At 40.4% G+C, this 72089-nt stretch overlaps 6 protein-coding genes across 8 annotated transcripts in view; 2 read left to right on the plus strand and 4 right to left on the minus strand.

The window, feature by feature from the left end:
- Positions 1-5745, minus strand: part of sobpa (sine oculis binding protein homolog (Drosophila) a) — a 42511-nt gene extending 36766 nt beyond the window's left edge. For both annotated transcript variants that reach the window (XM_029460975.1, XM_029460974.1), the window contains exon 1: positions 5436-5745. In XM_029460975.1, the coding sequence (XP_029316835.1) occupies positions 5436-5531 (96 nt within the window). In that variant the 5' untranslated portion in view covers positions 5532-5745. The remainder of the gene's footprint in view (positions 1-5435) is intronic.
- Positions 5746-11775: 6030 nt separating this feature from the next.
- Positions 11776-39707, plus strand: pdss2 (prenyl (decaprenyl) diphosphate synthase, subunit 2). Its single transcript, XM_029461377.1, has 8 exons — positions 11776-12305; positions 18191-18325; positions 25799-25997; positions 32035-32109; positions 33606-33773; positions 35161-35292; positions 36487-36522; positions 39313-39707. Exons 1-8 carry the CDS (start codon positions 12058-12060, stop codon positions 39466-39468), a joined length of 1149 nt encoding a protein of 382 aa, XP_029317237.1. The 5' UTR covers positions 11776-12057; the 3' UTR covers positions 39469-39707.
- A 12582-nt stretch (positions 39708-52289) lies between these two features.
- bend3 (BEN domain containing 3) lies at positions 52290-57103 on the plus strand. The gene is made up of 4 exons (XM_029460946.1): positions 52290-52487; positions 53506-53560; positions 53838-54013; positions 54141-57103. Exons 2-4 carry the CDS (start codon positions 53509-53511, stop codon positions 56373-56375), a joined length of 2463 nt encoding a protein of 820 aa, XP_029316806.1. The 5' UTR covers positions 52290-52487; positions 53506-53508; the 3' UTR covers positions 56376-57103.
- A 107-nt stretch (positions 57104-57210) lies between these two features.
- Positions 57211-58707, minus strand: LOC115027555 (uncharacterized protein C6orf203-like). Its single transcript, XM_029460947.1, is given in 4 exon segments — positions 57211-57511; positions 57605-57671; positions 58255-58649; positions 58651-58707. Coding segments are annotated over 4 exon segments (705 nt in total). The 5' UTR covers positions 58699-58707; the 3' UTR covers positions 57211-57316.
- Positions 58708-64112: 5405 nt separating this feature from the next.
- Positions 64113-66248, minus strand: LOC115027572 (uncharacterized protein C6orf203 homolog). Of its 2 annotated transcripts, none has more exons than XM_029460973.1 (4): positions 66159-66248; positions 64763-65231; positions 64433-64505; positions 64113-64324 (listed from the first exon to the last, which is right to left on the minus strand). In XM_029460973.1, exons 2-4 carry the CDS (start codon positions 65209-65211, stop codon positions 64142-64144), a joined length of 705 nt encoding a protein of 234 aa, XP_029316833.1. In that variant the 5' UTR covers positions 65212-65231; positions 66159-66248; the 3' UTR covers positions 64113-64141. The 2 variants fall into 2 exon arrangements, with proteins under 2 accessions (XP_029316833.1, XP_029316832.1); XM_029460972.1 differs by lacking the exon at positions 66159-66248 and adding an exon at positions 65771-66078.
- A 3244-nt stretch (positions 66249-69492) lies between these two features.
- Positions 69493-72089, minus strand: part of tmem151bb (transmembrane protein 151Bb) — a 5150-nt gene continuing 2553 nt past the window's right edge. Inside the window, exon 2 of the mRNA XM_029460971.1 lies at positions 69493-72089. This exon is cut by the window's right edge and continues 1625 nt beyond it. The gene's annotated coding sequence lies outside the window, so the exon portion shown is untranslated.

Raw genomic sequence — 72089 nt, forward strand, 5'->3', positions numbered from 1 at the left:
AAACCCTGTGCTGACACTATCAAGTCAAAATGTTGGTGCATGTCAGGTTTATCCCAAAAACCAAAAGGCAGGTGCTTCATAAGATGTGTTACGAGTATTCATGGTCCCCAGATAATGAGAACTCAAAATGTTTTTGTGATTCCAACAACCTCTTTCTATAGAACCATCATCAGATCAATAAGTCCACTTGTATACAATAAATATACAAATCTAATACAAAGAATGCCATGACGATTACTTATCTTATTCATGCTGCCAAGAGGACAAACCCTTTTCATTTTGGACACTATGAGATTTCTTCTGGTGCCACCATCAGACCACAATATTAATCTATGAAGCATCCTGAACACTCTAAAAGTCTCTAAGTGGATAAACCTTTAAATGTCAATGAGACTTTTCTTCACTCTGATATCAAGCCTGTAGGAAACTTTAAAGGAATACTTCACCCCTAGAATGATCATACACATATCAATGACTCACCCTGCGTTACAAACAAGTGTACTTATAAGTGTTTTAAATAGTAAGGTTTCAGTGAAGTGTTGGAAGTAGTGAGCATACGGCTGGATAAATATAATATAAATGAGACTTTTACTGCACAAGTTGTTTGTCAGTTGGTAAACTTGATGTTTTGATACAGTTTTGCTCCATTTATTTAAAAACAAAGTTTTCTTCACAAATGAAAGGTAACACGGGGAGAGTAGTTCATATACAAGTGATCATTTTGAGGGTGAAGTATTCCTTTAGCCCCACTGATGATGAGGCTCCATGAATAGCACAATCCTCACTGTATTGCTTCATCCACTGCAGAACTGTGGGGTGTAATGAATACCGCAGCCTTTAGGGGCCATAGCGGGCTTAACACGTGTGCTCTTGTTTTGTCAACAAAGCGGTAGCAATGGAAGCGAATTGATTAAATAAATAATAATGTCAGGAACTGAAAAAAGTCAAGAAATGGCCAAGACATGCTTACAGCGAGACAATGTAACTTTTGAAAGAATATAAAATATATAGTATATACTGTATATAAGTCCACTATTATTGTCCTCCTAATAGTGGACCTGCTCATGTGTCCATGAGATGCCTGACATGTTTTGTGTGAGCATTAGTTGGTATATTTTGAACACCACTTGATGATTTCTTTGTTCCTTTGGATAAATGAATAAACTGGTCTAATCGCTGGAGACCATGAAAGCTGTTGACACAATGTCAGAGAGGTTTTGAGTCAACTTCATGGTCACATTGTCCTTGTTGGTTTGGCCTGCACTATATGCTTGGTGCAGCTCATACACTAGCATCTCAATGTACACACAGTGTGGGATCTTTTATGATTATTATGTACAATTAAGGCTATTCGTGCCATCGGCTTTGAAAGTGCTCGGCTGATGCATGTGGTGCACACTGTGGGTTTGACCTCTGATATGATGAGGATATTGTGGTGTATTTATCTACACTGTTGACAAGAAGAACCCTATCAGCAGAAAATGACCCACTTGGTCCTCGTTGCCATCGGCCAGAAACACAGTTGAAGACAAGATTGTGGATGATGATACTTTCACTGCAGATTCACAAGCTGGCACTTCTCTGCCATATATTCAGAAGCAGACAATGATAAAAACACACTTAAAACCTCCACAGTGTTCCCCCTAGTTCCCCTCCAGTAAGACCCAGTCGTGGCCAGCAGGGCTTGTGGTAATGATGTTGGTGAGAATTGGATACCTTGCGGCTAGAAACCAGAGCAGGTCACTGTACACCGTGATAAAATTCCCGAATCTACACGCCAAGTTTCCCTTTGCCTCCTCCTCCTCCTCTACTTCTCCACTTTTCCACTCCCCTGCTCCCTCTCTCCTCCTCTGCCTCTCCCTCTCCTCTGCTTTCATTCCCTTCTACTTTCCTTGATATCTGATCCAGCAGAGACACTCATGTTACAGTTTTTACAGCTTAGCCAGCCCAGCGCTGTATACATTCCTTTCTCCACTGTTTCTTAGCCCACTCTCCAGCCTCTCATATCCCCTCCATGCCCACTCCTCCGTGTCCTTGATTACTCACCGGGGCTTATTTTACCGTGGCACACATTAAGCAGCCAGATGAAGGAAACACTGTCAGACTGTATGATCCCTCACAAGGGCACATTGTGTGTCTGTCTGTGTGTGTTTTGGTCTGAAATATTGAAGATGAGAGAAGGGAACAGACTGATTCCTTTTGTTCTGAACACTTGGAATAGAAGAATCTGAGAGTTTTCTACAGGAAATCGATACGTTCAATCTTCACTTACTGGCTTTACTTTCTGCGCTATTATCAAGGCATATTGTTAATTAGCTGCAGCTTGTAATGCTGGGTTCAGTTTTACGATCTCAACCAATGACCTCAATCATATCGGATACATTCATATTTGTCTAACAACGTATTAACTCCCGTCACAATGACAGTGAAGGTATTGACAGAGAGGCTGCAGCTGTTTTCTAGTTCCATCTATCTGTGGATCCTGTTTTCCTAAATTAAATCTGTAGACAGCCGCTGGTGTGTGTGTGTGTGTGTGTGAGTGTGTGTGTGTGTGTGTGTGTGTGTGTGTGTGTGTGTGTGTGTGTGTGTGTGTGTGCGTGTGCGTGCAATAGGAGATGAAATTCAAGGTTGCGTAATGAGCTACAATCGAACTTGTTTAGCCTTTGAAAGTGTTTTGACACCTTAACCACATCTGCTGCTCCGTTCAGTAGCCTCCCTGGTACAGCTGGAGGTACCGGAGTTCCCTACGCACCAACAATACAACAGTATTTTGTCCTGACATATCTTTAAAAAAAATCAACAAGCTATCTGCATTTTCTTTTGGTCAGGTACATCTTTGCATGAGCCGATATGAAAATATCATGTCAATATCATCCTGGCCCATATAATTGCGATTCACGATATTATCCCAATAATCATCAAAATATGTTCAAAACTTTTAAAATGGCCCTAAAACATACTGGAATCAACTAACCTTACATTTTGTTAAGAAACTAATATTTTTTCTTATATTATATTATACATATATAAATGATATAATATTGCATCACAGATAGGATGCATCATTTTACAGTGAATATCCTTTCTGAGTGAAAAGCAAACAATCCTAAATAAGGTATCATACATGTGAAGCTCCCTCTGCATATATAAAGGATACGTAAGAAATAGCAGCATTGTGTGAGTCTGTTCTTTCTTACATAATAATTCCTGTATTTATTAAATCAGGTTCTATTCTTCACTTCTCTACATGAGAGCGAGCTAGACAGCTTTTTTTTTAAGTCACTCGTGTGAAGATATTCACGATTATCCTGATAATGGAACTTCACCGCAATCAAGTTATTGTGAGTGTTTTTTCTTGCGATCCACGATAACGTGCTACATAGTCCCATCCCCAGGTCCATCTTCATAAACTAAACTCAGATCCACAATTTTGACTGATCACAGTTACTACACTGTGCTTACAAATCAACATGACAAATTAAGCTGCTTTAATCAAGTGAGTTGTTTAACTGACACGTCAAAAACATATTGTAAGAAAAGTCAATTCACTGAACCCTGAATGATGACCCGTGTCACACAGCATCTATCATCCAACAGCAAATAAAACCTCATTTCTGACTGACATCATATAATTACTCCGTCAATGTGACAAATTATAAGAGAAGACATTTCATTAGATTGTCCACAGTCCAAATAGATTTATGGTAATATTTTTCTCTCTGTTGTAATGATAAAAATTAGCAAATAAAACCTGGACAGACAGCACTTTATAGTGCCTAAATGATGCTTATAAAGATTACATCCATTCTGAACGCTCCACTGAGACTGCCTCAAGTGCTCCCCTGATAAGAAATAAGGACATGTCTCCATGGAGAGACCCTGCCTGACACCCCCCACCACCACCACCCTGCATCCGCCCTCCTGTCATCAGGACCAGACAACAACAGGATGGGCTATTTCTTCTTAAACTGAGAACCATGACTTTTCTCTTAGATTATCAGGAAAAATGTCCAGTTCAAAAAACTGTTATTATGTCATTGAAAGAAATTCTCTCTCTGTGGATCCCAGATGCATTTTTAGGCAACATCTCTGAATGCAGCTGCACATAAGTGGAACACTAAACGAAAACACCTCAAAGACAGTAGATTACCCGGCTAAAAAATTGATTTTAATTATCATGCAATGTGTCTGCCGTCCAGTATTGCTCTATGATAATCACAAACAAAGCATCTATTGTCATCAATAGAATTAAATGAATTTTACTTCTGTTTTACGGTGGTACGTGAACGTATTTTGGAAAAGTCTAAATACAAAAAGAGGCTTCTTTATTCCAGGGTTGTTTCAGGACTCGCTCAGAGCCAGCAGCCGCGCGCCTCTCTCTGACAGCCTAAAATCACAATTTCCACAATTATTCTCCCCCATGTGATCACCTGCAGATCCACCCGTAAGAGCAGAGCACTGAGTGCAAATGTGTCTCCGGCCAAATGTGTACAAACAATGAAGAGATGAAGACAAAGCGGACACACACACACACACACACACACACACACACACACACACACACACACACAGACACACACACACACACAGACACACACACACACACACACACACACACACACACACACACACGCACACACACACACACACGCACACACACATGGCACACTTTATTTCTCCACAATGGAGCTCAGGGCTCAAATATCACAATGTGCACCGAGCAAAAAAATAAAAAATAAAAATAGAAACAACGTGTGGGTGAATATTTGGGATAGAGCCGTGCAGGCCGAAAACAGGAGACAATGTGCTCTTGTCGAGTGCGTAAAGCTCACAGACGCACATCTGGATCACTACGCCTCTGGGCAAACACACACATAAACAAAAACACACACACACACACACACACACGCAGTCGGACCCGCAAACGCATCGTGGATATGCGAGCGCCCCCATTGATTTATACTAATTATGCACATTGGTTGCTCTCCCTTGCGCCGTAGTGTAACAGTATTAATAGTAATAGTAGAGGCACTGTTGACGCCTTCACTGACGCACTGGATTTTCCATTAACTCTGGGCAAGCCATGAAAGGCAGGCAGGGCACACAAACGGCTAAATGATGACACGAAGCGACAGGAACGTACACTGTATTCCTCATTGATTCAAAACTTACTACAGTAGCAGTGAATGGGTGCCGCATCCATTGTGCGAGGCGGTAAATGCTGGCAGGGTGCGCTGCTCAGGCTGGCATTCAGCGTGGATATGACAATAGAACTTGTGTTAAAAAATAATAATTCATAAATCAAAGTTTGACTATCATGCAGCCAATTGCACTTGAGTGTATCGTCTATTTTCACTGAGGTGCTTCAACAGACATGCTCCTCACAAACCACTCCACGCGTAATCACATGCAACTGGGCACAGACCCGCTTTTACCTTCATCTCTTCATTTATTTCCCTTTTCACCGGGTGAGCTGGTTTTCGGCTTCTTTTATTTTCCGGAGGTCTGCCCTCTTTTTCCATCTCTGCCATGTTTCCTCTGAGATACTTCTGTCAATATTTGCGGTTGAAGAGGGGGTAAAGAGAGGGTGAGAGAGGCAGCGGCAGCTGTTTACAGTCGCCAGACGGCGGATGTCTTGCAGCTTTTCAGCAGCCCGTGTGACGCTGGTGGTGATGCCGCCGAGGGCTTGCGGTGCCCGGCTAAGTCAGCCATCTTCTGCCCGTATCCTCCACGGTCCATGCACCAGTGGTGAGCCGCCTCTGTGAGTCAAAGGAGAGGTTGAGTGAGGGGAAAAAACGAGACAGGGGGAGGGGCGTGCGCTGAAACATTATATGACGCGTTGATGATCAGAGGTTGGCTATTTCTTCTCGCTTTCCCATGGAGTGCAATCAGAGCAGTCACATCCACTTAACGCTGCTCCCTATGGTGGCAATGGGAAAGCAGTTAACAGGTGCCCGCACACACTCATCCAGTCCCACATTGTTCTTCAAGAGAATCTTACAATCGACTGCTGTTGATCATAATACAATCTGGTCTTTCTATCTGGTTCAGCCACAAACTGAAATCAAGTCTGGAAGTTCCGGTGTGAGATTCTTAAACAGAGCAACTGTGTGCAGGTGTAGTGGGTGCAGAACCTACTTAAAGGAATACTTCACCCACAAAATGACCATTGGTATATCAATTACTTACCCTGTGTTACCTTGAAGTCATGAAGAAAACTTTTGTTTCGAACCCAAAAAGGAAGAAAATTCTTGATGAATTGAAGTAAATGGGGGCCGCATTCAACAACAGCAGAACTCGACTGTCTTCACTATTTCCCAAGCATTTTCTCTAAAACCTTACTTTTTAAAACACTTCGGACCCGCTTGGACTTGCATGGATGAGTAGCGTGCGTGTTCAAGCTTGTTTATGCAGAAATGTTTCAATTGGTTTTAGCAAAAATGTATGTGTTTGGGAAGGACTGAACAGTAGTAAACTGATGTTTTATATAATATTGCTGTTGTTAAACGCAGCCCCCCGTTACTTCAAAGTTTTTTTCAAGAATTCAAGGTAACACAGGGTGAGTCATTGATATACAAATGACCATTTTGTGTGTAAAGTATTCCTTTAAAGACTCATCAGTAGGTCAGTGGATGTTGCAGGAAGTAAAAGCACAGCTTTGTTTGTCTTGCACCGAGACACATTATAGTAGAAAGCCAGAAGCATCCTGAGCAGGTGCGTGATGATGCTAGTTTTCTCAACAGAGAAAAATAAATTGTGTATGTGCAAGCAGAATAGAAGTGCAGCCTAAAATAATCCTTCATGAGGGAAACGGTTCAACACTCTCTCTAGGCCAAAGAAAACTCTTCAAGGTCTGTGTTTAATTTGTAATGTCTGAACCATCATGCTCAAAATATTAAAATAAAGTTTCCATTTGGCCTTCAGAGTGTTGCTTCTTTTCCATCAGGTTGTTCACCGAGGCAACAACGTGCATGGGTAATACCTCTGCTGTGTTTGCAGGAATTTCATAGTTCAGTTATCAGACTTGTAAGAGACAAGGAAAACTGAGGATGCAACAAAGGTCTCATATAAGCCAGATTCAAACCCAAGACATCACATTTTGAGCCTTGAAGCACTTTTGTAATTTGTTACTTTTAACACATTTCCAATGGTTACAAGACAAAACTACTGCAAAACTGGTTTATATAGGTTTTTCTAAATGATTGGACTGATCAATTATAACTTTGAACATGTCCCCTTCAGTCTAAGGTTAAGGGACAAAAGGTCTTGTTGTACCATAGTTAATTAATCTCTATAAACACATATCTGCATATGAATGCAGAATCTGTAGGCAACAGGAGATTTGCGTTTCTGTTTGTAGTCACGTTTGAGTGGACTTTGTCCATGTGGAGAGCAACAGAGGCAGAATGCATTGACCGAAATACAATCTCAGAACCCATCCGCTAACGTCTGACAATGATTTAGCTTTCCATTAGGTTTTCTACTTATTTATCTGCATTCATATGCAGATATCTGGATCTGGCAACTCCATTCTCACATCTCAAGTTGCTAATTGGACTATAAACCATGACCGGCGCACAGAATACGTATTTCCCACAACCCATGAAATATCGGCCGTTGCCCCCAGAGACCGATAGCCGATGGGTTCCTCCATTCTTTATTAAACATGTATTCCAATTAATAATAGTACGTTATGTGAATGCATGAAGTCGCCCTACATATTCTTTCTTGTCCCAGGTGGACATTTGTTTCCACAGCCAGCACATGTCTCCCATGGAAACATACAGATGCAATAGGACTTGTTACAGACTTCAGAAAAGCACAGGTGTAATTGATAATCATAAAGCACAGGTGTAATTGATAATCGTAAAACACAGGTGTAATTGATAATCGTAAAGCACAGGTGTAATTGATAATCGTAAAACACAGGTGTAATTGATAATCATAAAACACAGGTGTAATTGATAATCGTAAAACACAGGTGTAATTGATAATCATAAAGCACAGGTGTAATTGATAATCATAAAGCACAGGTGTAATTGATAATCATAAACACAGGTGTAATTGATAATCATAAAGCACAAGTGTAATTGATAATCATAAAGCACAGGTGTAATTGATAATCATAAAGCACAGGTGTAATTGATAATCATAACGCACAGGTGTAATTGATAATCATAAAACACAGGTGTAATTGATAATCATAAAACACAGGTGTAATTGATAATCATAAAACACAGGTGTAATTGATAATCATAAAACACAGGTGTAATTGATAATCACAAAGCCGTCGTTAACTGAATGTGTTTCACTTGTGCTTTTCCTGCTATGAAAAGTCAAAAATGTCTCCTGTGTGAAAGTTACTCACAATCAGTGTTGGAAAGTAACTGGTTACTGTAAGGGAGTTAGGTAATTAAATTACACAATAAATGTAATAGTTATCAGTTACAGTTACTGGGAAAAAATATGTAATTCAATTATAGTTATAATAAAGATGTTGGTGATTACTGTACAAAGAAGTTACATCATGTATATATATATTTTTTTTAATGTATGCTATGTACAATATAACAATCTTTTCTGTTGCTCTATTAATTTTATTCAAGTTATATTAAATAACTTTTAATAAAAGTTTGAAAGTAATCAGTGTTGAGTATTGCTGTGAGGTTTACACTGCCTGGTTTATGTTTATGTGTCTCATTGCCCAGTTTAAAACATTTGTTATAAAAGTAAAGAAGTAATTAAAATGTTTCTTATTTTTAAAGGGTAACTAGTAATCTATTATTTTTCAAAAGTAACCTTCCCAACACTACTCATAATATGCACATCATGTGCTGTTGCTCTGGCAGAGCTCATTCAAAATGTTAAAATGACATGTTTTGACAATGTTGTGCCAGTGTCACAGCAGGATGTTTTGTAGGGGCTTTCCTCAGCTCAGGCCACTCAATAAGGGTCATTACTGACTAATGAAACAGTTCCATCTCCCTAATAAATTACTTTTGTTTTGGGCATGAATTCACCTGTTTCATCTGTGTGCTACATGCTGTCCTCCGACTTTAGCTGGAATTACAATGAGTTGGCGGGCGAAAAAGCCACAGAGTGCCGGGGGATGCTGCTCATGGCATTGAGACATCCATTTGAGCTGGAAAATCAGCGGAAACTCAGCGGAAACAGAAGCTGTGAACCGTGATGCAGGGTCAGGGAGAGATGACTTGCTTGGTAGCCTACAGTGCTGCTCTTGCCATGCCTTGCAAACCAGCAGCTCACCTGCATCACAAGATTCATACTGTTCCTCCAGCTGCAGCCGGTCGGCTTAATGTAATATAAGTGTAATGCTTCTGATGATACGCTGTGCAGTAATGCAGTCGGTGGTAGGTGTGTGAATAAGAATATGTGAATAAAATGACTTTTTTCTTTAAATTGTTGATTGGAATTGCAACACACGTGTCGAATTTGGTGCAATCTTTGCTATAAGTAAATGGTTGTAACATATGGTTTTTGTTGTTTTCCCAGTTACAGCAGTATAATGCTGAGAACAGATGGATCAATGTCATGTGAAAATAGGGTGTAATACATGAATATACTGTATGTGAGTTTGTTTTGTAAGTCTATTCAGCAAAGAAGACTGCAGCTCCATGTTATGGAAGTTGTCCTTGAGAGGCTTTCTCTCCAGTGCAGTATTAAGCAGATGGAGTAGAATTCAATGAAAGCATTGTTAAACCTAAGGCTGCCGGGGCATTTCCCTATCATATCGTGGAATTGTCATATTGTCACAAGGATTATATTACATGAACTGAAACATGAGGGGTCTCTTTTTTTCTCTTCCCCATGATTTAAACGCTTTGGTCCAACTCATTCACTGGTATTCAAATAATTTTTGACCTCAGCATTGAAATTACAAGAAGGTCAAATGTGCGGTTTGTTGCATGATCTTGGCCAGATTATAAAGAGATAAAGAGATAGGACAGAACTAAGACAGGTTTTATCCAAAAGTGTTTCCACATTGGCGTGAATTCTGAAGAATGTTCTTGATTTGCAGTAATTGGACTTAATATGAAACATGCACACAAAATATCACTGATGTTTCAGTGTCAAGTAAATGAAGAACAAGCTGTGAGGCAGTACTGGCTCTTAATCTATCAAGAAGACGAAGAAGACATCAGAATAAATCAATAGCATTACATTAAGGGGTCCCTTCTACAATAAGTGATGTTCTCTAATGATCAAATGTTACTAATGCATCAAATCATAGATTAGTTCTGCCCTCATGCAACTTTGCAAATGTGAAAACAATAACATCCACAGCAAATGGAGAGCAGATTGGCATCATACTTGACATAGGTGCTGTGTAAGACCGCTACCTTTATATCAGCCACATCCTGGACAGCCTATGCTGAAGGGGAATTGCCTTTTTTCTATCAGTTTACATTTTGTTTATCTTGGATTATTAAGTCTATATCTTCATTATGTATACAACAATTCAAGTAATAATCCTTATGGCCCAAAATATGATCAGTTTATGGGTTTATACCCTCACTACTGTTCATATCTGGAATGTTACATTACCTTACAGTTTCGTTTTTAAGACAAAGAAACCCATATTTAAACACAATCAATGCATTATTTATTCAACCAGTCTTTCACTCTTTTATTTGACTGTTACACGGAATTTAGTCATTCACTTATCTAATGAACAAATGTACTGGTAATACCATTGTGTATATATATATATATATATATATATATATATATATATATATATATATATATATATATATATATATATAACAAAAGGTTTGTTACAAGTAAAGGTCCTTCACTTAAAAAATGTATTAAGAAAAAGTATAAAAGTATTAGCATTAAAATGTACTAAGAATAGGCTACAAAAGTAAAAGTACTCATTCTGCACAGCAGCCCATTTAAAAATAATATATGTTATATTATTTTATTAGAATTATTGACGAATTAATGTGTTCATCAATTTAATGTTGCAGCTGGTAAATTGTAGCTTTAGTTTTTCACTATATACTGCTATGTAGCTTGTGAATTTTACCAAGAGATCAATAAAGTTTTTCTTAATGTATATAATAATACATGATACATTTTTTTATTATATTTTATATTATTAGTCTGAAACTAAAGCTGTCAGATAAACGTAGTGCAGTAAAACGGGCAATATTTGAATTGTTGAGTAGATTGTTGAGTAGAAGTATAAAGTAGCAGGAAATGGAAAGTAAAGTAAAGTACCTTGAATTTGAATTACAGTATTTGGGTACATGTACTAGTTACTGTCCTCCACTGGTTTAGGTTTGAACAGATTGAAAAGATATTTGGGTAATTTACCAATATAGAAACATTTAAAATAATGTTAATATGTGTTTATAGACAGAGCCCATGTGATTGTCACGTGGTTGTTATTGGTAAATGTGTAGGCTATGCTTTTGCACCTTCACAACCTTAGAGACTTCAAGAGAATAATAATTGACGTGCTTTGTATTTCCTAAATCACATTGCGCATTCGTTGTTTGGTGGACAGTGACGAGAGGTACTGTAATAGTTTACAAATGTGCTGAAGTGGCCCTTTGTAAATCTTATACTTGACGAATAAAGCACTGGAAACAAAATACATGTAAATGGCTTCATTACATGTTCTATCAGAGTGCAACTTTGACAAAAACACAAAACAAAAGTGTCTAATCTTTAAACGGACTTTAGCCGGAAGTGCTCTCCATATACGGTGGCGAATAGGAATTTAGCAACAGCCGTCATTACGTTTCACAACGACGTCACGTATGACGCGTTTAAAGATGGCAGCTTACAGTGGCAGGTCGTGTGTTTTGAAACACAGCTAGTTATTCCAACAGTAACAGTATGTTTTATCTGTCAGAATAGCAAATTATACGTTTTAATAAATAATACAAATGCGGTACTATTTAAGAACATGTCATCACGTTAGCGGTTGAATCTGGCCATATCATTTAAAGATGGTGAAAGGTACCTGAATTGCACTGTAAACGACTGCCTCACACTACCAAAAACAATACAGTCACATAGGAAATGTTTCCCGCTACATGGTCACGACTGTCCTGCAAGGCTTTGTCCTGCCAAGGACAGAGGGCGCTGAGTCTGTTCTCCAGCTCAGGACCTTCAAACTGGAGTAAAGTGGTCGCCGACGCAGAGAAGATTGTCGGATATCCAACCTCCTTCATGAGCCTCCGCTGCCTGCTCAGCGATGAACTCAGTAATGTTGCCATCCATGTCAAGAAGCTGGTCGGGACTCAACACCCTTTACTCAACACTGCAAGGTAACGCTGCTCAAATCCTCCTGGTTTCATCTCAGCTCAGACTTGTGGCTTTTCCCCTTAATGTAGTAAACTTCAAACTACATACAAAAGTCTGGCAAAATATCTCGACTCAGTGTGTCAGCAAAGTTTCACAGATAGATAATGAACTTACAAGTAAAACAAAACAGTCCATTATTAAAATGAATGTTTCGGCAACGTGTGCCTCTTATTTAATCATCATTTTTACTTAATGAGAATGTTGCACTGTGCACGTGTTTTATGAAAAAGCAATACATTTGGCAGCACTCCTATCATTGCGGGTTTATGTTTGTGTCTTACAAGACTCACACACAAACATAAACACACATGACCTCACCTGCAGATCCATGCTGAGTATCCCGTTTCAACATTCCAGAGACATGTTGGTAAACAACAATTGTTTGTGATCAATAAATCAATACTTTGTTTTCAGTCAAGCAACAGCCATTGTCAGGTATTGGCGTCTTTGCTGATGGGTATCAGATGCTATGTTGTGTAATGCTATCAAATTTATATTTAACTTTGGTTTATTGTGTGTTTTGTCTCTTTTTGGAAATTATGAATGTAGGGAGGTGGAGAGAGAGTCTGTAACCATAACTATACAAAAGCGTATATTTATTATCTGCTGAATTATTTACACAATATTATCATATGCGTATTATAAACATAATATCGGTTGGATATAAGAAGAGGCAGTGTGTACCCAAACACGCACTTGTTCCAGAGTTTGGGGGCTCCACCTGCACAGATCTCCCCTGTACTTCCACTTTAATGTTGGGACACCCAGTAGCAACAGGTCAGCGGGATTTAGTGACCTTGAAGGGTTGTGTGGTTGTAAAAGGTTAGACCGATAGTTTGGAGCAAGCCCATTTAATGATTTGTAGGCAAACAGCTAAATAGTTGGCTACTTTAGTCCAGCAGCTCCCAGCAGTCCCTTCAATGGGTCACAAGATACATCTGAGGAGTCATGAGATGATTAATGGGAGCGGAAAGAAGAAAAACACATTTTGATACACTCGTTTTTATTTCTATTAAACTTTTTACTTTTCTCTATTTTCTCGTTTTTTTGTAATAACATAGTATTACTTGTATAATGTTTTTTAATTCTAAAAGTAACTAGTAAGTACAGCGGCTGAATAAATGTAGTGAAGTAAAAAGTACAATATTTCCCTCTGAAATGTTTTGAAGTAAAGTAGCTGTAATTAAGGACAGAACTTTATTAGCAGGGAAAAGTCCCTGTAGATAAAACAACTGATAATATACAGAATTTCAATCAAACTAAAAGAGGCTTGACTGAGCTTAAACTATTAGGCATTCACTGAAATGAGAAATTCTGGGTTTAAAATAGTAATGTATCAGAAAACCAATATTAATGATTGTGTTGTTGTTGTTTATTTGTTTATTGCTGTTATTTATTCCTCCTTTGTTGCCAGGGAAACTAGAGACAAATCTTCACGATACAAAAAGAAAGTCATTCAGGATTTCCTCTTTGAATGAGCACAAATTCAATCATAGAAATGTATGAAACAGACTTTAATATAACCTTTCACATGAAAAATATTATTTTTATGAAAATAACTGCTTCAAAAGCCTTTTTAGCCGACTGTACAACTGCCTACTCACTGAGAAGGATCTTTCAATCAATACTTGCATAGACCAACCAAAACTTTATTTGTGTGAAACATAAAATCAATGTAATTAAATGTAAATGTAGAAACGATTTGAAACATTAACAGTGGCTTCTGCAGGAGCAGCTCATGCTAGACACTGTTGTTCGAGCCAGCTCAAGACTGATGCAGCACAGTAGATAAACAGCCGATGTTTTTGGGCAATGAATCGGTGCGTCCCTATAAACTACCAGTGCAACTTGTTAAGGGAAATCTGTATTGTTTTCTCCTGCAGTAGAGGGCCAAAGACTAGACAGTTTATTGTGTCGCAGTCACCTCTTTTTGGGTATAAATCCACTTGATTAGATGTTCCTAAACAGACCTATGGCCATACCAGACTAATGTTTCTTATATCCAGTTTTTAGCTATATTTGTACAAAGCCAGAGAGGATTTATGATGAATATGCAAAAGCATGATTGTGCATTGATGAAGGAGGAGCTACGGCAGGTCACATCCTCCAAATAATATCCAATCACATTATCATAGGAGTTGCCCGAGCTTTCTTTTGTTTTATCAAAGAAATCAGGAACTTCGAGATCATAGGAAACAGAACCAGAGGAGAGAGTCCTCAAACTCAATCCCGCCATGCAGACGGGTGTGTTGGAAACAGGAGCCCAAGGGTGTAATAACCTATACACCTAAATCTGATATGACAATCCATTTGGGTGTTGTAGCAGGGGGGTGGAGGTGGGGAGGGGGGAAAGCAGACCTCTTGACAGTCTGACTCCTCACTGTCAGCTTGGGTTGGCTGGTTCGTATTTCCCACTGTGTCTCCGCCATAGACGCGCGGCAGATAAAAATATCCACAATAGCAGACAGGCAGACCCTCGTGGAGTTGGGTTTCGGTTTTTCCTTTCCTTTCATTCTCAAAAACTGCAGCTCAGCTAACTTTGCCCCAAAGTCTGGAGTTACAGCGAGGGAACTGCGGCCCTGGAGAAGAAACTTAACTTGCTTTAAGGACAGTCCTTGAGAGTTTGCCTTCGACTAGTATTTCCCTCTTGTGTTTTCTCGCCTTTTCTTTTGGAATCTCAAGCTTGATCTTCAATATCTTGATCAATGCAATGACTCTTAAGTTGAGTTTAAATGGTGCCTCATTAGCCTGCATATTTCAGCTCCATAGCAGACATGAAGAGATTAACATGACTGAAGACTTCTTCAGTCTCTTTTAAGACATATGAAAATACTCTGTATGGAATATTAATTGGTGTCTTTTATGGGTTTTCCTCAAAAAGAAAACTCAATTAGCCCATTAATATTTTACCCATTCTCAGTGCACTGGAGGTTTCACGTTTCCACATAACAGTTGTGTAAATTGCACATAGGACGACAATCGGCCTCCAAATTAGTTGCGATGGCACAAAGTCCTGCTTGTACGTACACGTGTTAAACTCAGTGTTTCACACTTCAGCAGATGAATGTGAAAACAACCTTCTAGTGTCAAACTACGGGTACACTATGGGAGACAGAGTTGGTGAGACTCGAGCTGTGATTGATGTCAAACCAAGTCAAGAAATATTTGCTGAGGAGACAGAAGCACTTGCAACACTAAGCTTCTTTAAGATATTAAAAGTAGTCGTTGCCATTGGACACATTGACATATCTTGACACGCTGTCAATGTTGACGCGTTAACGTTAATCTGGAAACCTGAACGCGCAAATGAATCACATTACCAAATGTGACCCCAACTTCTCAGGTAATTCCAGCGCAGATATTTACCTGGTTGAATTATTGAAAGCCGCGGTAAACACAGATAACACAATGACTTAGCAGGCACTGTCGACATGATGAAGTGGGTCCAACACAAGAAAGACCCCCTGAAGGCAACGCTGGCTATATATATACATATATATATATATATATATATATATATATATATATATATATATATATATATATATATATATATATATATATATATATATATATATATATATATATATATATATATATATATATATATATATAACTCTATAAAGCGCATTAAACTGCTTTGACGCCCCTCCGATTTTAGGGTTAGGTTTAGCCTCTAGCAACATTAACTTTTTCATTGTGGATTATTTATTCATAAATATTTAAAGTTCTGGGAAATAAGTAATCCATCCATAAAGGTATCCTGTGGAGTTTGTACTGGGCACATGCACGAAGGATCATGTGAATGCGCACGCTGGTGATGTCATGCACATTTCCTGTCAATCACAAGGTAGCCACGCCCAAAAGCATACGCTGCTTTATCGTCTAACTTTCTCTAAATGGGACCATCATTTTACAATATGAACATCATGCTGTATTGAGGAAGACTTGAATCTAGTGATTGAGATCATAAACCGTCAGGAAAATGTTTACTGAGGTAATAAATCAAGTAGTAGAAGGGTCGTTTTTTTTCATAGACTTCAACACAATCTGACTTATTTTTGCAACAAATGACGTTGTCCCCTGTTAGCTATTAGAGAGAATAGCTCAAATATGTTTTCTTTAAAACCAACTGTTTTATCAGGACCCTTTCATAATGTTTTCAAGGCAAGAGGCACATTTCCTCACCGTACAGAACCACCTGCTGTACTCCAGGCTTTTTGGAATTGTGAGAATCAAGTCCTGGAAACTGGAATAAACTGTTGGGTGATTTTCTAAACATATGATCATAATCTATAAAGATATCTGCTATGCGCAGTAGAGACGGATGCCCTTAAAACGTAAGTACAGGCATATAGTCATTTTTTCATTATTTCAATACTCAGGGGGGAAAAGACAGACAGGGGATCAATATGCCACCACACATGTGAGGTCATACATTTGCATTCATTAATTCCAGCCCCTGCATACGGCAACTAAAGTTCCAGAATTCCTGCGCTGAAGTTGCGGAGCAGAAGGTGTGGTGACCTGTTCACAACCCTTTAAAATGACAGCAACCCATTTCTCTCTCTCCACTCCCTCTCTGTAGCTCTCACTGTCTCTCGTTTTCCACATCATCCTTGCCACACCCCTTTGCGGGAGGGCGGTTGTGATTGATTGATGTATGCTGGTGTGTATAGTGACATAAATATTAATCATCTGCCACCCTCAGGCCACTGGCTTAACCGGACTCCCCAAGAGGAGAGCAGCTTCATCATTTTTGCTCTCTAGCCGTTTTTCTGTTCAGCGGGCGATGCTTCTGCATTCATCAATGCACCAGACTAGTCCCTTTATTTCAATTGAGTAAAAATTTAGAGTGCCCATAAATAAATCCCATGAGCTGCGATGAAAGACAGCCCTACATAATGTCAGCTGTATCCTAAATATTTTGGGAAAAGCAGTATGTTTTAATGTTTTTATTTTTGGGATTGAACAAAGCTTCAGGGTTTGTGTTCCTTCCAGCAGCAGAACACTGAATCACCAGTGTATTTCTTCTGTCATCTTTTCTGGCATCCTCATTTCTGTCTGGCCTCTATTCCCTCCATCTCTCTCCGTCCCCTCCCTCTCTTCATGCTTTATCTCTCACATCCATTCTCTGTCTCGGGTTCCTCCACCTCCCCCTGTGGCGCAGGGGTGGGTCAGAGAGGGAGGTGGAGGCTTGGTGGTGGGGTGGTGAGGCCGGTGTCTGGGCATCGAGCGCAGGGGGGCGTGGTTGCTTGTCTGCCTCGGAGCCCCTAACGAGAGCGTGATTCATGGCACAAGGGGCTCCCATAGGGACAGGATTAGAGGTGCTCTGTCTAACCGCTCCCCAGAGAGAGTAAAAGGATATTTAATCTGCCCACCACACAGCTACCTCTGGGCTCCGTGGGTGTGTTTCTGTTTTCCCCCCTCTCCTTAAAGAAAGAAGAAAAACTATACAGTCCTACAGCAAAACTCAACTGCTCAATTAATTTGCTGTTATTTGTTCTGCCCATGCTCCATAAATTCAGTTCAATCCACATTTTGTTGTACAATGGGAAATGGTCTATAATGACAGGCCAAGACCTGAAGTCCATTTCAAATAGCATCAAACTAATGTTACTACTGTGTAGTATACTGTATATAACATGTTTTACATGTCTACATTATCATTATTTTATTATTATTTCCATCAATCAACACATCTTGTGGTCAAAGGACAACAGAAATACAAAATACAGCTTCTATGAGATCTGTGTTAACAGTGTTCCCCAAGAGAAGACTTCTGCTGTATACAGTCTGCTGTCGGTCTATTTGTGTGTTTTGATCTTCTGATGGTATTTCTTTGCAGGGGCTTCGTCTACGACAGCGGGAACCACCTCCCGACGAGGGGACTGGTCGTACTGCTGTTGTCGAAAGCCGCGGGGCCGAGCCACGCAGCCTCCGATCTTCTGGCTCAGGACATGGTCAGCGGCATCTACCCGAGGTAGATAACCTGAATCCACTGACGTGTTGTTGGGTGTTGAGGAAATCTGTTTGCCTTATTATGCCTCTGTGACGGGGACAGCCACTATGTTTTCGGGTTGTCTGTCCATTTATCCGTCAAATTCTCGTGAGCGCTGAATCTCAGGAACGCCTTGAGGGAATTCCTTCTGGACAAACGTCCATTTGTACTCGAGGATGAACTGATTAGAATTTGATCGTCAAAGCCAAGGTTCCTGTGAACTTCCAAAACACGTTTTTGGACATAACTTAAGAATTCATATTCTACTCATGACAATTTCACACATATCTCGTAGGATAATATTATGAAGTAATGACATTTTGGACAGACATGGATGTAACTGCAACTTGACTGGTTGGCGTAGGCATTCAACAGCAAGGCGATAATTCTAGTTTTACATTAGTGACAAGATGATAGACTACAGGTTCTGTGCATGTGCTGCAGCTTTGTCCATTACTTATTGGATCCAATAAATGTCAATCAAAGCATCGACGATTCAGTAAGCTGTTCTTCTGGCTTTGTGTTTGGTTTGTCGATGTTCCGCACACTTCCAGACATCTGCTACACTCCCTGAACACTACTGCATGTTTGACTTTACAGCTCTACATGGTACAAATATCAACATCAGCAGGATGCACTGATGAATCTTCCTCCTCTGCAGGAAATTCCCTAAAGCCTGGCTAACTGTGAAAAATGTAATTGGTTGTTATTGCATAAAATAAACATTGCATAGAAACATTATGCCCTTGAGAATTTTTCTCAAATGTTAAATGGTGTCTACCAACCTTAATCACAGTCATAGAGTGTCTTAGGAATTATGGCTATTAGCATACCACAGCCAGTTTCCACCAAGCAACTTCTTTGGTTCAATAGTTTAAAACTAAGCTGGTAATTGAAATCCACAGCTATTGGTTAAATTCTGTACACACACACTAGATAACGCTCTTTCTGTCTTCCACATATGTACAGTATATCTCAAAAGTGAGTACACCCTTTAGATTTTTGCAAATATTCTGTTATATCCTTTCAGGGGATAACATTATCCTACTGAAACTTTGATATAACTTAAAGTAGTCAGTGTGCTGCTTGAATAACAGTATAGATTTATTGTCCTTTGAAAATTACTCAGTACACAGCTGTTAATGTCTAAACATCTGGCAACAAAAGTGAGTACACCCCATAGTGAACATGTCTAAATTGTGCCCAAAGTGTCAATATTTTGTGTGACCACCATTGTTATCTAGCACTGCTTTAACCCTCCTGGGCATGGAATTCACCAGAGCTGCACAGGTTGCTTCTGGAATCTTCTTCCACTCCTCCACGACGACATCACGGAGCGCACGGATGTTGGACACCTTGCACTCCTCCACCTTCCTCTTGAGGATGCCCCACATGTGCTCAATTGGGTTTAGGTCTGGAGACATACTTGGCCAGTCCATCACCTTAACCTTCAGCTTCTTCAGCAAGGCCGTTGTCATCTTGGAGGTGTGTTTAGGGTCATTATCATGTTGGAAAACTGCCCTACGGCCCAGTTTCCGAAGAGAGGGGATCATGCTCTGCTGCAGGATGTCACAGTATATATTGGAATTCATGTGTCCCTCAATGAAATGCAGCTCCCCAGTGCCGGCAGCACTCATGCAGCCCCAGACCATGATGCTGCCACCACCATGCTTGACTGTAGGCAAAACACATTTGTCTTGGTACTCCTCACCAGGGTGCCGCCACACACGCCGGACACCATCTGACCCAAACAGGTTTATTTTGGTCTCATCAGACCACAGGACATGGTTCCAGTAACTCATGTTCTTGGATTCATTGTCTTCAGCAAACTGTTTGCGGGCTTTCTTATGCATCGGTTTCAGAAGGGGCTTCTGTCTGGGGCGACGGCCATACAAACCGATTTGATGCAGTGTGCGGCGTATGGTCTGGGCACTGACAGGCTGACATCCCACTTCTGCAACCTCTGCAGCAATGCTGGAAGCACTCGCACGTCTATTTTTGGAAACCAACCTCTGGATATGACGCTGAGCACGTGGACTCAACTTCTTTGGTCGACCCTGGCGAGGCCTGTTCCGAGTGGAACCTGTCCTGGAAAACCGCTGTATGATCTTAGCCACTGTGCTGCAACTCATTTTCATGGTGTTGGCAATCTTCTTATAGCCAAGGCCATCTTTGTGAAGCGCAATAATCCTTTTTTTCAGCCGCTCAGAGAGTTCCTTGCCATGAGGTGCCATGTTGTCCAGCATTCAGAGAGAATTGTGCCCAAAACACCAAATTTAACAGCCCTGCTTATCATTTACACCTGAATCCTTGTAACACTAACGAGTCACATGACACCAGGGCGGGAAAACAACATCATTGGGCACAATTAGGACATGTTCACTATGGGGTGTACTCACTTTTGTTGCCAGCTGTTTAGACATTAACAGCTGTGTACTGAGTAATTTTCAAAGGACAATAAATCTATACTGTTATTCAAGCAGCACACTGACTACTTTAAGTTATATCAAAGTTTCAGTAGGATAATGTTATCCCCTGAAAGGATATAACAGAATATTTGCAAAAATCTAAAGGGTGTACTCACTTTTGAGATATACTGTACATGTATGCGCTGTTTGGGAGCAAACAGAGGGCAGTAAACATGTGTAACATTGCATTGTAGAGCCATAAATGTGCATGGCAAGCAGACCAAGAAAGGCGATGCCACTTTTGTCCCGGTTACATGGCTGCTGAAGGATAAATAGTGAAATAAAATCCTTGTGTCACGTAATTCTATCTTGTCCTCTGTGGTTATCATCCATATGAATTCCTGTAAATGAAACACTACATCACATTGCGAATTTGATGGAATGTGGTGGCAATATATCCACAGTTACAGCATGGGATGTGTTTGAGGTTTTTTTGGTTATATTTATTTAGCAGCTAAGGGGGGGGGGGGGGGGGGGGGCAAACAAAAGGTCATGTCAGTTGCTCCCTTTTTGACCACCCTGCAGTTGCTGCTTTGTATTCAATAATTATTATTAATAAGGCTGATAACATTTGAAATGGGCGCAGAGACTCATGAATCATAGATATGCTCTGAATTCCTTGTATAGCTCCTTTAAATGTAAAGTGTTAAACGAGGTATTAATGTACTGCTGTTAAAATGCTTCAGGTAGCACCCCAAGGTCCTCCCTGGCTTTCTCACACACTTCGACTCCCAGCATGCAGCTCAGAAAAGGGATGTGTGCCAAGTGGTTTCCAGAAGTGACTGCTGTGTTTGGCGTGGCTGTGCGCTGGGTGCCTGAAAGGCTTCTTTCTTACTGCGAGCTGGCACAAGGCACGCGATGTGTGTAGTGGAGCCGCGTCTATGCAGAAACATCCTAATATTAGACTTAATTGGAATAACCCGGGCGCCATGGAAGCGCCTAAGTCTCTTCTTTTTTTTTAGGCTATGATGCCGAGCCGTGTCGGCAGGTTGTGTCTCACTACAGGACAGCTTATCACACACACACACCTCATGTCACAACCTGGCACTCGCATCACTGTGACACTGGATCACTGAACCCAACATGCAGCATTCCCTCACTTATGTGTGATGGATAGTCCAAACCCAAACACACACACACACACACACACACACACACACACACACACACACACACACACACACACACACACACACACACACACACACACACACACACACACACACACACACAGCATGACTTGATCACCTCATTTGCACTATCTTGCTCTTTCTTTCTCTCCCCCCAGCAACCCCTCCACCTCTCCTGGGCTCATTAGTACCTCTGATGGAAGAGATGGAAGGATGGAGGGAGTCGGGATAGGGCGGGTTTTGGGGGGGGTGATTGAAACCTCCGGGGGATGGTCTCCTCCCTCCTGACAGGCAGCATTTGTAAAACATTTCCCACTCTGCTGCCTGACACTGATGATTCACCAAAGCACCACCTAGATAGATAGATAGATGTATAGATAGATGTATAGATAGATGTATAGATAGATAGATAGATAGATAGATGTATAGATAGATGTATAGATAGATAGATAGATAGATAGATAGATAGATAGATGTATAGATGTATAGATAGATAGATGTATAGATAGATAGATAGATAGATAGATAGATAGATAGATAGATAGATAGATAGATAGATAGATAGATAGATGTATAGATGTATAGATGTATAGATAGATAGATAGATGTATAGATAGATGTATAGATAGATGTATAGATAGATGTATAGATAGATAGATAGATAGATAGATAGATAGATAGATAGATAGATAGATAGATAGATAGATAGATAGATAGATAGATAGATAGATATAGATAGATGTATAGATAGATGTATAGATAGATGTATAGATAGATGTATAGATAGATAGATAGATAGATAGATAGATGTATAGATAGATAGAAACACATATTCACAGATAGTCCAACTTGTGCCCACCACACCTCTTAATTTCTTGTGACAAATGAGAGCCATGCCACTGAACACATCACACAGCCCGTCTGATGGACAGGCCAGCTCTTTAAATCACACACAGGGACGCACTCACATCTGCAAGGCTGTATTTGATGGCGAGGCAGACTGCAGAGGGAGGCAAATGGAACAGAACAGTCAGGACAAGGGGCGTGGTGAGGGGCGTTACACCTCGGCAAGATGGCATCCGTTGCTATGCAACTGGGCACCAAAGCTATTTATACACCGGCCCCCTTGTCCCCCTTTTTCCTCCCCAAGCTCCACTGTTACCGATCAGGACTGCTAGATAGCACAGCTTTGGGGATGTGTATGCACCGGGGATCAACTGATTTGAACTGACTAAATAAAACATAAATAAAATAAAACCACACATCCAAAACTGTTTTTTCTTTTTTAAACGGACTCTCGGGATCTGTTGACAGAAATTTGCCATTTTTGCGCAATGCCCAAGTCTTAGAACGGTGGGGGGAGCCCTGCTGTTTATTCTGGCATCGTGTCAGCTACAATGCTGGTTACATTTCTTATGTAAACAATGTTACCACAACGGGCAATAGCGAGGTCAGCAAAAATGATCGAGGTCATATCGTACAATGAGTCGTAAATAAAACCCATGGAAGTCATGTCCATATATTGTACGTATCGGCCTCAGTACTTCAAAATCATAAAATGTAAGTAATTTGAAAGATAGTGTGTTTCATCATATTCCTGTTAGGGTGGGTTTCTTTCTTCTTGAGTTGATCATCATGGGACTCCAAAAGACTCTCTCCATTTATCCTATGAATTAGGGTTAGGCGATATATATATACACAGTGTATATATTTCAAGACGATATAAAATTGTCTACATCGGGTCCTTTTATCCATAAACATTTTTCCAGTTGCTCTTCCTAAATGTACGATTACAGTATAATAGACATACAGCAGGGGATAGAGGATCGTAGTGATATAATATCGATTGAAATAATACATTAAAATGTACTAATGTCTGTTTACAGGTGTTGGGGAGCACTACTGCATATGTGAACAAAGTTGTACAATGTATTTTGCTGATCCAGAGGGGGCTCAGATAAATGGCCTCGAGTTATTAGTTGGGTCGGAAGACTACAAGTTTGAAATGAAAAGAATCTGGGGGTGTGGAGATAGAGATGAGTTTACCAGACCTCTGTATCCCACTCAGTCTGCTCCAGGCTACAGGATCAAGGCTAAATCAGCCGCTCTTAGAGGCACACCCAAATCTCCAACCAAAAGTTTGTTTGTCAAAATGCATTGTGGGTAATGTAGATGCCAGATTCTGCCAAGGAAGAATAAAAAAAAAAAAATAAGATATCACTGGTTCTGCCACATCGATGTCCCCCCATGTGTCCATCATGAGCCTTAGTGTTATAGCAGTGAAATGCTAAATCGAACAAATTCTCTTTAATTGATATTCTGTTATATTTCATTTGATTGATTAGGGTCTACATTTCATTGTGGAATATTTAATAAAGATGAATAGCGGCCACAGTCAGCTTCACCTGGTGCTTGTTAGTCAATTTAGATGAAGCTCCGTTAATGCTCCTGTTTCACTTATCAGACCTGCAGTCACCGTGTTTTCCACCTTGATGGATCGTCACAATTGAATGTTGATATGAAGCCAAAAGCAGGCGCAGATGACAGATTCATCACAGATTATTTGTTTTTTTTGTTTTTTTTGGCTCAAGTTAAAGTAAACGGACACCGCACGGCTGACCTTGGCCTTGGAATAACATTTAAAATGTTATTTTTAATGACCTGAAATCAGCTCTTTATCATCTTCCTCTTGTTGTAACAATGAGTTCTACCCTTGAAACCCGTGGAGCGTAGCCATCTCTCCGAGGCACCTTGAGAACCCACGACTGTCAATCTGTTAATTTCCTCTTATTTAAAGCCTGAACTTATTAACTCTCATTCTCTCGTTCTCTCGACTGTGTTGTTGCTCTGCGTCACCGAGCTGAGAAACCAACCAGACAATGGATGTGATTGAGAGGCGAAATAGATGACATTATTGAATTTTAATCACATCTTTTCCACGCCGACGTTGAACACGGCAATTACCTGGCTACAAGACGTGCGTGTGCGTGTGTGTGTGTGTGTGTGTGTGTGTGTGTGTGTGTGTGTGTGTGTGTGTGTGTGTGTATAGGAAGGGGTTGGAGCGCAAGGCAGATGACTGGCTCATCAGGTTCTCACAGCGGCTGAAAGAAGGTCGTAAGTGGCTATCAGCGCTTCCAACCCTGTCTGGATAGATCCTCCTGTCGCAGCGTGGCGAGCTCCTTCCATATGGAGAGGGGCCTAATTACCCCCCACCAATGGCTGAATCAACATTTGATTATATCCTCCCCAAGGCTGCTCTGAAAGGCTCTATTCAATGGCTTTTCTCTCATAATCAAGAATGGCTGTTATTTGCTATGATAAGTTTAATATCTTTTTTTAACACTGGTGCAGTAAGACGTCTCATGCCGGTGCTGGTGTTTGCCCTTCAGTGTGCTGATTGAAACTTGAAAGGTTTATAATCCCAATTGTAGTTGTAGAGAACTCTCTTATTTTCAAAGATACACAGTATCCTATTCTTTCAAGTTGTCTGGTAAGTAAATGTTTCAGATATCAGTGGGATGAACTGTGATGATCCCAACAGTCTTTGTTTGGAGCGGTGTTGTATATTTTAGTCAAATTAAAAACAAGACTTCACAATCTGAGTATTGTCGTTTCATTGTCTAAATAGATGTTTTCTCTTTTGCTAGAAGGATAAACAAAACCCACAAATCCTTTGTTTTGATTAATTCCTTTGTGGTCAGCACACCTGTACGTGATGCATATTTCACCAGCATAAAGACAATGAAAAGGTTTCTGTCAAAAAAGCTCTCTAACTGTCAAGCCTCCGTAACGCCTCTCTGTAAAAGCTGTTGACAAAAAAAGCTGTGATTTCAAATTCTTTTGTTTCTGTTTCATAGCCAGCGAAACTTGGCAGAAATCACGGAGTTGATCCACACGGCGTTCCTGGTGCATCGTGGGATAGTCGATCTGAAGGAGTGGACGGTTAAAGACGGCCCGCTGAAGGACATGGAGTTTGGGAATAAGATGGCGGTCCTGAGCGGAGACTTCCTGCTAGCGAACGCTTGTACTGGACTTGCCCAACTGAATAACACTCAGGTACCCGTCTGTTGGTAACAAACTTTAGCCCTCTTTAGATACTTTAGATATCGTTGAGAAACATTGTCTCAATATGAGCTCCCAGCGGCCCTTACTTTTACATTACAGGTCATTTATCAGACGCTCTTATCCAGAGTGACTTACATTGAACTAAGTACAGGGACAGGGACAGTCTCCCTGGAGCAACTCAAGGTTAAGTACCTTGCTCAGGGGCTCAATGGTTGCAGCCTGGTATTGAACCCACAACCATCTAGTGTTTTGTTCGGAAGGCGTACCACAAGACCACTAGGCCACCACCCCCCAGGATGGGTCTTTTCTCTATCTCATACCACATCCAAACTCAACATCTCGTGCCTGCAATCATTTGAGTTCCCACAGATCATGGAATTTCTGGCGCCACGGTGCTACAGCTAACTTGTATTGCATCAGTAATGAGCAATATGACATCGTGATTAAAATAATATTGAGTTTATAAACGGACTAACGGATCTGCTAGTGTCTGACAGGATGTTCGCAATTTATTGCCAGCAACATGAAGGAGAAACGTCGGTCGAGGTGGGCGGTCGGCACAGTGTTGGTTTACTAGACAGTTCATGTGTTTTTTGAGATGACGAGATGAAACGTGACAGTCGTCAAAGAAAACTGAGACTACACTAAAGCACCGCGCCGCTCCGTCTGTGCTCGCTGCCATCTTGGATCATGACATCAAAACTGACAAGTGCGACACCAAGTGGAAGAATTCGGTATACCAGGCAGGTCCGGTGCTTTCCAGTTTGAAATTCTTGACACCTATCCAGGTCATCCTTAGTGAGTTTCACACTGTGAGTAGTAAACACATCACTCCTCCATAAACAGGTCTTTATAACGGCATATGGTAGAGAATGTGGTCAGGAGACTCCATGGACATGTACACCATGGGAATGCTTCTTATTGAGTTTGCAGTTTTGGATGCGTGTGGTGGTGGTGGTCTTGTAAGTGCACCTCAGATCATATCAGCTACGTAGCCTGGTAACCTCTCACTGACAGATGCTGTCACCACGCTGCTCAGTCAGAATGTGGTTGCCTGAGTGGATCAAAATAACCGCCCCCCCCCCCCCTCGTGCCATCAGCCGGACCCAAGCCTTATCCCCTTCCCCGCCGCCTCTTATTGAGCACACACAGTCTGGGTTTATGTCTGCTCTATGGCATGATGTAAGCGGTATCCATGGTGCTTCTTGTACGGAAAAACACATCAGGAGTTACAAGGAACCAACATTTATTTTAAAAATGAAAGATTATTTTAAAGGTGTGGCATTTCTTTCCCAGTGCTAATTGACTTTCATTAGGATTGGTCACTGCAACAGTACTGTGACAGATAATTGTCACTCTGAAATGACAGTAATGGAATTGATTTTCCTGGAAGATGGAGAAAAAAACTGCATAAAAAGAATAAAATAATGGCAGATCTACTGATGACTTGAGCTAATGATGATGTCGTCACATTAACCTCCGCACCACGCAAGTTGGCATTGGTGGAATCAAAGTTTTGGAGCTTTTGTCCCTTTAGTCTAGTTCAAGGTGATAGCAATGGCAATCAAACTCAAGTGGCACCAAATTACCATAGAAACTATTAGTCAGAAACAAACCTGCAGTGCTGTTTATAAGGAGTGTGACTGTAATCTGAAGCGACCACAGGAAACGTCCCCAAAGTGGAAGTTTTTAAAGGTAATGAGGAGTTGGACATCTGATAGCCAGCAGTTGCTCATGTTTGAAAAGGTTAGCAAAACAAAATGAACGGAGTGCAAACCACAGTATGCACAGATGCTCATATTCAGCTGTGTTTCTGTGAAGTTGGTCTTCACTGCTTTATGAACGGCGGGGAAATTTTGTTACTGCAAACAGGAATGAAAAGTCCATCATCCTGAGCTAAAGTTTTTATTTTAACTGGTGAGATGATAGGTTACCAAGATCCTGTTCACTTCCCCTCCTATGTGTGAGCTCGTGTTGACTTTTGTCCATGATTTGTAATTGAACCTAAATAAAATGTGTCGCAGTTCATTTAACTTTGATGAGGGTGAAAGAAAATAATGTGTGGCTGGGATTTTACCTCAAGTAGTTTTGTAAATTAGGATCTTGAGTAGATTCACACAACATCATCAACCTTTTGTGTCAGTACTGTAACCAGCATGGGAACTAAGAGCACACTGAGAAATATGAAGTTGTGAGTTAAGGAGGCAGAGTTAACAGATTTTTCAAAAGAATGTTCAAAATCCAAACGGCTGCGGTCGAGTCCTCCTCACTTCTAGTCTTTAGTGTGGCTTTAGGTCCAGAAACATTTCCCAATATGCAAGTGGAAATCCCCCCCCCCGTAAATGCTCACTCATTTCAAACACCTTACCTCCAGTTCATAAAAATTACCCAGATTACATCATCGGGTTTCTTTTTTCAAAAATATGTTTTCAAAGTTGCAGAGCCACAGAACATTGTTCGACATTTTACTGCTTTTTTTACTGGCTGATTAAAAGTTTTTAGTTTTAAACACTGCATCCAACCTGATGTAGCTCCTTAGGATGAAACAAGACATACAAATAGATGTTTGCTGTCATTTAGAATTACCCCCAGGCAAATGCAATCGAGGCCTTTTCACAAATTAAAATCTGCTAATTGTCAGATATTTATAACTCAGCTCTGAAGAGTGTTAAACTGAGGGCAGTCTAATATGAAAAGCAGCTTGTGTGGGGTCATTGTCCCACATCTTTTTAATACACAGGGTGACAGATGAGTAGTCCTTGCAGCTTTCGAAGTTTTTCTCATAAACCAGCCTTTTTTCTTCTTCTTTTAAGGCATAGGGAGCGACGGAGATTATGTGTCGTGGCCTTGAGAGGAAACCTACGCCGCTACTTGTATAAACTGTAAAGTAATCTCACCACGGGGCTCCGGTTTCTCCCCCCTCGCAGACCTGTCGGCAAAACACGATCTGGCTGGATTTGGGAATGGAGTAAGGGGGAGCCAGGGGGAGAGCTTATCTGATACTTTCCAAAAAAAGACCCCCACTGGCCCCCACTTCCCAAGGCAGGCAGAGACACCACATCTGGTAATACTGTAGGCACATTGTCCTTCCAGGTCTGTGGGTGAAGCTCGGGTTTCCTCAATATTTTCCCCCGGTGGATTCAGTTACCCAAAGGGCACGGCGGGGCTGGCGGAGCAGCCAGCGTCACCAGACTTTTCTTATGAACCAAGGATGTCTGGGATGAGCTGAAGGAGCTCTAAATTTAACCTCATTCATCTGAACTGTACAGGCGTGGCCTCCGTCCGCACAGGTCCGTGGCTGTGAATGAAGGACGGAGAGATAGAGTTTTACATTTATGCTCATTCATTAGATCCAGACTTATCGTTTGCAAAGATGCAGCCTCTCATCTGGTGGTTGGTAAGGGGCCTGTAGTGTTTCTGTAAGCTAAAATGTAGTCATGCATGCCCCCTGTAAGAGGAAATGGGCAACTGCAGCAAACACTCACGCCCCGATAAGGCACTGTGACAGTTTGTGTCAGTTAGTTTTGTTGGCTCTTTTAAAAAATAAAAACAATAAATACAAAACTAAACACTAAAATCAAACTGATGTATCCTGATAAACACTCAACTGATATCAGGAGGCAACATAAAGATATAAGAGAACTAAAGAAGAAAATAACAGATCATTGATTTTGTTTTAGTAAAAAGGGGTTCTTTCTCATTTACCAATTAACGTTTTTTCTTTAATCTCTGTGCCTCTTCAGACAATCACCAATGTATAAATACTGTCAGCAGGGCTCATTGTCCATATGCCGACTATCAGTTGTTCTTGATCTTAGATAAATAAACCTTTAAACACATCTCTGGTAAACCAGATGGAAAGCGGTGCCACAGATCTGTCCATTAAATCAACCAATCGATTAGTGAACAAAGAGTTTAGACCAAGTCGACTAAGAATGTATGAAGTCGAGGACAGCTCTAACTGAAAGTATCAACAGATTGATAATTAGTGATGGCAGTGTGATACTGAAGCTTCGATACGTGTTTCAAACTCTGGACTACAATTCCATAGAACCACTGCTTCAAATCACGTGACATGACGTATGAAGCAGTAACTGCTTCATTTCCTGAATGAATCACCGAACTGGTTCGCGGTCCAATCAGGTGATTCGCTGCCACTGCCTCGTCTCGATTCTGACAGGTTGAGACAGTTTTGAATTTGAGTGCCTCAACACTTTATAACCGCTCTAAACAATGCACAATTTGTGGGTTGTTGTCATAGTAGTATACGTTATTGCTGTTGAGTTGTTGGTATTGCGTTTGTATTGGATCATTATGGAGCCAGCCAACTAGCGAAACAATTTGTATGCACGCCAGCATCATCTGTTCCTTGTGTGCAAGTAAAGAAACCAGATCTAAATCTGTTGAAAGAATAATGTACATCCCACATAAAAATGCGCAGCCCCAGTGGCGCAGCTCGTAGAGCAGGCGTTCCCTGAATTAAAGGCTTGCCGCAGCAGCCCGGGGTTTGAATCCGACCAGATCTGTTGCGTTTCATTTCCCTTACCTCTATCCAATCTTAAACTGTACTATCATTTAAAGCCTAATAAGCCCACATTTTCCCCCAGCACTCTCTTCTCAATAACACATACACACAATCATCCATCTTTATTTTTAAATAGAACATGATATTCAGTCTTAGATGTGTGCGTTTCAAGGCAAAGATACTTTAAATCCACTGCAGCCCTGCACTTGGCCAGTAAGAGGTCACTGTACCTGAAGCTTCGAGTAATGAACCTATTTCCGAAACAATTGGCTGAAGTGGTTCAGTGCTTCACAAAAGCTTCATTTGCCCATCACTATTGATAATACTAACCACAATGCTCAAAAGCACAAAGTGAAATAAATCTTTCTTTTGTGGAGAAAAATGAGCGTGAACCTTGTTAAGCCCTCTATGCTCTCTGGACTCTTGGTCCTGTTTGGTTTCACCATCTGCCTTGTAGCTCCATTTCAGCCCCTCAGACCACACCTGATCTCTATCGACTGGACGTGATGATGAATGAAGATCTGCCTTATGAAATCAACAGGAGCCCCCCTCTGGCCTGATAATGAGCAGCTGAGTTTCCAACCCTCATCTCACCTCTTGATTTCTTGAGGTTTTAATTCCAAATGTCACAGATGAACTGAGTAGTCCGTTTTGATCGACCTCATCTAAGCTTTAGGAGTTTAGTCGATGCTGTTAGCCAGAGTGACGTATAATGAGGGAGCAGGTTCTGCCAGAGTCCAAGGACACTTGAACAGGACACTGTTGATGGACATGTTGAGTCAAATCCAAGTAGGATGAAATATCTTAAATCAAGGTGATATCTGTTGGTTTTTGAGGCAGTTTTTTAAGTTCGAGCATTTCACGTGTTTCAAGCTTTTTTGCCAATAATTATCTAAGATATTATAACTTCTTGCTAAGAGTGTATAACTGGTTCTGAGTAACTTAATGCTTGAAACTAGAATTTCCAGATTTATAAAGCCGTGTGATCAACACTGACGAGTACAAAACTGTACTGTAATTTCTTATTTCAAGCATCTTATCCTTTTCATCTCTTCACATATTAAGAAGACACTGAGTCGTTGTATAGTTCTATTACGTCGAACATGACCAACCATAGCTAAAATATAATTCCTAAACATCAGCCTTATTTTAAGATGATGCCACTAATATCTCAATCTTTTCTTTGTATCTGGACAAATTCACTTGGTTTTAAGTCTGGCCGCATTAGTTTTAAGATATTTGTGGGTTCTTTGATTCTAGATATTTAGATGTTTTAAAAGATCTTAACAAGTGAAAATGTTTTCTTCTGCGTATTTTAAGAAACATTTCCCGCATTTTATTGCTTTTTTTCTTGTTTTTGAGGGTTGAGTTTTCGTAGTGCATTATTTAGCTGAGCCTCGCACATCAGATGAGTGTTTTCATGTATTGTGTTTTCATGTTCTGACGATGCTTAAAGATTGAAATTTGAAGCCAAAGGTCTCGTGTTGTTTATCTGCCTGACAGGTTGTTGAACTGATCTCGAGTGCCATCGGTGACGTGGTTCAAGGAATCTACAATGAGAATTACAATAATTCTGAGGTAAAGCATCTTTCCTAAGCCGGTCTGTAAGGACAAAGCCTGACAGACCGTTGCAATAGAAAACTGTCTCTTAATAGATCCTGGAGTCATTTTCAATACAACGATACAAAATGAATGACTTAAGACTAAAAGTAAATGCAAGGCTAATTCATTCGTAACTAATGGTAATTAAAAGCACTTTACCTACAAATATACAGCATTAAAATATTAATTCAAAGCACAGAAATTTAGAATTTTAATTTTTTTAAATATTTTTTTATATATAAAAGAAAGAGGCTAGTGATACTCAATATTTTTGCTATCGTCTGTAACTGTAAAAGACCAAAACCAACAATGAATTTATCTTACCAACAAGTTTTGTGTGCGTATCCAAAGCGTTTGTTGCCATTGTTGTCCAGAAGTTATTAAAAACAGTGAGCCACACTGTTGCACTATGTAACACGTTCCTATAGTTATTTTGAGTCAACCACACATCCGTCCTGCTGCCTGAAATACTCCCAGAGCACTAAATGTGGAGTAATCCGCCACTGAAAATAGTCCCCGACAAATGCACAATTTAACATACATTTGCTAGACATGCCCAGCTGTTCCAGGAGAAGAGATTTTCTTAAAATGACACTATATATATATATATTTGTGAGAGATTTCCATCTTCAGTAGGAACAAATGTGGTCGGCGCTCAGCGCTCCAGACAGGGTGGGGGCCAACCAATGAAGTGTTGGTTTTGGTCTTTCAATGAGGTTAGATAACAAGAAGATAAATGTACATACAGCTACATTAACCCTTAACAGGTCAAGAAAACAGTAGTGCAGTCAAATTAATTTAGAGGCCACAAGAAGATAGTTTTTATTTTGAAGTGACTAAGGTTGACATGCTTTTAGATCATCGGGAAGAGTATTAGGTCCAGGTATAAGGGGGAGAGATGAGGAAGATCTCTAAGAATAAAGTTGAGAATAAAGTTGAGACATTTTGAGTATTCTCAAAATGCAATATATATCATTTTATTTCCTTAATCCTCTTTCTTAGTTCCCAGCTGTGTACAACATAAAAGTGAAATACTGCTTTGTAAATGGTTTTGAATCTAGGCGCTGCTAGTAATAAGAAAAAAACACATCTTAATAAATAAAGAATTAAAAAGAGTCGTTCTGAAGGTGAGCAGGAGTTTAATAGAACTTTATGTTCGGACATAGATCATCAAGTGTTCAGAGTCCGTCACTGTGTACCAGACAAAGTTTCACTTCTGACCTCATCGTCTTCTGTATTATTCTAGAAAATTCTTCAGGATTAATTAACATTTTTCAATGGAGATTTAAGTTGATCTTTTTCTCTATTATCAAGTATTTCATATATTAATAACAGAAGGACTTTTAACACTGAAATCTAAAGTCACAGAACAAGTTGTTTGATTGAGGAGTTCTGATGTGCTCTGTGGGAATGTTGAAGCGCTACAGTAGAAGCAGTGAGAGCTCAGGTGTCTGCCTCTCTTTGCTCTGCAGGAGAGTAGTCCCGCTGACGGCGTGGCCGTGTGGGAGGAGCACACGTTCCTGTCCCACGGGGCACTGCTGGCCAAGAGCTGTCAAGCTGCGATGGAGCTTGCCAAACACGACAAGGAGTCCCAAAGATTGGCGTACAAGTACGGCAAGCACCTATCAATGGGTCACAAGGTGAGTGTAATGTGATCGTCCCACCCACCACACAAGTTGGTCTTCGGAGGAGGAATTATGGGTCAGTCAGATTCTTACTATGAGTGATGGGGAACTACAAGAACACACATTGGGCCTCCTGCAGGACGCCATATAAATACACATTTCCTCTTATTTTTTGTTCGTATCCAGAATAAGTTTTTATTTTGTTAGTACTTATTGATTTCTGGTGTTCACCAATGTTTGCTTAAGTTTGCTCTTCTCTTGGGTAAGAGAAAATGTTACTAGCGGTCGAAAGCACTCTTACCAAGATTTTTAAAAAACATCTCGTTCTCACAATCCACTAATTGTTTGTCTTGTCAAGGAAACGCAAGTTTTCAATTTGAGAAAGTGAATGATTATATATAATAACATTTATATTATTCTATATTTTAGATTATAATGATGGATTATTAAAGAGAATGCTATAAAAACCCTTTGGGGAGGATATTGTGTGCGTTCAGTTTACATATTATTCTCAGATGCTTTTTGATTTTTTTCTGGAACGCTATTACTGCCGCTCTGAAAAATCATGTTTACATTGTTTAAGTTTATTTAACAGTTCCTCGATTTCACTACCGCTGAACTTCTTCTTGCAGCTTTTTTTTGTGGCGTCTCTCTAATTCTTGGACATATGCCAGAGTTTTTGCACACGGCAAAACTCCTGCCCTTATATATTTAAGTTTTGTCTAATAGTCGGACCAATGCGGTACTATAGATTTTAAACCAAGGAGCTTTAATATAGTCTTTGTCCGCCCTAAACCCCGTACGCTTTCATTTGTGATCAAGTTGAAAATAAATGAATAATTCTGCTTCAAACTGGCTGCTGAAGAAAATGCAGATAAAATAAATTGACTGGTAAAATCTGTCATTTCTTTGTAGATGGAGCAGTATTTAGATACTATCCTGTCAGTACATTACATCTAAATGCCCGTGTGTTATTATCCTCACCCCAGAGACAAACATACATATGTTAGTGCACCAGATAATGCCGATATTTTTAAAGGTTCAGCAGCTGGATCTTATTGGTGTTAGACTAAAAATCATTCATCACCAACCCCCTCAGAGTGCTGTGTTAGTATGTCCCCTCCTGCTGCGGCTCCCTGTAGCTGCCTGTCTGCAGGCCTCAGTGGCTACAGGGAATCTCAGCATGGGAGAAAACAGAAATGAGGTGTTTGAAGGACAACCATCAGGCTAGCTGTGTCTTTCACCGGACTGTTCATCACGCTGCTCATTAACAGGGTCACTCAGAGTGTAGGCAGGCAGAGTGCACGCTCAATTGTTCACGTTCTCACCAGTGGGTTGCTTTAATTGGTGCCTGGAAGTTCCAAAGTGTAATCTCAGCCTGAATGTGCTCTATCTCCTGCAGCTGAACTCTGACCTGCAGCCATTTGTGAAGACCAGCGTGGGAGAGCCGGTGTCGTTCAGTTTAAACTCCGCCCCGCTGGTTTTCCACCGTCAGATCGTCGGCCAGGAGAGATGGAGTCAGCAGCTGCAGCAGGTATGAATGGGTCTGTGACACCGCTGCAGCAGCTACATGAGTTTTGGATTGTTTAGTTGAATGGAGTCTTTCAGTGGCTGGTGGTCGTGTTAAACAGATGTCTGCGCTAAAGTTGTAATCTGAAAAGTGTAACAGGTTTTCTGAAGTACTGCTGGTGTGGATCATTCACTCCAGACTGAAATATCTCAACACCTACTGGATGTTTGTGAAATTGCAGACATTCATGTTCTTCAGAGCAGTGATTCTCAAATGGAGGTCTAGTTCCCCTAGGGTTACTTTGGAGTATTGCAGGGGGGTACGTGAGATTTTCTTAAAATGTCAGTTATGCAAATGTCCTAAAATAATTATACTATAATAAGTTAAACAGAAACATTTTTAAATTTAAGTTTGATAAACCACATTTTATAGTCATTATTTCTATTGTTAATGCAATCATTAACTGCAGTAAACTGTCAACTGTCGCCTGTCGCAAGAAAACACAATCTCGTCCACGATTAAGTTTGTTCCACGTGACCGGGAAGCCAGTTTCCATTTGGAATGAAGAAAATGGATTTGTGGTTGAAAGGTAGCAGCATCACAGCTGAAAACTTAAAGTGCAACTTAAAAAGATGCCGTCTTAGTGTTATTTCATGATGACAAACGTGATGATTTCAAACATTTGAAATGTAGCATTTAAGTGTTTTTCAGTTACAAGGTTGTCGTTAAGTCAATCAGACTCTGATAGCGCAGCTGTGTTGTACCTCTTATGTTGGCTTTTTGTTTTTAATTGTCAGATGTTTTGCACTTGTCAGGGGGACTTGGTAGAACTGCTTACCAAGCTACTCAATGCAGCAAACTGGATTTTTAAGACACTTTGCCCTTGAAAATATGGAAAATGAAACAAGACCTTTGAAGACTTGTAGTGAATGAATGCTCGAGCTCAAAACCATTAAATTAATTTCAGTGATATGAGTTGCACTTCTCTCCATTCTTCATTTATTAAAACTTTTCGTCTTGAGGAAAGTAGTTTATTGGGTGTTTGTAACAGACTGTATCAACAGGATTCCAAATGAAGGATTTTTTGTCTGGTTTGCCCCAAAATGTGCTGATTTTAAAAAAGTTCAGTTTCAGCAAATTGTACTTTTTTTATCATATTGTTAGGGTAACCTTGAAAACCTGGGTAATGTGACTGATAATCCCTCTCTTCTCTGCAAGGTAAAAACACGGAGAGACGAACTGGATTACTCAAAGGTAAGCCCGCTGGGTGACGTCTTCCTCCATACAGAATCTGCCTCTTCAGTGATCTCTGAACTCTGTACTTCACAATGTTACACACATGTGGTGCTCTCACCCAGTGCAGCTGCCTCAGTGAGACTGCTCCATCTCTCGTCGTGTTATCTCAATGTATCCACCTGTTTACTGATCAGCACGGCGTCTGACAGAGCCATCAAAGAGAAACAGGACGTCTCACTGTAACCTATATCAAAGTTGAGAAATGAGCTTCCCAAAGTCAATGTGTGAGAGAAGAGGGGGGCCGATAGGGGTGCAAGAAGAGACCGAAGCTGCAGAGGAGGGGTCTGATGGTGTTGCGGGGGTTATCTAGTCCAGTCTGAAACCAGAGCAGGAAGGATTAGTTACAGAGGCCTATTTGCGGAGGAGACACCGAGGCTGTGAGACAGTGGCATTGTGAGAGAATCTCCTTCAGCAGACCTGTCGAAAAGGGGACATAGGGAGAAGTTTGAAGGGGAGGAGAGATGAGAGCAGGACGGAGGAAGGGAGGACATTTTTGGGGAGGAAAAAGAAAGACCTTGGGCCCACGAGTGTAAATCTTTGCTTTGATTCAGCACAAAGATGGGGACGCATAATTAAAGGAACTTTGTTTACATCTCTGGTATCTCCAAAGTGTCTGCATGATTTACCATGTGCTTTCATCCCATTAACTCTGATAAATAACCATACATGTTTACAGAAACTCCCATTTTATACTGTTTTGCAATCTGTTTATTAATCTTTCGTTCCCAATTAGAAAACAGTCACCAAAAAGACACTTTTTAGCAAACACCTTTTGCCAGCTGTAAAAATGATCATTTCTATAGAAGCCCATTTCTGCCAGTAAAAGAAATATATATTATGAAAACTGAGAAAAAAAAAAAAAAAGGAGATCCTGTAAGTCATCATCATGACAAACGTTCTCTATATAAGGCCTTAGTATCTCAAAACTATAACCAGGGTCCCTGTGGATCCTGAAGATATCTCAAAATGTCTGGATTGTAGGAGGTATTTAATTTGATTCCGTTTTTTTTTTCTACAACAAAGACCATTTTCGTAACATCCAATACCTATTTGTTTATACGTTTATATTTAGGTAGTGTACACTCAGCTTGGTAGGTAACCTAGAAGAAGGACGTGTTTATCCAGCTTCCGATTTGAGGGCTGCGGTAGTAAAAAAAAAGAAGGCAAAAGGTGGTGATGGCCTAGTGGTCTCGTGGTACGGCTTCCAAATACAACACCAGAAGGTTGTGAGTTCAATACCAGGTCTGTTATTGTACCCCTGAGCAAGGCACTTAACCCTGAGTGGCTCCAGGGAGACTGTCCCTGTACTTAGTTCACTGTAAGTCGCTCTGGATAAGAGCGTCTGCTAAATGACCTGTAATGTAATGAAAAAGAAAATAACTGGAAGCTGCGTGGTTAATGGCAAATTTAATGAGAAATGGTTGGAGGACGACAAACATCTTAGAAACCATCCAGCGATTCGTATGAGGTCCGATATAAACTGAGTCCCAAAACACATGAAATCTGAAAAGCACAAGCGCTATGCTCGCCCTGGAACAAGAGCTATTCCCTCAAAAATAATGACTTAATGTCACAAATAAATGCTTTAATTTTACAAAATAATTACTTAGTATTGCAAAATAATAAGAAACTTTCACTCAATAATGAGACACTTTCACAAAATATGGCCTGAGGCCTACCAGGTCACTAAGTGAGTGGGTAGAAACAGCTTTCACAAAAAAAGGAAAACAAGAACCTGCAGCATTTTTCATTTCATTTTCATGCAAAATATAAAATCTTGTCGCGGGGATCAATCTTTTTTCTCTCGTACAAATCAATATTTTTACATACATACAAGTTAAAACAAAGTAATGTCACAGCTAGAAAACGTACTAATATATACAGTATACACTGTAAATTGTTCTGATAAGTTGCACCTGAATACACCTGCAGGTTTTCTTTAAAGGGAAGCCAACATGGATTTCCACCTCTAGAATTCATGAGGTAAAACGCCCTCAGCCAAAAGATGTCCCAACACACAGCAGTGAGGAACAAGGAGACGCCCAAATACACTCAGTCTGAATACTTAAGCTGTGTGTGTGTGTGTGTGTGTGTGTGTGTGTGTGTGTGTGTGTGTGTGTGTGTGTGTGTTGTGTTTGTGTTTGTGTTTGTAAAGACACAGACTTTCTATTCTATTCAACCAGATATAAGAAATGTATTTAGAATTCAAATCATTTGCACATTTTGGCAGTAATGCTGAACAGTCTTTTTAAGTCATCACAGACACTATGAACAAGGCTGAGCACTTTGCATTTTGTTCAATGTTTTACCTGAATTGTAGCAAAAAGTGTCTGTGCAGCAGCTGTGATCTGGTGCCATAATTAACAGACTGAAAAGACAGGAGAGCTGTGAGATGCCTGCGCAGAACCTACAGAAACATAAAATAACATAAGTCAGTGCATCTCCCTTCTCCTCGTCGAAGGCCTGACAATTTTTAAATTATAACTCCCAGTGATGAGTCTGAAATGTTCCTCTTGTAGTTAAATGTAGTAAGCTGCCTCCAGTGGTGCCAGGGGCAGCATGCAGATTCCGCACATGATTGTGTTATACATTTGGGTTTTCTGTCATTTCTTTGCTTCTGTACAATCCCTCACTTTCAGAGTACTTAACTTCCCCTGGCTCTTTAACACTTTGCAGTGTTGACAGCTGGATCGTAACAGCAGTGACACAAACGGTGATGAAGTAACGTGTGTTTTTATCCCTCGACAGCTTTTGGCAACAGTGAAGTCGGAGAAAGGCGTGAGCTCAGCGGTGGACTTATGCTGTTACCATGGCAACAAGGCTCTGGAGGCCGTCCAGGCTTTCCCCTCCTCCGAGGCTCGATCTGCCTTGGAGAACATCGCCTCTGCCATCTCCAAATTTTGACCTGGACTCACACACACACACACACGTACACTCACAGAACACAGTGTCTTTGTCTGCAAGGGCAACAGGATGAGACGCACTGAACATTTGACACTTATGAGACAAATCAACTTCTTTGTGCCAGGTGCTGACTGCTGGAGAAACTGTTCTGCTCTGTTGTGGATGACAGTGTGCATCAGAAATGCAATGGCTGTATCCATAAATGGTCATCATTAAAAACAAGGAATAAAAACACATTACTTCAGCATCATGTCATGCATTGTGTTGGCTCTAACACGTACCCTTCCTCTCCCGGGTGGAGAAAATCTCACGCCAAGCTGCATTTTAAAACCTGGCAGTTTATTACCACCTTGCTTATCAGCAAAGGCACATACCAGGAAGAATGCAATTTAGGATGTTTTGAAGAATTGTTACTGTCATCTGCAAAATGTGCCATGAGCGGAGAAATGATGCACTAAGCAGCACTTGTTCTAACAAAATTTAATTTCCTAGAATCACCCAGGTTCACCTGCTCGTGCTCATTACTGCACACCTCAGATGATGCTGAAATCATAGCCACTGGGTGTAGTGGGTGTTTGCCAAATTGAAGAGCAGCTCAAATCCAGTTGTATAAATGTCTTAAAGTCATGTTCTACCAGGTATGTACCTCTGCTGATAAGCACAGCTGCAAAAAAGGTCTTCTTTTTTTTATGGAGTTCGGCATGATATTCTCTCCACAGAGGGGGAAAGGGCAGGAATCAGGAGTAATGTCATCTATGTTGCCTTATTATGTCTGTCCCCATGCCTGTGTATGTGATCCAAGTCAACCCAGGGGCGGGGAAAGGTCACACAGTCTCTCCCCTTGGCCCAGCCAGCCAGCGCATTGAAGCTCCGCCAAGCACTAATTATTAATGAAGAGACCTGAGCAAATGGACAGGAAATGCAGAGGTATTGATTGGGCCGGCTGCCCTGCTCCAAGCCGTACAGGCTGGCGCCAGCCTGGTGGCCTGTGGTTTCCCAGGCTGCTGTCTGCAGAAGGGGGGGACAGCCAAGGTGTGAAACCAGGCCACCGCTGGCAGCTGTCTGTCACATCCAGGCCACACCTGAAGGACGGAGCACAGGAAAAGGAGGACGGGAGGGAACACAGCTAACACAAAGGATTCCGTGTAGTTCAGCAGCACGTGTTGGGACCATATCCTGTCTGGGTTTGCATTAAGAAGGTTGGCGCAAGCAAGGATCATGAGCTAGTCATCGTGAGTTTGAATATTGAAGAGAAGTTTGTCATGTCAATAATGTTGCAATTAGTTGCAGGTTCCAGATGAAACCTTTTCTCTAAATGACATCTTGAACATCCTAAATGACGATGCACACCATGTTAGCGATGTAGCTACAGGGATGGCAGTGTTGATCCACCACTTTGGTCCAGACTAAAATGTCTCAACAGTATTAGATTTTTAAGAGACAGTCTCAGTCTCCAGAGGATGATCATCCTCTGAATCCTACTAACTTTGGGTGTAGCTGTACTTTGTATTCAGTGCTAATTAGCACATGTTAGCAAGTTAACTGATGGCATTTAACTCAACCGCTGTGCCTAAGCACAAGCTCACAGCGTGGCTGTAAGCTCTTAGTCTTGTTTATTGAATGATTCCACAAAGAACACAACTTTGCAGTTGCTAGCTAATTTTAGTCCTGTCCGGTCTGTATAACAGGGAGGACTTATTTTTATAGGCTGACATGGAGTTAGCATCGCACTGGTTCCCTCGACAAAAAGCCAATGGGATTTTTCCATATGATTTTATTATTATTGTTATTGCAGAAAGCTCTGTGGCAAACAAACGTTTTTGATACTTTCATGATTTTTTAAGCATAAATGCAATCACCAGAAGTAAAAAGCTAACGGCTATAAACAAACTACGGTTGCATGACTTCAAGTCGCCACCACTTAGCTAAAGGCGGACTAGTGTTAGGCTTGATGACGTTTAGTAGTTGCATTTAGCCACTTGTTGGCAACCTAACCCTAATACCCCTAACGAGTGGGGTATTTACGGACGTGTTTCATGTCGTACAACAAAACGTTAAAATCTCTTAAACTTGTGTAAACACTAGATCTTATTTCAGTAATCTAACCAAAAACCCATTAAAAAAACCTTTGAAATGCTAAAATGCTTACTAATTTCCGTGTTTAGAACTCATTCCAGGAGCACTGCATGATTCATATCTTGAAAAATGTTAACAAAAAAAACAAAAACATTCAAAGATTACATGCTGCTATTTACTGGGAGTATAGCTAAAGTGTCTTGTTTACATGTCAGTCATAATTATCTGATCATATACCTCAATTAGTCAAAAATAAATGTAAACACGAGGCAGAGCAGTAGTAGTGGAGAAATGGAGTCTGAGGGTGAAGCGTTGATGTGGAAGAAACGAGGTTGGATGAGGGGGAAGGGGAGATGATGTCGAGTGAACTATTTCAAAAAACAAGCGCCTGTCTGTTGCTGGGTTGTCTGTCCACTTCCTCTACTGTTTTGGTTTCCGCTGCGTGGGCTTCCTGGGTAGAGCAAGGTAAAGCATGTGCCAGGGAAAGCCTCCGGCTCTTCATGAAATATTTATACTCGCCGTGAGGAGACATGAGGAAAGTTACATGGAAAGTTAAAAGGACCAAACAAGGAAGGAGGCTGGTGCACTGCCAGAATGACAAATATAGTTCCTTAACTGAACTTCTTCAAGAGATGAGGTCTGGCCTAAGCAATGAAACTGTTGCATAGACGCTCCCAGTAGAAATCAACCGAGCACTGCAGAAGAGGATTTGATGGGAGTTTTTTTGTTTTCGGCTTGAAGAAGAAAACAGTTCTTTAATTAAATGTTTAATGCAGAACAGAAAGTGTTTGTTCATTGCTAGTGCTAGCATTAATCTTTTTGATATCTCCTGCGTAGCCCAAATGAAGAGCAGACCGAGGAAGGAGAGAGGTTCGTCAGCTTTATGACCTGCACAGCAGAAACCTGACTTTGTGTTTGCTTACAGTTTCCACTTTGAGGGTCTTGGGTATCATGAAAGCAAGCGTTGGCAAGACTATAAGTTTACATGCAAAACATGAAGTGGGTAACAGCGACCCTAGTGTGCCCGTCCCAGACGATGAGTGGTGTAATTACAGCAGGGTCCAGTGGAGAGTGTCGGTCAGCACAGATTCCATTACACTCTCGCACATACACTTGCAAACACAGCTGTGGATGCTGGGGACAGAACCGCTGTCAGCTTGTGAGTTTGACAGAAAATATGGTGTTCTTGGAACTTGGAATTGTACACAACCTTCAAAACTGTTTTTGTGGTGAAGTTTTTTTACTTTGACCATATTGAATGAAAAGGAGCATCCACTTCAGACAGTTGCTGCTCTGTCGCTATGATCTCTCAAGTGGTAAGAAGGTAACACACCAAGAGTAAACTAGATTCTTTCCAACCGAAAGACCCAGCACAATGTTGCCAACTCTTTTCCAATGAAAGTAGCACTAGCTCCAAAAGTCGCTAAATCTTAGTGAAAATGATTGCTGTTGGGATGTAAAGAGTATTTCAACAAATATGACAAAACATTTTTCTAAAATACATTACCCATCCTAGCTTTAATTAATTCTAAGATATTATTAAAGCCCTTGTAGCTTATGTCTGAAAGGTGACAGTGCTACCCCCTACCCTTTCTATTTAATGGCTTTATTTGGAGGCAGGATGGGGGGGGGGGGCAGAAAAGGTATGAGCTGGGCTGTGAGGTCCCTTCAGTTCATTTGAAGAGCTGACAGAATCTTCTCCACAGAGATTGCTTCTTAGGTTTGCCGTGGATCTCGGCCATCTGTTGCTTGAGATCCACAATTCTGTCCCTCAAGTGATCTCTTGTGGTTTTCTGCTCGAGGGCCTGTTGTTGCTCTTTGATAGAATGGAGGAAATTGGGCTTCTCCCCTTCCCACTGGAGTGTCTCCATCTTTAGGTCCTTCTTTGCCCGGATCAGTGCAGACAGCAGCATGGTGTTTTCTTCCCTCTGATGTGCCAGAGAAGTCTCCTGTTGGTCCGGACGATCCTTTTCTTATTCAAGAGCTTCCTCCAGCTTTCTAAGTTTATGGAGAGCCTCATTTTCTGCACTCTCCTTGTCAATTAAATCCAGCTCAAGGATCTTGATCACCATCTCCTGTTTAACTTGTACCTCAGTAATCAGAGCCTTCTGATTCTGGAGCTTTTCATTGAGTTGCTCCACCTCAGCGAGCAAAGCCACCTGCTCTCTTTCCAGTTTGGTGGTCTGCTCATCTTCCATGACCTCAAGCTCAGGGGCTTCTGGTGCTGGGGGCAGTATCTTCACCGCTGCTGCTGGTGGGGGCAGTATCTTCTCCGCTGCTGCTGGTGGGGGCAGTATCTTCACCGCTGCTGCTGGTGGGGGCAGTATCTTCTCCTCTGCTGTTGGTGGGGGCAGTATCTTCTCCGCTGCTGTTGGTGGGGGCAGTATCTTCTCCTCTGCTGTTAGTGGGGGCAGTATCTTCTCCGCTGCTGCTGGTGGGGGCAGTATCTTCTCCTCTGCTGCTGGTGGGGGCAGTATCTTCTCCGCTGCTGTTGGTGGGGGCAGTATCTTCTCCTCTGCTGTTAGTGGGGGCAGTATCTTCTCCGCTGCTGCTGGTGGGGGCAGTATCTTCTCCGATGCTGCTGGTGGGGGCAGTATCTTCTCCGATGCTGCTGGTGGGGGCAGTATCTTCTTGATAGGAAAATACAGGAAATACTGATTGTTAAACACAGCAGGGGAAAGGAGGTGAACTGCTCAATCAAACAACAGTCCTCAGTCGGTTGAATTAGCGCGTCTGGGACCTGAGTTGATTAGTACATCTGTGTTTACTGTAACCCCCATCTTGTAGAACAAAGGAAGACTGACCTGGAAGCTCTTCGTGACTTCCTGTCCTTTGAATGGGTATAAATACTGAGGCTGGGAGAGTTGCTACGGTGAGCAACACAGCAGACTTTACAAACCTGTGTGAGTTTGATCATCCTTTGAATGTATAAACTCTAGCTCCTTCTTGCAAGAATATTGATTAAACCCTTTTATTTGATTTAGATCCTGACTTCGTGGTGTTATTAAGAATATTTTTCCAACACTTCTCCACTGCTGCTGGTCGGGGCAGTATTTCAGGGGTTGTTTCCTCTCTTCTGCTGCTTGCTGGGACACAGTTACCTTTGCTTCCACAGGGGCCATGTCAGGCTGTGGCTTTTCAGCTGCCTTCACAGGTAAGGGAAATTGTGTTTTATGCCTTTTCAGCTGGAAATACTAAATCTCATCGAGCTCATGATTTCCCCTTTGGAAGTTGGTTCCAGTAGATTTCAGTTTCTTCATTTCTTCTCTTGTGCTGGCTGGGCCACAGCTACATCACTCATTCAGAGACCGTAGGTCCATCATTTCTATTCATTTTTCAGGCTACACTATTATTATAATAATAATAATAATAATAATAATAATAATAATAATAATAATAATAAAACATTTTATTTATAGAGCGCTTTTAAAAGGTACTCAAAGACACTATATTTTCACTTAAAAGATGCACCATGTCAAGTAGGCCAAACTTAACCATCATTTGTAAATATTTGTCCAAACCCACGTCGGGTATCCACATTTTACGTTTAATGTCCCAGAGAACCTTTGTAGTCTTTTTTGTTGATTTAATCATCTGGTTTATTCTAATAGGGGTTGAAGGCAGTGCTGGTCTCTGGAGTCCTCTGCAAAGGCAAGATTCAGAGAAAAGTCCTGACCCGTACACGCTAAAGCCGTCGGATTATATTGAGGATTTAGATTCATTACCGCCGATTGAATATCCGAATATTGTGAACTACCTTGTGCTACAAACGTCGTGGGCAACCAACGCACAAATGAAGGCATACAAGAGCTTAGATGCTTATAATTTCTTTGTTTCTGGCTGGGTTGGTAGTCTTCTTACCAAACCACTGAAAGATGACAGAGTGCTCGTCCATGCCCGTGTAAATCACTCTCAAAGAGCTCGCGATACACCGCTCAAGCCGTGGTTTGTGAGTGAGAAGAGCGGCGATGTTATCCTCGCACACTGTGATTGTATGGCTGGATTAAGCGAAGCATGTTCTCACATTGGTGCTTTGCTTTTCGCAAGTGAAGTAGTCTCAAGAATAAGCCAAACAAAAACATGCACAGAAGAAAAGAGCAAATGGCTGCCATCACATAAGAAAGTGCCTTATTTACCAGTCAGCGATATGGAGAAGTAAGGTCTTACAGTGTTCGGGTATATCATAAGCACAAATGTTGAACGTAAACATTGAAAACATAGCTTTAGCATGAGCTCTTACCAGATATAAAGTGGACGCCACACACACACGGGTGAATTGTGCTTTTCCTTCTGTTAAATCCTCACGAGTTATGTTGCTAAACCACAGCTGACGGCGTTCGGTAGACAGCAATTCATCCCTCTTTTGTGGATTTGATGATTTTAGGAAATCTAAAGAACCGTTTCTCTGGGTCACGAGTAGCGTTATGACCACCAGTATACACTGCGCACAAGATTGGCATTTTCTTTCAATCTTAGACGTTTAATACAAAGAAAATTACGAAGCGTTGCAGCAACTCCCACGCGAACGGGCGCCGTCTTGGTTGTGTATATCATCCAACATGGTTGACTTACGGGTTGGGATGTAAGCGTGAAGTCACATGCACACGATCTATACTGAAGACATTAAATAGACTTGGAGACAAGCTGCTGCCCTGAAAGACGCTTCTCCCTTGAGAGAAGAGATCTGTTTGTTTAATGACAATTTCTTCCCACCTTCATTACTGACATAGCCTACATTGACTGAATCTAAGAGTACACCCTACATCGATTTGGAGAATTTTATAAAAGATTCCAAATAGAATCAAAAGCCTTTTTAAAATCAATAAAACATGCAAACATTTTAAACTTGTATTTTGGTGTAGAAATCTTCATCAGGTCCACTATGAAACACCCAGCTGGCTACAGTAGGACAGTACAGATGCAGACCAGTGTTCGCCTGATAATCTCTTAGCACCCCGCTCATTACTGCACTTTTTCTGCTGGATATAGTGGGTGTTTGCCAAATTGAAGAGTAGCTCCAAACCAGTTGGCATGTTATACCAAGTATATATCTTTGCTGATGAGAACAGCTGTAAAAAATACAAGACAACCGGAAAATGTAGAAATGGCATGAATCAGGAAAAATGTCATCTATGCAAATCTCCACTTCAGTAGCACTTACACCAAACTCATTCCTATCTATAGTCTGAAGGATCTATATCCTGATCATTTATATCCTGATTTTATTCACATTTTAAAATCAACATTTTATTTCCTAAAACATGGCGAAATATTTTTGCTGTTGACAGTATTTAATTGTTTCCCTCAGTAAAAAACCTTTAAAATGTTTGCAAATTAGCACATATTTAATAAGATAATGACTAATTTGCATATTTAAACATAACATTTCAGACAAACTAATTGTCTAAATGTAAGTATTCAACTGAGGACGTTTCATGCTGGTATCTATTAGTTGTTGTTTTTTTTACCCTATTCATCTAAAGTGTCTCCCCTTCAATAAGAAATGCAGTCATATTCCTAAAATGTTTCAAAGTAATCACATCTGTTTGTAGGTTTTACAGTTTACAGTGGTCTGATAATCATTTTCTTAAAATGACCACAGAGACATACACTGATCAGCCATAACATTATGACCACCTGCCTAATATTCCAGGGGGGTCGTAACATTGTTTGTAAATAAAGCAAAAAATGTATATATTTGTTTTTTAATAAGAAATATTATTTATTTTTTGCACATTCACATTCTCCGTCGCACAGAACTCTGAACACCGGGAAGCCTTTTTGACATTTTCCTGGATTCATCCAAACTTTCTCTTTTTCAACACAACACAATTTCTGTCACATGTTGTATTTGTACTATGTTGTTTATCCTGTACACACGACATCTATTGCACGTCTGTCCGTCCTGGGAGAGGGATCCCTCCTCAGTTGCTCTCCCTGAGGTTTCTTCCATTTTTCCCCCTTTAATTATGGGGTTTCTTTTAGGAAGTTTTCACTTGTGCGATGCGAGGGTCTAAGGACAGAGGATGTTGTAACCTGTACAGTCTGTAAAGCACACTGAGACAAATGTATAATTTGTGATATTGGGCTATACAAATACATTTGATTTGATTTGATTTGATTTGACAGCACCCCCCCTCTCACAGAACTCTGACAGCACCCCCCCCTCACAGAACTCTGACAGCACCCCCCCCTCACAGAACTCTGACAGCACCCCACCCTCTCACAGAACTCTGACAGCACCCCCCCCCCCCCCTTCGCACAGAACTCCGACAGCACCCCCCCTCTCACAGAACTCTGACAGCACCCCCCCTCTCACAGAACTCTGACAGCACCCCCCTCTCACAGAACTCTGACAGCACCCCCCCTCTCACAGAACTCTGACAGCACCCCCCCTCTCACAGAACTCTGACAGCACCCCCCATTCGTTTGAAGCAGGGGGTCCCTGCTCCATGCTACACCAGTTTGGGGGTCCTTGGCCTGAAAAACGTTGACCCTGCACTAGACCTCTGAAGGTGTGCTGTGGTTTCTGGCACCAAGACGTTAGCAGCAGATCCTTTAAGTCCTTTAACTGGTTCAGCAATTTGAGCGACAGTAGCTCTTCTATTGGATCGGACAACACGGGCCAGCCTTCGCTCCCCACGCGCATCAATGAGCCTTGGCCACCCATGACCCTGTCGCCAGTTCACTGGTTTTCCTTCCTTGGACCACTTTTGGTAGATACTGACCACTGCAGACCGAGAACACCCCACAAGAGCTGCAGTTTTGGAGATGCTCTGACCCAGTCATCGGGCCATCACAATTTGACCCTTGTCAAAGTCGCTCACATCCTTAAACTGGCCCATTTTTCCTGCTTCCAACACATCAACTTTGAGGACAAAGTGTTCACTTGCAGCCTAACATATCCCACCCACTGACAGGTGCCATTGTAACAAGATAATCAATGTTATTCACTTCACCTGTCAGTGGTCATAATGTTATGGCCGATCAGTGTAAAGGTCAGAGTCTCATATAATATGTGCACGACTGTGATTATCAGTCAGTGTTTAAACCCTGTGACGGACTGATGCCTCAGCCATGGAGTTTCCCTGCCTCCCTTCCTAGAGCATGCTGGGATAGATCTCCCCGCAGCCCCTGTTACCATGTTAGGAATAAGCCAGTATGTAAAATGACTGAGTGAATCTGACTGTGGAGTGATATTAGAACCTCCATTTGTCTTCTTGTGAATGGCCTATCAGTAAACACCTGCTAATATCATCATATATCTGACTGTGATGGATTAAAGTCATTCCCCTGCGTTGGGAACAGTATGGCTGATTGGCCTCCCCGACGCAGACGAGCATATTGGCCAAAAATGACACTTTAACGAGCTCTTCCCGGGTGTTAAGTGCTGCACGCCGGCCCCTCGTCGCCAGCCGCCGCCTGGCTGACCCCAGGCCGTGCTTCCCCCTGCACAGGGCCTGCTCGCTTCATTGGCTGACGGATCAGACTGCCATGGAGACAGCTCATTAGTCGAATAATGAGAACCACACCAGCCACACGTTGTCTTGTTATATCATCTCTGTATCGACATAATTGTGGCTGGGGACAGAACATTGGGTTCTAGCGTGTGCATGAAATGGCCAATGATTAAGATAGAATAATGGCACTGTTCATCTCTCACTAACTGAAATCTCTGTTCACCAGAGGAAACCAGTTAACCAGCGCCGCTTCATGACAAATGTAAATGTCCCTCTGATTGCAACAATATGGCATAGCTTCATATGATTGCCCTCTCTTATTTATCATTTCACTGAGTTGCTTTCAGCTGCCACCAGCTCCAAGTTAATATATTTCACAGCATTTGTTTTGTTTTGACTCATAATCTTTGAACTTCGTGTCATATGATCACCGTAAATATTGATGTACAGACGGTCAGCTGTGATTTGAGGACATTTGTTGCCAGAGTAGGGGAACATCAGAGCTTTATGTACAAGTATAGTTCTGTTGGTTGTCTCTTCACTAGATATTTACTCAAAGTAAAGTTTTACTGTAGGGCTGGTCGGTATAGCCAAAATCTTCTATCCCCATATACAATAGGTCATTCATTTCTCGCTAACGGTATACAACTTGATATAGCATGTTTTCTGGTAATAGTAAATGGTCTATATGAGATAACCACATGGTAAAGCTATTTTTTTGTATACTCTTGTGTGAATGAAATACTTGACAAATTAAAAGTAATTTCTCATTTAATTAAGAACTTTAGAGCAAAATGAACATAACCGTTTCAAGTGAAATTATAGAGAAGCTCTACACTGACTATGTTTACATGCATGCACACAAATACATTGTATTATAGATTAGGCAATAGTTTGATTTAACGACACCGGGGTATTCCCATTAGCAGAGTTTTTGGGTGCAGACACGCAGGAGTTAAACAATAGAGATGAATGATTTAACTGCTGTTGGAAAACACTTCTCACAATTTACTTTAACCAGCATTCGGGTTCCAAGTGAACCTTTACAGATTATTCTCCCCCGTGATAATGTCCTGAGCTGTATGAACTATTGCATTCTGAGGTAATGAAGCTTAAATGTTGGAGAGCTTGTGACTGGAAGGTGTGCTAGTTGTAATCCAGTTTAATATGATTAAGATTTATGTAAAAACTGCAATCTTCAAATGGTATTCCCTCAAAATATTTCACATCAGATTTTCTGAGAAATTTCAGTTAGTATGCATTTGTTATTATCAATTTAGACGACGTAATTGTGTATCATAATTTCATTCTCATATGTTTCCATTAAAAAAACAATAAATGATCATATTGAATCAGCCCCAACTGTATATAGCTCTGAAATCTCAGCCTGCAGTAACAGAATGGCATAACAGCGGTCTTTGGGAAAGCATTTACAGATCACAACCTCAATTAATAATAAATAGTTGCACGGAGCATCATAGGGACATGTGCAAAATCTTGTGTATTTGGAAGAGAAAATCAACATCAACAACACAATAAGAAATGTTTAAGGAAAAAACATACTTTGAGAGAGAAGATTCATAAAGATGTGTGTTTTGTTTGAGGAATGTTGCCAAGTTGTTATCAATAAAAGAATCCTCCTAATTTATTCTGCTTAGTGTAATATGTGTATTTAGAGTATGTGCTCTGAATATCCTCCTGGTTTGCATATACAGGCCAGAAGGTCGCAGTTGACAGGTTGTCAGCTACTATATACTATATACATGTTGCTGAGTGTGCTGTGTACATGTGTGTAAAATCCACAATTTCCATTTCCATCGAGCCCATTCTGTTGTTGGTGTCTCTTTCCACTTGAGGGCGATGTTGCCCACATAATGGAGGCTCTGCAGTTCAAGGGGAACAGAGATTATGTGTGCACAAGAGGTATCCCTCCTCCCTACTTCTGTTTTTGCTTTACTAAACAACTTTTATGACTAGACATGGCTTTACAGCTAAGGTAGTTACTTATAAATATAAATGTAGACAAATACATACATAGGATGTATACATAGAATATTTTAAAAATAAAGTGTTTAATATTTTTTTTAAACTTGAATATTAACTTAGATTTCTTGTGTTTTTGTTCTCCTGTTTTGCACATATGTAGTGTAGTATGCAGATGTCCAATAACGACTATAGGTGAGCAGAATAACTTGAAATCCTTATTACCTTATTAATTTATATTGTTCCAGCTGTGACTGGGATAATTATAATTTATAGCACAGCAATTTACAAGATTATTTTCTGTTACTACATGATTATTATAGACACCAAAGCAGACATGATATTTAACAGTGCCAGAAAACATCCTGAACCAATTAGTATAAGGAAATATCCAAGCATCTAAATCTTATACAGTGGTGGAATTGAATTCAGACCCTTTACTATAATAAAAATACTCTTGTATTGTAGTCTTGCTCTCAGAGCACTCAAGTATTTACAGAAAATATAAACCGAAAGGTACCCATTAGCCTATTTAGGTAAAATGTCCTCTGTCAGTTACATTATTATATATTATAGATATACTGTAGGTATATGCTTATACGTATCTTAATATGCAAAGTACCTGTAGCTGTCAGAAAAAGATAGTGGTGTAAGAACTACAATATTATCTTTTTGGAATGTGCAAAATACCATAACATTAAAATACTTAGGTAAAGTACAACTACGTTAGAATGGTACTTAAGTACAGAAGCTACTAGAGTAAATGTTCAGAGTTACCTTCCACCACTAATTGTATAGTGTATACACAATAAACAAGTGTATACATTTTCAATTGCATAACAGGGGGGATTGAGCACTGGGAGAAAACATGCATGCATGCAGAATTGCAGCTAAATAAGGTATGATACAGTGTAGGCCTATAAAAGCAGTGCAAATGTTTGCTATTGTAATCCTTGTTTTTATTTATTTCATCACTAGTCTTTCTTGTTTTCTTTTTAATAATTTGTGTCTTTTTTGTAAATTGCGTATAGGGTTTCTTCTACAAGCACTCTGGGTTTTTTCATCCCACCTATGCATGTTCTTATGTTATTGTAATGTTTTTCTCTTGTTTAATTTAATAAATGCACACTAAAATAAAGAACTAAAGCTAACTGGCCCAGTCCTCACGTGAGTCTCAACATAATGACAGCTGTAGGCTTAATAAACAAAACAAAATTAAATGAGCGGTACTATTGTTTGGCTATAATAATATGAATTGAACGCCAATGTTTTTTTTCATTGAGACGGTATCATAACTTTCTTCCACCCCTATCTCCACAGCTGTGCGGAAGTGACACAGCAGGCGCGCGGCCCGTCACGTCACGCGAGAAAGCACAGAAGCCGAGCGAGAGGAAAAAACATCAACAACAAGAAGAAACCTGCAAATATACCGCCGTGATAGTCCGCAGACATGTCCAACACGTCGTTAGAAGCCCTAAAGGATTGCATGGACTCGTAAAGGTGAGCCCACTCCGCCGGTCACTCGCCTTTACCGTTCATTTAACAAGAGTCAGAGCAGGAGGGGGGAGTCGTCCACGCAAACATTGCCGCGTCATTAAAAATGCACATATAAATGTTGCACTATTAAATCAACGCCGTCCATTTGTATTCCGAATGACCCTGTGTTGTTGTTTAAATGACATGTTAGTGACGGGGCGTTTGAAAGACTTCAATTCGCACAGCTGATGTGTCTTGTGTTTTGGTTCAAGGTTTCATGGGCGGAAGAATGAGGAAGTAACGTTAGCCTTCTAATAAAGGCTGGAGGGGAGCTAGGAGGCAACTCAGTGGCATGCACAGCAAAATCAATAATCTGCCTAGTTATTCTATGTAAAAAAAGAAAAAGAAAGTTTGCATTACATCAGATTATATCAGTCTAACCTGCTTGGCAGCACGCAAGCTTAAGCAGCAAAGCAGTTAGTGTGTTTGGCTGCAGCAGGTCACATGTCGTTTGTCATAACGGTAGCATACCAGCTACCACATGTTAACTATTCATAAATATGTTCACGACACACTTTTAAACATTTTTAGGTTGTGTTATTTGTTGGGATTCATCAATCATTTAAAAAAACATTTGTGATCCAGTGTTAGTTGTAAAGTCACCTAGGTCTACAACTAACTAATATGTTCAATACCAATTCACTTCTCTATGAAGCATTTTTTGTCTATAAAATGTAAGCAAATAGTGAAAAAAATTGCAGAGCAAATCCCAATGGTAATCATTTGACATTCATAGAAGAAAGCCAAAAGATATTCACATTTGAGAAGCTTGAACTGGTGAATCTTTGCTGTAAAATAAATCATAATTAAGTGCAGTTAATTGATTATTGAACTTGTCACTTTATTTTCTGTCAAATGACTTATCAGTTAATAGACTAGTTGTTTCAGATCTACAGTCAGCTCATGCATATTGACTTGTTAATGTATATATGTTTGTTTATTATATTTTCAGTGACTTCATATGTTTGTGATTTATTTCTAGGCTATGAATACTTCTGAGCATGGAGAAGTTTCAGATGAAGAGATGCTTGAGAAAGGTAACTTCTGCAACCTGTATCTGTACCTGCAACAGTAGACATGCCCAATAACTGTTTTTTATGTATGTTTCAGTAAAGCATAGACAGACCCGTTTTTTCTAAAAATCTTGTCATCGAAAGTAAAAACGCATATTGCGACACTGGACTGATCACATGAAGTCCTGCTAATCTAAAGAGATATGTTTGTAATATCACTATTACATTTCATGTACATTTATAAATGTGAGCCAGAAAACGAATGCTTTAACAAAGAAAACGGTAATCTGATTATTTGCAGAACACAAGCATGTCCAGGATGTTAAGGAGGAATCGGAGGACTTCGCTATTTGCGAGTCCCCTGAAGGACTCAGAGGATCTCCTGGAGCCACCGAGGCTGGTAAACGGCCATCAGCAGAGATGGGCTCTTACACAAACCAGTCCACCAGCAGCAAGAGAGTCAGAGTCTCTGGCGAGGTAAGCTAACCTCACACCCTTTTATCTAACTAAAAACATTAGTATATAACACAGACAATGTGCATATCCTACCTGTTGTATATATATCAAGCTGTCATGTGTTTTGAATGTTATTTACTCTGTACAGATAAGGCGGCACTTGATGAATGAGAGCAGCAGACACGAGCCCCTTTGCCTCACCACAACTGGAGAGAGGAGGAATTACATCCAGCAGAAACCCAGAGTCTCCTACAGAAAGCCTCTCTTCAGCATCTCCCACAGGATCTCAGAGAAGAGGAACACACCAAGTCTGGAGCAGCAGGCCAGTCATGGCGCAGGGAATCAGCTCAACTACAGCAGCATCCTCCTCTCATCCAAGCAGCAAAGTTCAGAGGGAAATGGCCCATTGGAGACCCTCCCCACGATAGATGCTTTAGGACAAGCTTCGTCAACGGACTCTAGCCTTTATCCGCTGATTGAGAAAATGTTTCTCATTCTCAATACCCTCAATTCAAGCATGACACAACTGCATAGCAAAGTGGACGTCTTGACCCTTGAAGTCATGCGAATAAAGAAGCAGATCAAGCCAGCTGAGATGGTGACGGAGTTCCAGCCTCCTCCGGAATATCTGGTGACAAGTGACGAATTGAGTCAGCTGATGGAGCAGACATCCAGCGCTGGGGAGCTCGGGTGTCGGTTGCTGGTGCATCTCTTCCCAGAGCTGTTCAAAGCCAGGGAGTGCTCTCATGACTGCATGGCAAGCAAGAGAACACTGGAGTCTCTACATCTGCAGCTGATCCGTAACTATGTTGAGGTGTGCTACCCTGCGATAAAGAACAATGGCGTCTGGCAGGAAGAATGCCTCCTTCAGATTAATGACTTGTTTAATCGCTTCTGGGCACAGAGAGACATGGAGAGTGCTCGCCTGCTCAGGAAGCAGACAACCACAGGTGCTGGGATAAAGGCTGAGCATCCTCAAACCTATCATTTCATTAATGAGCAGGGACAGGAGGAGCACATCTCTTTAGATAACCAGCAAAGCAGCGAGGCTGTTTCAGACTTTGCTTTCAATACACAAGCCACAGAGGAGCTGGATGAGTTCTCCTCACCTGAGGACTTTGTTATTTTTCTTATGCACCGTCTCTTCCCTGAGGTTTTCGAAGAGGGGAAAATGCCAGAAGGCTCCAGCAGTTTTAGTAGTGCGGGGCAGCTGATTCTGGACTCTGACAAGATGGAAATAATAAGAAAGTATATGGAAGCTAATTTCCCCGATGTGCCTGAGGACAGTTGGCTTCAGGTGTGCATTCAGCACATGGAGGATGCACTCGAGGGTCCTCACAGTAATGGCAATGGGAGTGAACCTGACAATATCAACGATGAGGGCTATGACCTGGCCAGCCTTCCTGAAGATGTTTCTATTATTAGGGTTCCAGAGATGGGTGATTGTGAAAGGCCCAATCGCAAATTCAAAAAGTCGCTGCTTACACCAGTGGACTTTGACAATCTGGAGATTCCTCTTCCTGACTTTACCGTTCCCCAGGAGTACCTCTTGTCCAGGGAGCAGCTGAAGAACAATTATGAATGTAGCTTGTCCATTGGAAACTTTGCTTCTCGGCTGCTGGTGCTCATGTTCTCTGAGCTCTTCACCCACGAGAACACAAGGAAGCAGTACAACTGCAGTGGTTCTCTTGGTAAAAAACAGCTTGACCCCATCCGTGTAAACCTGATCCGTCACTATGTTCAGTTAGTCTACTCTCGGGCCGAGAACGATAGAGTGTGGATGTTGGAATTTGTGGGCAAGCTTGATGAGAGGTGCAGGAGACGTGACACGGAGCAGAGAAGATCCTACCTGCAGCAACGCAAAGTGTACGGTCAAGAGTCGGAGCAGGACTTTCTTTGCCAGCTGAACCAGCTCAATCAAGATAGCATGAGGGAGGACCCAGATGTTCCCTCTTTACCTCCTGAGAAAAGTAGCAAAGACTTTTGTAAAATTCCCCTGGACGAACTGAGTGTATCCAAGCCCAACTTTCCTGTACCTTCCATCTACCTGCTCTCGGACACTGAGGTACGGGAAATCGTCCAGCAGAGTCTCTCTGTTGGAAACTTTGCCGCCCGCCTGTTAGTGCGCCTCTTCCCTGAGCTCTTCACTCAGGAGAACCTGCGGCTGCAGTACAACCATTCAGGGGCCTGCAACAAGAAGCAGCTTGACCCTGTCCGCCTCCGATTGATTCGTCACTACGTGGAAGCAGTGTATCCTGTGGATAAGATGGAGGAGGTGTGGCATTATGAATGTGTGCCAAGCATCGACGAACGCTGCCGGCGCCCCAATCGCAAGAAGTGTGACATTCTTAAGAAGGCCAAGAGATCAAGCACTGTGTCCTAGTTACAGTACTTTTCCATTAGACAACACCTGTTGAAATAAATATAATTGCACAGTATATAAGCTGAAACCGCATTGTTGAACTATCTGAAACTGTCCTCTGTAGGATGAAGCCAAGTTGTTTTGAGTTTCTTCAGTACTATTCATAGTCATAGTTTACCTTTTGACTACAGCAGATGTTGTAGTTTATGTAGTTTTATTATTGTTGGATAAAGAGTTAAAACTGCTTCTATTTATAAGCCCAAACTGTCATAGCTTATCTAACATACTTTGTTGATAAATGTTGTAAGCTTAAACACAATAACAATGATAGTAGCTAATAGCATAGATCACCCTCTATGGATAGAAATTAATCACAACATTGTGATATATTTCCATTACTGATGTAGCATTGTGCCACCACGTTTTAATAACAATGTGCTTATGTTAAGCCTTCTTATAGAAGTTTTTATTATAAAAGACAATTTAACATGACAATGGATATTTTAACTATTTCTAATAAAATCACAATACAGATATAAAAATATGACATTTGATTGCAATCTCTTGCATAATGGCACTAAAGTGTTCCTGTGGATCTAACCTGGACCTGTTAGATACTGACACACGGAGGTGCTGAACCCTGAACACTCCCCATCAGGCTCTAAACTACGCAACATAAATATTTCTTCTGCAGGTACTTACCATTATACATGTTTGCCTTTTAATACAAAAAAAAATATGCGATGAGGATTAAAGGAAAATGAATTTGGAGCCAACGATACTCATGAAAACTCCTGAACTTGCAAGAAAATGTCATGTGCTCCATCTGCAAACTCATTAGGACATGATCTCAAAATGTCAAAGTGCACCTTTATTGGAGGAGTCTCACAGTATAGTGGGAAAGGTAAACACTCAACCGTCTCTGAAACAGCAGCTTAATGTCTACAACCACTGAGAACTTATTACCTTAACTTATATTGCTTAAAGACCTCATCTTTGGGAAGCTCTAAACATTTCCAGCGCCGTAGAGTCACATTGTACTTTTGTTGGATAATGGAATCCCCCATAATCCCCACGATAACGATTCTAATAAGAGTAACAGTGTTTGATATTGTGTTCTCCGACACTACCAGGTCCAAGGTGTCTCCAAGTATCACCTAAATAAAGAATAAAAAGGAAAGAAATGAGAAATGACATAAAATACACAAGTGGAAATTAGGGTAGGAATATGTAACATCAACATCACTCACAGAACTTTTCTTCATGGCTTGTTTTCCATTCAACCTTAAGTTGTTACCTACGGAGTTCACAATCTTTCTGTTATAAGACAAAAGACAGTTAGTATTTACTCATGTTCGAAAAGGGGTTTTAATCCATTTGTGCCCGCAACTGAAATTTTGAATTTGATTTGGTGGAAGTGTTCTCTGGGCTCGCCCCAAACACAAATCTGAAGACATTGTTAAAATCTGAAAAGTTTTCTAATCAAACTATATTTAGTCTTTGGGCACATGGGACAACTGTATTTGTAAAATATAATGAAATATATATATTTAAAAGAACAGTAGTCCCATGTGCCCAAAACTAAATATAGTATGAACTCAGAAACAGAAAGGAGCACAATCAAGTATTTGGTGTCTATGAACTCATAACAAGTTCAATATCAAAGATAATAAGATGCAGTGTAAAAAAACTGTTTATACTTTGTCCAGAGTATGTCCATACCAGATTTTTAGACCAATCGGAATAAATGTTATAGCATTTTTCCTTCTCATACTGAATATAGTCTTGGGCACAGATGGGTTTAAAGAGCCTGCTGTTCACAAGTTACATCTGAACATATTCATGCAATAGAAAGAACGACATTCAAAGCTGTGAGAGAAGCCAACAGTCCGTCACTCACTGGCGTGATATGCCCATGCCATGTCTCATGACGGCCTCAAAGCTAAAGTTCGGCAAATATTTCTTCACTTCATCATAGCCCTCTGGTATTTTCTCATCCACCTCATCTTCATAATCACTGTCCTCCTGGTCTTTCTTATCCTGGTCTTCCTCTTCATCTTCCTGCTCGTCCTCCTTTACTGACCTAGCAGCACTTTTCTTCTTGTTGCTTCCAAACCTCAGAGGATGGACGGACCAACCCCTGACAGTGTCTCTGCCACAGAGAGCGGGCCTGCTGTGACGGCCAAGTGCGGGGAAAGCCGAGCAGCCCCACAGCTGGCGTGTGTGGATGGTCCTGGGACACCATTCAGCCTGTCTCAGTCCATATCCAGCAGCGAGCAAGTGACGGGGGTTCAATCCTTCCGAGCTGCCTCATGGCAAGTGCCTGCACCACCAAACTATGCATGTTGGCCCTCCACCCAGCCACTAAGAAAAACAACATGGACGGTTAGGAAGCATTATGCTAAATAACCAATCTCGTTGACACATGGTATCAACATTCGTTAACAGACTGCATTCATTAAAATAAAAACATATGCATTCAGTGTCAAGAGTTAAGACTTGAGATTAACTGACTGAGCTATTGCCATCAGGGGTGTACGTGTTAAATCACCTCTTAAACTCATTTATCAAGTGCTGTTTATCAGAATCAGAAATCCTTTATTAGTCCCACAACAGGATAATTTACGTTGTTACAGCAAAAGAACAAGAAAGTAAAGTGGTGAGTACACAATAGTTAAATAGAATAAAATAGAGTAACAGTAGTATAAGTACACAGTCGTTGTAAAAGTGGTAATTGCAGAAGTTATAAAAAGTGCACATGGCATTGACACACAGTGGTGGAATAGTGTGTTCTTGGTGTGGTGGTCTACCAGGGGCCGTGCTGATTGTACAGTCTGACCACTGCAGGGAGAAAGGACCTACGGTATCTCTCCGTGAGACACCGTGGGTGAAGCAGCCTGTCGCTGAAGAAGCTGCACAGTGCGGACAAAGTGTCCTGGAGGGGAGGGACATGTTGTCCAATAGAGAGGACAGCTTGGCCGTCATTCTCCTGTCTCCCACCACCTCCACAGTGTCCAGAGGGCTCCCCAGGACAGAGCTGGCCTTCTTCACCAGTCTGTTCAGTGTCTTCCTGTCAGCAGCCGAGATGCTGCTGCCCCAGCAGACCACTCCATAAAAACTGATGCCACCACAGAGTCAAAGAAGGTCTTAAGGAGCCTGCACTCCAAAAGACCTGAGTCTCCTCAACAGATAAAGCTGCTCTGTCCCTTCTTAAACAGAGCAGCAGAGTTATCTGACCAGTTTGTTGTTCAGGTGAACGCCCAGGTACTTGTAAGGTCAAGAATAAAATGTCAAGATCAATATTTTTGACTTGCTTTCCAATGACGTCCTGAATCAGTCTATAAGTTCAACTAGATGAATGTGAAGTACTTTCTTTTTGATTGCTAAAGCACCTTTGTGTCACGTAAGACTATTTGCATTATAAAGCTGCAGCAACAAAATCCATATTTACCTTCAAAGTAAAAGCCTCATTTTATTACTAGCCCCGGGTTGTGTCGCTCATGTAATAATAGATGTTACATTTAGGACTGTTGCATTAATTATTCTGTGAAACAAAAATAGCACAAACTCGGCTTAACTGTTTGTGTTAAACTATGTTAATGTTGCGTTTGTTGACTTTCTGAAAGAGATTTTTTTCCTGCCAACTTTACACCCACCGAAAACAAACATTTATGGAAGATAGCGCTATCCAAGTTAAGGAAATATTGTAGTTTATCCTTTAATATTAGCTGCTGTTGGTGAACCTTTAAGCAAAGGTTGCCTGACATGAATAAGCTTGACATCTTTCAGGGTGAAGTTGAAACCTAGCTAAAGTTAGCTTTTTCTTCAGTGAGCTCGTGCACTCATGTATATCAGTCCATGTGCAACACACCACGAGCTTGCTAACCCATACACAGTATATCCGGTTTTACTTTGCTGCTAAATGTCAAATATGAAGCTGCTAACACGTAATAAGTATTTGGTAGTCCACTCACCGATGGAATAAGCTTTCACAGCGTCTACATTACTTTGTCGGCACTTCCGACTGGGTTCAGGTTTAGCAGCCGATGTAAATGTGCTGCCTCCTGCCGCACTGGAGGAGAAAGACCTGACCGAGCTGTTCAGGGAACACCAAACCACTTTGGGATTTTTCAAGTTTTATGCAAAACAGCATATCACCAGGATATTATTTTTACACTTTCTAACTCCACTATTAATTGTATGTCCATTTTAAAGGACAGAACAACCCCACAGCCTTTTCTTTGTCTATCTCTTTATGACTTAGCCTACTATCAATCAGTCAACCAATCAAACGTTATTTATAAAGTCATTTTCATACACAAAAAAGTTAATACAGTGCTTCACAAAAAAGAAACCTTGCCAAGCATCTCAGCATAAACCAGGACAAAGTTATCCAGTGTTTCCTTACATAAAAACAAAGATTCTGCGGTATTAAAATTCATGGGTTAACCTTAAAATAAATGTAATGTAATGTTTAAATCTCATCTCTAAAGTGGGCTGTAAATTCTTCACATTTGGAATTGGTAGGTAAAAAAAATACTTTGAGATTTTGTGAGAACATGGTTAATTAAATGATCTATGGTTGAGAAAAGGATTTTTGTATCATTGTGGTAGTGAGTTATGAGTTGATGGCCTGATTAAACATGCTAACCTGTTCACGGAAAATCTGATAGTTAATTGTTCATTTATTCTTTCTCCAGTTTCTCTTTTGTTTTTTTTATTTCTTTTCCAGGGGGACGTCGGGTTAGAGGAAATCTTTTTCAATTTTAATGGTGCCACTGTCTCAACGGTTGTTCTTAATTTACTCTTAAAACTATCTACAATAAAATCACAAGAGGAGGGTAAAATGTCGGCAGGAATTCCATATAAAAGATCAATAAAATTAGCAGCCACTTCAATGGTAATAGTGTTTCCTCAGGAATGTCCTGTTGTATAAAAACATTTAAAATACAGAAAACACAAGAATGATCTGAGATGCGTCTGTCCACAACTGATGAAATATGAAATATTAGCAGAAAGGCCAGATGTTATTACTAGGTCTTAGCATGCGGCTTTTGTAAAAAGAGCAACATGGTTACTATTTTTACTATAGCAACAATGTTACCTGCTTTCATAATTTTGTGGTGGATCCTACACAATCTCCACTTAACATACAATAGTCATTGAGCCAGCGATAAATATCCAGGAAATCAAAGTGAAGGTAAGTGAGGTGAATGTAAAGACGCACTGTCCACCTTTCTCTTTAATTATTTTAATACAGTGTAATAATTAGTTGTTCTAGAAAGACTAGAATTTATTTTATTGTTAAAGGTAGTCTCTCTTTTACTGGAGGAGTTATTCAGTTCATTGTTTTGAAAGTGTGTGAAACTGTCATTTTCAAATATATATAATAAATAATAAATAAAAACATAATGAATTGAAAGAGATTGTAACAAATAAGAACCGTTTGAGAAGGAGTCCAAAATATGTTATGTTCAATATAAAATGTTGATGTATCAATATAATCAGAAGAGTGTCTGTTGGGAGGTAAAGTGGACGGACTGAATCTGCAGTAACACAACGCCTGATAACATTAGTATTCCTTTCTGTGAAAGGATCAATCTTAATTGGAAAGTAGGGAAATCTATTTTTATTTGAATTACTGGCTGAACAAGGAGCCTCAGCCCTGAAGAGGCTTTACAGAGATAATGGCTTAGCTGGACCATGGACACTTATAAGACTATATAAATAAGAGACATTAAGGTGTTTTAACTGTTTAAGATATAAAGCCAGCACAATATATAGAAACCTTAAACATTTCAAGTTATCCAGGTCAAGAAAGATTGAAAGATAGATCTCATAAGCAAGTACATTATATTTATATAATAAAGTCTGTAACCGCTGGCGTTATACTTTGTATTTGGACTTTTTCTTTAAATTTTTCTTCTTCTTTCATTATCAAAATGTTTTTTAAAAATAATTAAAATAAATATTAAACCAATAAGTGAAACAAAAATTAAATATATAAGTAACCGATATTTTAAAAATGTTTTATCTGCCATGTTCATTAAACATTTAAAAGTTCTAGTACAACTCCCCAGAAAGCTAAATTAAGACAGTATACATTCAGCATTTTCCGCAGCAGACATTTTGACTAGTCATTCTAGGAAAAGCAGGCGTTACTAATTACATTAACGATAGCTCTGTTCTATTTATGTGTCCCACTGTGTGACTGACCAGCATGCACGACCAGAACTACCATTCATTAATTGTATTATTTAGGACACCAATGGTTTCCCACTGTGACATGTCAAAACCTTTTGGTCAAAAATGTGAGGATCCAAGCCAGCAACATTTTTAAATATATATGAGTTTGCCCCAAACATTTATTACAACTTTTATTATTCCAGCATCAATGTAAGAACAAGATGCATAGAAGTCAGTATATAAAGTTTGTATTATATCCACGTGTAAACATAAGTGCATTTGCATCCTTGCATATCTGCCTGTAAACTCTACTCAAAAGAGTCAGGGTAGATCTAATGTCAACATCCAAAGTCTCTTTAGGAACATGTGTGCTGTGCTCCACCGCTATCTGAGCACATTCAATATACAGTTAACAGTGAAATCACCGTCACAGATATAAAATGGAGCATTCTTCCTTTACTATAGACACATAATGGACATATACTACAATATATCATATGCTGGTGGTTTACATTCAGGTATGTTTTATGGTTACTAACAAATTGTCTTAGCAGAAGGAAATCATGCAAATATGAGCACAGATTTGTGATGATATTTTTAAAGGTGTAATAATGGTAGTGATTGATCTGACCTGTTGAAATGTATTGTGGTATCAATGTAAACCTGTCCTCGTCTGTTCTGACCAGAAGATTTATGTGATGACATGTATATGTCTGTACCACAGTTGCCGGCATGTTTTGAACTGGCAGTAGGCCGTATTAAAAATAATTTGATTTAACAATTAATTATTAGTTTGTTAAGGTGAAGGCTCATATGACGAGACAGTGTAAGTGCTCCAACAATCTTCTAGTTTCTGGGTCAGTGAAGACAAATCAGGTGTCAAATGTTAAAGCAAAATTCCAACCTAAAACTATGGGCAGAAATATGTGTCGCTAGAAACTGAATTTGAATAATGGCATTAAAAAACTGAATTTTAATAATTTATCTTTGAATTTGGATTACTCAACGTGAATGATTGCATTCAAAATATATTTATTAAAATATTAAATTCAGTTTTAAGTTTATTGGAATTTGGTTTCAAACTCATAAATTCAATTTTAAATCATGCTTTTCAGATTGAGTTCTTCAATGCAATTATTCAAGTTAAACAATACACATTCAAATGATGCAATTCCAATTCAGTGACAATGCTGGCACATCAGTCGTCCAGTGTTACACCCTGACATTCGATTGCAATCCTTTGCATAATGGCACTAAAGTGTTCCTGTGGATCTAACCTGGACCTGTTAGATACTGACACACGGAGGTGCTGAACCCTGAACACTCCCCATCAGGCTCTAAACTACGCAACATAAATATTGCATCTATAGGTACTTACCATTTTAGCCTTAATGAAAAAGATGCGATGAGGATTAACGGAGTGCACCTTTATTGGAGGAGTCTCACAGTATAGTGGAGAAAGGGAACTGCTTAATGTCTACAACCACTGAGAACTTATTACCTTTACATTACACCTTTGTAATCCATTAGAGTTCCGACTTTTTGGAGACCATTCAAATGCCAGTCAAATGCTATTACAGTCAATACTGTTGTATTCAAGTTTATTGCTTAAAGACCTCTTCTTTGGGAAGCTCTAGACATTTCCAGCGCCGTATGGCAACTTTAGACTTTTCTGTTTTACTGTATTCATCCAAAACCCTCTGGAGACAGACTCTCATCAGAGTAACTGTGTTTGTTTCTCGGTTCTCCGACAGTATCAGGTCCAAGGTGTCCCCAACTTTCACCTAAATAAAGAAAAAAATGGAAGTAATGAGAAATGAGGTAAAAGACACAAGTGGAAAAACTGAGAATTTAGGGTAAGAATATGTAACTTGTAGTCAAACATCACTCACCAATTTACTTTTCTTGATGAGTTGCTGTCCATTTAGCCTGAGCTTGTTGTCATAGAAGGAGACCTCAAGTTTACTGTTATAAGACAAAATACAAACCCCATCAGTAAATCCTGTGATACTGAAACACCACTCAAAGCATGGGAAATGAAAACCAACAGCAAATATGTTTTAAAGAAACTGCATCCTTCTGAGCTTGGACAATATTTACTGACTGATATCTATTTGTTTGTAAGTGCTCTGATTGGGAATTTGTCAGCGTAGTCCTTGTTTCTTTACATTTAGACAGCTTATAAAGAAAAAATGACATTCAAGGCTGTGAGAGTCACTCACTGGCGTGACATGTCCAGGCCAGCTTTCATGATGACATCATAGCGAAAGGACTGAACATATTTTTCCAAGTCTTTATAGTCCTTTGGTAGTTTCTCATCCACCTCATCTTCATAATCACTGTCCTCCTGGTCTTTTTTGTCCTCGTCTTCCTCTTCATCTTCATCTTCCTGCTCGTCCTCCTTTACTGACCTAGCAACACTTTTCTTCTTGTTGCTTCCAAACCTCAGAGGATGGACGGACCAACCCCTGACAGTGTCTCTGCCACAGAGAGCGGGCCTGCTGTGACGGCCAAGTGCGGGGAAAGCCGAGCAGCCCCACAGCTGGCGTGTGTGGATGGTCCTGGGACACCATTCAGCCTGCCTCAGTCCATATCCAGCAGCCAGCAGGTGACGGGGGTTCAATCTTCCAAGCTGCCTCATGGCAAGTGCCTGCACCACCAAACTATGCATGTTGGCCCTCCACCCAGCCACTAAGAAAAACAACATGGACGGTTAGGAAGCATTATGCTAAATAACCAATCTCGTTGACACATGGTATCAACATTCGTTAACAGACTGCATTCATTAAAATAAAAACATATGCATTCAGTGTCAAGAGTTAAGACTTGAGATTAACTGACTGAGCTATTGCCATCAGGGGTGTACGTGTTAAATCACCTCTTAAACTCATTTATCAAGTGCTGTTTACAAGGTCAAGATCAATATTTTAGACTTGCTTTCCAAAAATGTCCAGAATCAGTCTATAAATTCAACTAGATGAATGTGAAGTACTTTCTTTTTTGATTGCTAAAGCACCTTTGTGTTATGTAAGACTATTTGCATTATAAAGCTGCAGCAACCAAATCCAAATTTACCTTCAAAGTAAAAGCCTCATTTTATTTCTAGACCCGGGTTGTGTCGCTCATGTAATAATAGATTTTACATTTAGGACTGTTGCATTAATTATTCTGTGAAACAAAAATTGCAAAACTATGTATTTAACGGTTTGTGTTAAACTATGTTAAATTACGTTTGTTGATTTTCCGGATGAGATTTTCTTCCTGCCAACTTGACATCAGCAGACAACAAACATTTATGGAAGGTAGCGCTATCCAAGTTAAGGAAATATTGTATTTGGTCTGTTAATATTAGCTGCTGTTGGTGAACCTTTAAGCAAAGGTTGTCTGTTATTGAATAAGCTTGACATCGTTCAGGGTGAAGTTGAAACCTAGCTGAAGGAGATACAGCTAACTAAAGTTAGCTTTTTCTTCAGTGAGCTCGTGCACTCATGTATATCAGTCCATGTGCAACACACCACGAGCTTGCTAACCCATACACAGTATAGCCGGTTTTACTTTGCTGCTAAATGTCAAATATGAAGCTGCTAACACGTAATCAGTATTTGGTAGTCCACTCACCGATTGAATATCCTTCTTCTTCTTCTTCTTCTTCTTCTTCTTCTTCTTCTTCTTCTTTGGATTCAGCAGACTCAACGCTGCAGTGGCGTATTGCTGCCCTCTAACGTTACTGTTTGATAAATGATCACGTTAATAGTTATTTGGGTCATTCCAGAATTTGAGGACATTTCATGTCCCACATATAAACCATACACTTGTTGTGTTAAATATACAATATAAAAATATACAAAAATGTATATAAAGTTGCAGAAAAAGTTTTTATATCAAACACCCTAAAAACACCCCAAAAATAGCATTTTTCTTTTATTTTATTTTTAATATATTTCCAATCTTTACACTCTTGATGGAGTGTGGCACTCACACAAATGCAACCCTGTTACTCACATTATGAGATTAAAACAAATTCATTTCAAATACATCTTTCTTTAGTTAAATATCTAAGTGTGTCCATTCCTTGACAGTGGCATTGCATTGTGCAGCTAGCATTAATTCCTGAGGTAAAAGCTAAAATTAGCATTGATTTGCAACCCTGTTACTATAATTAGTAACAGGGTTGCATTTCCTTCAGTTTACTCTATTATTTATAGTAAAATGTCAAGTGTATGTATAATTTAGCATAATATAATGTTTTAAATGTATTACTGTATTTTCCATCTATCCATCGTCTACCGCTTATCCGGGGTCGGGTCGCGGGGGCAGCAGCTCCAGTAAGGAACTCCGACTGAGGGATCCCGAGTCGTTCCCAGGCCAGTGATGAGATATAATCTCTCCACCGAGTCCTGGGTCTTCCCCGGGGTCTCCTCCCAGCTGGACGTGCCTGGAACACCTCCCTAGGGAGGCGTCCAGGTGGCATCCTTACTAGATGCCCGAACCACCTCAACTGGCTCCTTTCAACGTAAAGGAGCAGCGGCTCTACTCCGAGTCTCTCACGGATAGCTGAGCTTCTCACCCTATCTCTAAGGGAGACGCCAGCCACCCGTCTGAGAAAACTAATTTTGGCCGCTTGTACCCATGATCTCATTCTTTCAGTCATGACCCAGCCTTCCTGACCATAGGTGAGGGTAGGAACGAAGATCGACAGGTAGATCAAGAGCTTTGCCTTCTGGCTCAGCTCTCTTTTCGTCACAATGGTGCAGTAAAGTGACTGTAGTACCGCCCCCGCTGCTCCGATTCTCCGGTCAATCTCTCGCTCCATCGTGCCCTCACTCGCGAACAAGACCCCAAGGTACTTGAACTCCTTCACTTGGGGTAAGGGCTCACTCCCTACCTGGAGTAGGCAATCCATGGCCTCAGATTTCGAGGTGCTGATCCTCATCCCAACCGCTTCACACTCGGCTGCGAACCGATCCAGTGACTGTTGTCATCAGGACCACATCATCTGCAAAGAGCAGCGATGAGATCCTCAGGCCACCGAACTGCAACCCCTCTTCTCCACGACTACGCCTCGATATCCTGTCCATGAATATCACAAACAGGATTGGTGATAAAGCGCAGCCCTGGGGGACGCCAATATTCACTGGGAACGAGTCCGACTTACTGCCGAGTATCCGGACACAACTCTCACTTTGGGCATACAGGGATATGATGGCCCTCAGAAGTGACCCCCTCACCTCATACTCCCGCAGCACCTCCCACAGTATCGCTCGGGGGACCCGGTCATACGCCTTCTCCAGATCCACAAAACACATGTAGACCAGTTGGGCGTACTCCCAGGCCCCCTCCAGGATCCTTGCGAGAGTGAAGAGTTGGTCCGTTGTTCCAAGACCAGGACGGAATCCGCATTGTTCCTCTTCAATCAGAGGTTCGACTACCGGCCGAACCCTCCTTTCCAGTACCTTGGAGTAGACTTTACCAGGGAGGCTGAGAAGTGTGATACCCCTGTAGTTGGCACACACTCCTGGTCCCCCTTTTTAAAAAGGGGAACCACCACCCCGGTTTGCCACCCCCTAGGCACTGTCCCAGACTTCCACTGCAATGTTGACGAGGCGTGTCCACCAAGACAGCCCCTCCACACCCAAAGCCTTCAGCATTTCTGGACGCATCTCATCAACCCCTGGGGGCTTTCCACTGTGAAGTTGTTTGACTACCTCAATGACCTCCATGTTTTATATTTATCCAGTGTATATTTAAGCAATAGCTCACTTCAGACCGTGATATATGCTCATTATATCAGTTAAGGGTAAGGGTTAGGGTTAGGGTTAGGGTTCGCGTCGGGCCGAACCACGCCCCTTAACTATGATATAATGAGCATAATGAGCATATATCACGGTCTGAAGTGAGCTATTGCTTTTATAAAACGGTTACCAAGTGGGGCAATATGAAAGAAAATACACACTCTAATTTAAATTGTTTTTATTATTAAATAATGATGTTCAAAATAAAATAGTCCCTCTGTTGCCTTCTGCACAAAACATAGTGCTGACAGCTAGCGCGCTAACAGCTAGCGCGGTGTTCTGTTCGTTTCGTTTTTTTTCCATTTGGTCTACCTGCTCTTCACGTAGCTCTGCATGTTGTCTTTTAGGGGCTTTTTTCTCTGGAGATAGGCACTGATCAATCCACTCCTCCAGAGTAGAGAACATTGTACTATACGGATTGCATAAATGGACGGTCCCTTGTATTGGCGCATGCGCGACTGGAACCCGGGACCAGATTGAACTGTAAACACGTCTGTGTTTCAGCCTGTATAGTACGTGTTTGATTATTGTCATTTCACGCTGATATTATTTATAATAAAAGCAACCGAACGAATGGAACTCTGTTCTTATTTACATAGTAAAGCTTTGTAAGTTTGTTTCTTAACGGACGTAATTTAACAGCTGTAACGGTTGTAGCTTTTTCTCAGACGCGGAGGGATACTGACTTGTTGTGAAAAGTAACTACAATTCTACCCGTGATATACGCTCATTATATCACGGCTAAGAACCAATCAGATTGCTTGATTTGACATGTCCGTTTTATAATTGATTATATCCAGTTTGTTGTTGTGTTGTATAAAATATTATCAAACAACATTATACTACACTATATTACACTACAAATAAAACATATACAACAAACAATAAAAAGTGTACATTTGATTCCTTAGCTGGCCAAATCACTTTTTTTGATGGTTTATTATCTGTTTTTCCTAAATACATAACAAAAAAGAATAAAATGAAAGGTTCATTTTTCAAAAGTGTTGATGTCTAAATTGTCCTCCAATTCTGGAATGACCCACTTATATTTTTTATATTTATGCCATGGTTTTTTAAAATGATTTAAAGTAAGATTACTACAGCAAACGTGAATATAAAGTGTAATGTATATGTACTGTACAGTATATATGAGCTCTAATTATAACAGGAAGAGTAAACATGCTCTGCCCCACATTTATATACAGTATTTACACACATTCAGTTTGTGACTTGTCATTGTAGGAAAAGTGACTGTGACATGTCCACATTTCTTCAGTCAAAATGTGAGGATCCACGCCAGCAACATTTCTTTAATATACATGGGTTTGCCCCAAACATTTATTGCAACTTTAATTTTTCCAGCATAAGATCAATTTGAATACATATTTAAAAGGTAATGAAGTTATTTATACAACCCATGTGATTATAATGACAAGAACATGTTTTTACATTTTACAAGAAGCTTTAAGTGGTTGTGTATTGTTTTATATCTGAGCATTTGTCATATATCAACTTGAATACTTTATTATTTTAAGGGAATTTATATCAACATTCAGCTTCACTGCAATTCATAATGTCTAGTGTCACTTCAAGTGCATAATACTGGTGTAACAACAATGTAAGAACAAGATGGCATTTGCTAGGATGCATACAATATGTTCCTGTAAAAAAAGTCAGTATATAAAGTTTGTATTATGTCCACGTGTAAACATAAGTGCATTTGCATCCTTGCATATCTGCCTGTAAACTCTACTCACTATCGCTATCTGAGCACATTCAATATACAGTTAACAGTGAAATCACCGTCACAGATATAAAATGGAGCATTCTTCCTTTACTATAGACACATAATGGACATATACTACAATATATCATATGCTGGTGGTTTACATTCAGGTATGTTTTATGGTTACTAACAAATTGTCTTAGCAGAAGGAAATCATGCAAATATGAGCACAGATTTGTGATGATATTTTTAAAGGTGTAATAATGGTAGTGATTGATCTGACCTGTTGAAATGTATTGTGGTATCAATGTAAACCTGTCCTCGTCTGTTCTGACCAGAAGATTTATGTGATGACATGTATATGTCTGTACCACAGTTGCCGGCATGTTTTGAACTGGCAGTAGGCCGTATTAAAAATAATTTGATTTAACAATTAATTATTAGTTTGTTAAGGTGAAGGCTCATATGACGAGACAGTGTAAGTGCTCCAACAATCTTCTAGTTTCTGGGTCAGTGAAGACAAATCAGGTGTCAAATGTTAAAGCAAAATTCCAACCTAAAACTATGGGCAGAAATATGTGTCGCTAGAAACTGAATTTGAATTACTCAAATTGAATAATTGCAATCAAAATATATTTAATAAACATTACATTCAGTTTCGAGCTTATTGGAATTTGGTTTCAAACTCATAAATTCAATTTCAAATCATGCTTTTCAGATTGAGTTCTTCAATGCAATTATTCAAGTTAAACAATACACATTCAAATGATGCAATTCCAATTCAGTGACAATGCAATTATTCAGGTTGAGCAAATAAAAATGATAAAAATGTAGTTACTATTCACACATACTGTATATCTGCCCACATTAAACACCTTAATAATGTTAAAAGCTTTTCTGACTTTTCTTGTTTCCTCGCAGATATCCAAACTGTGACAATGTGTCATCACAGTCAAATCCTTCCAACACCTCTAGTGGAGGTTTGTATGACAAAATGTTTTAAAAAACATGCACTGTAAACATCAACATCCAAAAGAAAGGCGAGTTTCCCTCTGGAGCTGCCATATAGCACCAACAGTCAACAGTCAAACAGGGACAAATCCCTTGTAGAATAAGAACATCAGTTATACCAAATTCTCCATCCCACAATAGCCTCAATAGAGCAGAATACAATGCGACCACAATAAATGTTTGCTTTCAGTAAAGGGCACAAGTCTTATTTTATCTCAATTAGAACAACGGTCACTCTGTTTTTACTATCTTTATCCCACCAAATCATAAAACGCACAGCAGAAAATAAGTTTATACCTGTTTCCTGCAGTTGTCCAAAGGCATTCTGGGGAATGCACAAAGTCATTAACATAAGTAGGTATATGTTTTGAAAAAAGTAAAATTACAACACTTCACATCAGTAATGTAAAATTTCCAACATCATAGATTAATATAACGTGAGTGAGTTACATTATCCAAGAGATCCATTGTCTCTTTTGGATTGGAGGTTTCCAAGTTGACTGATATCTCTCTGTGACATGCATAAGTGCAACATATTTTATTGATATTCTTCCTTTCACTTTTCACTTAAGATGGTATTTATTGTCACAGTTATTGTTGTAATGATCTGACTGGTCTGAACAAATGAGATGTCTAAACCTGCCCATCTTGTCCGTGGCATCGGAAAAGGTCTTATGAGGTAACTACAGCTTCAGTTTCATACGTACGGCACATATGAGACCTTAAAAGCTATGGCAATGATGTCCATTGTAACAGTCTTTGTCTGCTTGGTTGTCTTGGGAAGCCAAGCAGATATAATCTTTCCATGTGTGTGTGTATCCTAGTAGGTTCATACACCACCATCGCTTTGTTCTCCACTCACTAATCACTGTTATTGCTTTGGTGATTCACACATTCAGGATTCAGAAATTTGTTTCAGATAGTATGACAATACAGCATGAATCTGTGTATCTCTCATTAAGAATTGTTTACTGCGCACTGGTTGCTCACCTGGTGGAGCAGGCGATCCGTATACATAGT

This window comes from Cottoperca gobio, chromosome 22 (genome assembly GCF_900634415.1).
Source record: "Cottoperca gobio chromosome 22, fCotGob3.1, whole genome shotgun sequence".
Taxonomy (NCBI): domain Eukaryota; kingdom Metazoa; phylum Chordata; class Actinopteri; order Perciformes; family Bovichtidae; genus Cottoperca; species Cottoperca gobio.

Bases quoted from the DNA above. Each gene is read 5' to 3' on its own strand.
- pdss2 (XM_029461377.1), top strand. From the start codon at position 12,058: ATGTTTCCCGCTACATGGTCACGACTGTCCTGCAAGGCTTTGTCCTGC. The intron at 25,998-32,034 runs GTACCCGTCTGT...TCTGCCTGACAG, and splicing joins CCCAACTGAATAACACTCAG to GTTGTTGAACTGATCTCGAG. The intron at 35,293-36,486 runs GTATGAATGGGT...CTTCTCTGCAAG, and splicing joins GGAGTCAGCAGCTGCAGCAG to GTAAAAACACGGAGAGACGA.
- bend3 (XM_029460946.1), top strand. From the start codon at position 53,509: ATGAATACTTCTGAGCATGGAGAAGTTTCAGATGAAGAGATGCTTGAG. The intron at 53,561-53,837 runs GTAACTTCTGCA...GATTATTTGCAG, and splicing joins TGAAGAGATGCTTGAGAAAG to AACACAAGCATGTCCAGGAT. The intron at 54,014-54,140 runs GTAAGCTAACCT...TACTCTGTACAG, and splicing joins GAGTCAGAGTCTCTGGCGAG to ATAAGGCGGCACTTGATGAA.
- LOC115027572 (XM_029460972.1), bottom strand. From the start codon at position 65,816: ATGTCAAGTTGGCAGGAAGAAAATCTCATCCGGAAAATCAACAAAC. The intron at 64,506-64,762 runs GTGAGTGACTCT...GTCTTATAACAG, and splicing joins GGCCTGGACATGTCACGCCA to TAAACTTGAGGTCTCCTTCT. The intron at 64,325-64,432 runs GTGAGTGATGTT...TTCTTTATTTAG, and splicing joins TCATCAAGAAAAGTAAATTG to GTGAAAGTTGGGGACACCTT.